This window comes from Engystomops pustulosus, chromosome 2 (genome assembly GCF_040894005.1).
Source record: "Engystomops pustulosus chromosome 2, aEngPut4.maternal, whole genome shotgun sequence".
NCBI classification, from domain to species: domain Eukaryota; kingdom Metazoa; phylum Chordata; class Amphibia; order Anura; family Leptodactylidae; genus Engystomops; species Engystomops pustulosus.
In genome coordinates, this window is record NC_092412.1 from 246,188,060 (window position 1) to 246,260,148 (window position 72,089).

General features: G+C 43.4%; 2 protein-coding genes across 2 annotated transcripts; both read right to left on the reverse strand.

Annotated features, from left to right (window-relative positions):
• Positions 1-11,931: 11,931 nt before the first annotated feature.
• On the reverse strand, positions 11,932-49,613 carry MRPS6 (mitochondrial ribosomal protein S6). The gene is made up of 3 exons (XM_072138712.1): positions 49,478-49,613; positions 18,728-18,867; positions 11,932-12,214 (listed from the first exon to the last, which is right to left on the reverse strand). The coding sequence occupies exons 1-3, from the start codon at positions 49,520-49,522 to the stop codon at positions 12,022-12,024; spliced, it is 378 nt and encodes a 125-aa protein (XP_071994813.1). The 5' UTR covers positions 49,523-49,613; the 3' UTR covers positions 11,932-12,021.
• SLC5A3 (solute carrier family 5 member 3) lies at positions 27,605-49,606 on the reverse strand. The gene is made up of 2 exons (XM_072138711.1): positions 49,478-49,606; positions 27,605-37,587 (listed from the first exon to the last, which is right to left on the reverse strand). Exon 2 carries the CDS (start codon positions 37,368-37,370, stop codon positions 35,223-35,225), a length of 2,148 nt encoding a protein of 715 aa, XP_071994812.1. The 5' UTR covers positions 37,371-37,587; positions 49,478-49,606; the 3' UTR covers positions 27,605-35,222.
• Positions 49,614-72,089: the final 22,476 nt, after the last annotated feature.

The following is a 72,089-nucleotide window of genomic DNA, read 5'->3' on the forward strand; positions in this document are numbered from 1 at the left end:
ACTCCAGTCAGTGCTGGTTAAACTGGTCTCTAGCTACTTGTAGTACTACTGTACTCTGACCTGTACTTTGACTATTCTTTGCCTCACAATTATGTACCTTGCCGCCATCCTGATTTTGACCTGACTACACTTCTGTCTTTCTTTCTGTCTCTCTTTGTCATCTGTTCTGTTCACATACCCAAAGTAGGGACTATCACCCAGTTGCTGCCTGTGAATTAGCTCAAGGTCTGGTAAGTAGGCAGGGAGGGCTTGAGCATCTACCTTGTCTGGACACAGTTGTTGTTATATCCTCACAGACCACCAATATTGATGTTTATCCCAAGCCTAGTCCTTCATATGAAAAACAGGTGCATTTCATAAAAATAGGGACATATTATCCCAAGATCATGTAGGAATTCTTCAGCTGTTGCACAAGTCTGTAAAATAGGTGGCGTCACCTTAGTTATTATGTGTTCTGCATAACTCCCGTCTTTGATAAATCCTCGTGGACTAACGCGTCGGAGCTCACACTAAATTTTTGTACAAGTATTAAGATACTTGCATAAGTTAGGACTGGAATAACTATCCTGAAGCCGATGAGTGAGATCAGCATCAACACAAGTCTACCAGCTGCCAAATAACAAATGATAAGATTACCAGTCATATTTCACCCGTTTTCTAGTAATCTATTATTTTAGAGAAGATTATGTTTTTATATTTTATGCAAATTATCTTCATGGTGCACAAGGGGCGGGGTCATGCCTGCAGTTGCACCAGTTTTCTTCATTCAAGGTCTCCCACTTCTTTACACTGAACCCAAAGCACAGACTTTATTTAGAAACTCCCCCCACCATTGTTTGAGTCCAGGTTCAGCCAAACCCACTGGACCCAAATCACTATTCAAGAATCCACACCATATCCAGAAGTCATGCAAAATTGAATTGATTTACTAACGTTTCTGCAAAAACATGACATGGTGTTTAGTCATATGCAGAGCAGGTTAATTCTTGGTGTCACATGCTCCACCAAATTTCTAATGGAACCGTAATTTTTCCATATTTTGGAATTTCCACTTCCAGAATGAGATTTTACATTGGAGAAAAGGAAACCGATTTCGATGACAGTGGCGTAACTAGGAGAGACCCCTTCCCACTTAAAAAATATACATATTTGTATACTCGCACATGTTAAAATAACACATGTATACACTAATACGCACATATTTAGAGAATATACACACATCAAGTGCCTTATAAAACATACAATATATATACTCACATACAGTATATACAGACACCATACACCGTAAACACATACAGCATATACACATCACATAAAGTATATGTTATAGTCAATGTGCAGCATAATATGTATATAATGGTGCACATCCTCCACTCTGTGAGGTCAGATGACGGGGCCCCCTGACACTGTGGGCCCCATAGCAGCTGCCATGGCTGCTACCACTGTAGTTATGCCCCTGACATGAAATCATTTCGATTTGAGCTGTTGAATATAACGATCCTCAATAATAGAACCCTCGTCTATTATCCAATTCCTGTACCAACACAAAAACAACTTGTGAATGGACACTTTGTGAAGCGATGCAGCTGGCCCACGGCAGACCGGCCTCGGATAGAAAACACATGGCTCTACATGTTCAGATGTTAATAACGGGAAGATAGGGACATGTTTATTCCATTATCGCCCGACCTCTTGTTATAAATATATAGTAGGCTCATTGTGGTAGGCGCCAGGGCAAACAAATGTATTTATCACCATCGTCCCCGAGGACCACGGTACAGACAAGGTTTGTTAATAACATATAAAGGTTTTGAATAAAACACTTTTGGAGTCTAATAATGAAGTGTAAGTAATAATCTTATTGAATTGTTTGGATAATGACATAGCAGGCCCTTTGCCACCGAAAACAGGTGGCCAAAAATCCCGCCCCACGTTAACCAACCAGTGGCTGCGGGACATGATGGAGTAAACAGAAGCAATACCCGAGACATTGTGCAGCCATTGACCTGATAGGGATGGGGTTGATAGGTGGATTAAGCTTTACCTCCAGATTCCAAGGAATATTAACGCCACAGGGTGATGCAATTGCTCGGGGCCCCAAATATTGGGGGGGTGGGGGTGGCACCTTGGCGCCCTCAAAATGCCAATACACTGTGGCAGAGCAGGGAGCAATACACTTCACAGTTGCCAGCAAAATAAGTAGTAATGTCACAGTACCGCCATATAGTGCTCAAAAATACTCGTACTATTATCAAGTCACATTTTCATACATACATTAATGAAAGCCGTATAGATGGACGACATACTATCACAACCCCAACTTCCTGCAGATGGGGGAAAGAGACAAAAGTGCTGACACATAAATTTAATGGATGCAAATTGACATAGATTAAGCCATTATTCTTAACTGTACCCCTAGCACCTACATTATATAACCCCCACCTTGTCACCCACTCTATACAATGGTTACAATGGTTCACTATTGTGCCCCCCACAATGCACAATGACCCTATTATTTTGGCCTCACACACTCTTGTGCCTCCAACACTTTTTAATGCCCCCCATATTGTGGCCCCCACACTGTATAACGCTCCCTTATCTGGGTTCTACATCGTATATGTCCCCATTTTATGGCCCTTACCATCAATAGTGAATAATATTACAGGTGGTTTAAAGGAAATCTAGCACCCGGATGAAGGATTGTAAACCAAGCACACTGACATACTGCTGTGTGCCCCCTCTGGCAGGATCTGCTCTTCTTGTCGCTTCATATGCCTTAGTTTTTAAGAAAAAGAGGTTTTAAAAATTATGGAGATGAGCCTTTGGGGCTCCAAGCTCTGTTGACATAGAGTCTGGAGCCCCTGAGGCTCATTTGCATAATTTGTGAAATTGTTTTATGTTAAAAAAAAAAAAAGGTCCTGAGAAGTTAAAAGAAAAGCAGAACCTGTCAGAGGGGGCACTCACCAGTATGTCAGTGCACTTGGTTTATAATTCTTTATCCTGGTGGTAGATTTCCTTTAAGGCTCTGGTCACACATGACTTGTAAGATATACCACGTGTGCTCTAATCGCAGTCGTACAACCCCTTAGATGTAGCGGTAGATAGCGCCATCTAACCACCACCGGAGTTCCTACACATGTCCTTGATTTCCTTATCAGTCGATTCCACATTTCTGTGTTTATGTCATATTACATAATAGATGTTTATAATCTTCATGTACTTACATAATCTTTTATTTTACATTACATTATTACATTCTTCTCCTGGCCTGGATTGTAGGTCTTTAAGCTAGAGCTGGACGCAGATCACTGACTGTAAGATGTAGGTGATAAATAAATCAATAACAGGAAGCTGAGGAAATATCTGAGAATACTGAGGCCCACCGCCACTGCCGCATCCATCCGGATGTCACATTTTATCTTGTGTAAAAACATATTAAAAAATCTACTTCAGACAGTGTTCGGGCCTTGGAGACTCAGAGCAACATCTTAGGAGATCACGGCTTCATTACAGGCCTCAAATATGGTGACAAATATAAAAAAGTGTGAGATCTGAGCCGTGGTATTATCTGCTTCCAGTTCCCTCCTTTTTGTAGTCTCCGGGTTCTGGAATATAATAGGAATGTGTCATCATATGTGGACCCCACCTCAAAATTATTGGGAACCGTAACAAAGCTCCATTTAGATGCACAGGCTTTTCTGTAAACATAGGCCTCAAAGGGAGGTTATGGTCCCCTATATGTTTGTCCAAACCATGAAGCTTTGGATGCCAGATTTTGGGGTACCCCTGACCACTTAGGGAAGGTGCCCCGGGACTGGAGGCTGGGGGGGTCTTTAGGGAATTTCATAATGAATGTTTACAGGCGAATGGCACTTTAATATAAGAAAGGGGGGGGGGGGGTGTTTGTATTACTTAGCCCTCCTCCTGTCTACCTCATGACGTTTCCCCTCCTCTTGTTGCGTGGGCCTTTATAAGGTTGGCCCCTTCCTTGCTCGGCCTCTTGCTTCAAGCGGCTCCTGAGCGGCCCACCCTCCCTCCCTATATTGAGATATTTGGTTAAATTGTTCATTTCTGTTTGTTTGTTTTTTTCCTACATGCACTAAGTCACAGCTGGCGGAAAGTTGAGATGGGAAAGGGAACGCTCGGCTGTCCGACTTGCCAGATGTGAGTCCAGCTGGCATACGGCGGCCGAGCAAGATGGTCCAGTTAAATGCTTAAGAGATTTGAGTTGTTAAATGGATAAAAAAAGCTATTAAAAAGTATATATAATGGCAAAAGGCTCCATACAGGTTGTTGCCAGGCAACTGTAGGAGGTATCTGCTATAGTTGATTGGTGACAGGTCTGGTTGTCAGACCCCCCACCACCACAGATCCGGTGGAAACCTCTTTAATTACTTTAACCCCTTCATTCTGAATAGATATTAGTGTTAGAGACAGAATGGGAGTCAGTAGAAATGTTCAGGTTACACATAATACAAAATGGTGGACAAATTTAGAGTAGGCCTCAGATGTCCGGAAACTATAAAACAACTTAGAGAAACTTAGGAAAAGGACAGGCTTTTGAGGGAAGTGTGAGAGAGCCACAGGGAAGCAACTCAGCAAATAGTCTTGGTAGAAATGAGATGACAACCTCTGCGTCTCCACGGTAACAGACTACAAAGGAACTCTAGGTAGTCTGATCCTAAAGCAATAATCTGTCCTTTACATTGTATTAGATGTAGAAGATGTATTAGAAGAAAATTTTTTGTGGCTCAAATTTAAGGATAAACCTGGATCATATCGAGCTATTTTAAGTAAATCAGTGAGGTTGCTCCTCTGATTTGAGTCCACACAATAAATAGAAGAGAAAATCCTAAGCAATAATTAACAAAAATCTAAAAATAAAGCAAGAAACATAAAGACAGTAATTGTTTCAGTCAGTAGAGATCGCCTCTCCGGACTGCGAGACCTTCAAGAGATTCTGGAAGTTATATAATATTTATCTGCCGAGGACAGACGCTGTAATAACGACTATAAGAGCACGTGATATACTGTAGGTGTGCGCTGCCTGATATTGGGGGGATGGGATGTCTGGATCCAAAAGATAATGATCCCTCATAAACAGTTACATTGTTGTTAATTTGAATAAGAGGTGAACAGATCTCACAAGTTCTCCTCATCATTGATTCTTCAAGTGGCGATTAATGTATCTTGGCAAATTTCTAGTGAATCGCTATGTACATACATCATACTGGTTACATCCTGTATTATACTCCAGAGCTGCACTCACTATTCTGCTACTGGTGCAGTCACTGTGTACATACATGACATTACTTATCCTGTACTGATCCTGAGTTACATCCTGTATTATACCCCAGAGCTGCACTCACTATTCTGCTACTGGTGCAGTCACTGTGTACATACATGACATTACTTATCCTGTACTGATCCTGAGTTACATCCTGTATTATACTCCAGAGCTGCACTCACTATTCTGCTGCTGGTGCAGTCTCTGTGTACATACATGACATTACTTATCCTGTACTGATCCTGAGTTACATCCTGTATTATACCCCAGAGCTGCACTCACTATTCTGCTGCTGGTGCAGTCACTGTGTACATACATGACATTACTTATCCTGTACTGATCCTGAGTTACATCCTGTATTATACTCCAGAGCTGCACTCACTATTCTGCTGCTGGTGCAGTCACTGTGTACATACATGACATTACTTATCCTGTACTGATCCTGAGTTACATCCTGTATTATATGCTGCAGGTGCAGTCACTGTTTACCTGCATGTATTACTTATCTTGTACTGAACCTCTCTATTTGTGAAGGTCCTTGTTGTTTCTCTGTTATCAGGATGTTTTCTGGCTGCTGTACCCTGCGTCAGTCTTCTTGTGCTGCCACCGCTGACCTTGGATTCGCACATCTACACTTCTGTGTATTGATTCTGGTACTTTGCTTCTGATTCATCATCTGCCCGTTGTCAACAAACTAATCTGGAAACACAACACGGAATTCCCTGTACAAAGTCCATACTCATCCTAGAGACATTTAAAGTCCTAATCCCGAATATAGCTCTGGCCCTTGTCCCTTGACCTGTCCGTGACACAGGAGATCATGTCCATTCGCTTTCATAATATCAGCACCTGTGGCAGCCGTCATTATGTAATTCTGTGCCAGTCACAGTCCGAGTCTCCATCAAATATAGATCCTAAGGACAAGTGACCGGCTCCAAATGGTCACAAAATGAGCAGAGATGAGTCATATTTTACCCAAGATGAGAAGTTTAAAGGCTGCAGGGGTAGTGTAATTTCCAGCACCCCTATCTCCTGTTCTATAGCACCTAGAAACATGATACTGGTGTCATATTAAAGATAAGAATGTCTTGTTTCTGATGGCATCGGACTTGTGGTTCTTTGGAGATACAGGCAGTTAAAGACATAGTTGGAAACGCAAGAAGCAGATAAAGATCCAATTCTTGCATATTTTAACTGCAGGTATCTCCGGTTCGGTAGCTCACAGACGCTTTATAAAAGGGCAGCAAATGTCAGGCTTTATGGCGCACTCAATATGACTCGTCTATGGATGCAGCATGATTAGTGTTGCTTTAGTGGTTTTCGATCAGATTATTGCTCATAAATTTGTCATTGCGTCCTGCAGCCGCCGTCTGTATGAACCAATGAGGCTTGTCTGCTATAAATGTACCCATTGTACCTCGCCACTGCCTCTCATCTCTGCTTCTGTGTTCTGACACTTACAAAGACAGTGGAAAATTCCGCTCTCCGATAAGAAGGGGAGGGGGAGGCGGGGGGAAAGCTGATTTGCTGAAAGCATCTTAAATTCAGCTCCTTCTAATGCCTGGCAATGCAGCACCAAAATATGATATAGAACTACTATTCACAGTTTGACAGTGGAGCCCCACCACCTGAGCATGCTTGTACTTGTAGTACTCGGGTTACAGTGCAGCATGTTAGTAGAGCCCCACCACCTGAGCATGCTTGTACTTGTAGTACTTGGGTTACAGTGCAGTATGCCAGTAGAGCCCCACCTCCTGAGCATGCTAGTACTTGTAGTACTCGGGTTACAGTACAGCATGGCAGTGGAGCCCCACCTCTTAGGCATTCTTGTACTTGTAGTACTTGGGTTACAGTACAGCATGCCAGTAGAGGCCCACCACCTGAGCATGCTTGTACTTGTAGTACTTGGGTTACAGTACAGCATGTCAGTGGAGCCCCACCTCTTAGGAATGCTTGTACTTGTAGTACTTGGGTTACAGTATAGCATGCCAGTAGAGGCCCACCACCTGAGCATGCTTGTACTTGTAGTACTTGGGTTACAGTACAGCATGTCAGTGGAGCCCCACCTCTTAGGCATGCTTGTATTTGTAGTACTTGGGTTACAGTGCCAGTAGAGCCCCACCTCCTGAGCATGCTTGTACTTGTAGTACTTGGGTTACAGTACAGTATGCCAGTGGAGCCCCACCACCTGAGCATGCTTGTACTTGTAGTACTCGGGTTACAGTACAGCATTCCAGTGGAGCCCCAGCCCCTGAGCATGCTTGTACTTGTAGTACTTGGGTTACAGTACAGCATGGCAGTAGAGCTCCACCACCTGAACATGCTTGTACTTGTAGTACTTGGGTTACAGTACAGCATGGCAGTAGAGCTCCACCACCTGAACATGCTTGTACTTGTAGTACTTGGGTTACAGTGCCAGTTGAGTCCCAGCTCCTGAGTATGCTTGTACTTGTAGTACTTGTTCACCCTTTCATTACCTTCTGTCTATAAACCTCTCCCTGGCAGGCTACTGTTCACTGTAAATCCTCTGTATCACTTTAATGAGCATATGGCTGACCCAGATGAAGATATCCAGTGTTACGTTGGATATTTACTCTGCGCTCCGGCCGCAGACAATCCTGTCACTGACATCAAATGCTGTAAAATTCCATCCGATTTCTTCCACATTGTACAAACAGTTCTGCTCTATCATAAAGAGGCTGAAAATATGTTATCTTATAGAGGCAGCCCCCAACCCCCCATACAAATAACCCAATACTATACACAATACATTACAGTTGTCATGTTACATGGATGTGGTTTTCACGTCCCCAGATAACCCATTTAAGGTCCAAACATATATGTTTTCTTAAAGGGATTTTGCCTTTGACAACATTGATGGGGGGGGGGGGGGTCTGAGTGCGTGGACCCCCACAAGTGGCAGAGCAGGGAACCGCATGTAATGCTGACTCCTCGCACCATCATGTGGCCGGAACCTGCCCTCTGCACCTTGCAAAGGTTTATTGTGCTGCTGCCCCTTTAAGAAATAAATAAAATATAATCTTGGACCTTAAGACTTCCCAACTAGACTAGAAATTAAAAAGGTCATCGCCTTACATGAAATAATTGATATTGTTTGAGCAATGAAAAGTTGTACAATATTACAATATACTTTCTGTATTAATTCCGCTTAGTTTTCTAGATCTTTTCTTGTTGTCATTGTATAGGAAGTTTCATTGGTATTTCCTTTGGCTTAACAAGATGTCACACAGGTGCACGGCTCGTTATCTCCTTGGTTATGTGATGTCACACAGGTGCAAGGCTCGTTATGTCTCTGGTCATGTGATATCATACAGGTGCATGGCTCATTATACCCCTGGTCATGTGATGTCACACAGGTGTAGGGCTCATTATACCCCTGGTCATGTGATGTCACACAGGTGCAGGGCTCATTATACCAATGGCATGTGATGTCACACAGCGGCACAGTTCGTTATCTCCCTGGTCATGTGATGTCACACAGGTGCACGGCTCGTTATCTCCCTGGTCATGTGATGTCACACAGGTGCACGGCTCGTTATCTCCCTGGTCATGTGATGTCACACAGGTGCAAGGCTCATTATACCCCGGCATTTTATGTCACACAGGTGCAAGGCTAATTATACCCCTGGCATGGGATGTCACACAGGTGCACAGCTTGTTATATCCCTGGTCATGGTATTTCACACAGGTGCACAGCTCGTTATATCCTTGGTGATGGTAGGTCACACAGGTGCACAGGTCGTTATATCACAGAGAGTAATCATAGTTGTGTAATATGATGAGCCGTGTGACATCACTTGACTAGAGATATAACAAACCATGCACCTGTGTGACATTAGGTGCACGGCTCGTAATATATGTGCAACTACACATGACCACTGATATACCGAGCTGTGCACCTATGTAACGTCACATGACCTGGGATTGGTGCTTATCTACAGGAAGTAAACAATGAAGCTTCCTGTTGAAGGACAGCAAGAAGATATCTAAATCTGCAACGAATTGATACAATATCAATTATTTGCTACAAGTGTACAACCCCTTTAAGAAGATATATCAACTGCTTTTCTAATTATGGTTGGGAATATTAGAATTCATTCCTAATTTCCACAGAGTCTGGAAGTTTTTATAACCTCATCTTATCAAGGGGATTATATTGTGTCCAGCCAGATGGAGAAAGGTTATAGGGGGTAAAACTTATTTGAGGGGGTTGATATAACACCCTTTGCTTTGGTCACATCCATGTTACTTTGCCACTAATGGTAGTAAAGGGATCGTCCGCAGTAGAGAACCCAATGTTCTTGTGAAGGCAAGGCACCCCATGATAGCTACTGCCATGAAGGTCTCACAGGCCACAACCTTCATGAATGTTACTATTGCCTTAAAGGGCACCTACCACCCCGATTCTACCTATAAAGGTAGAAGGGGTGGTAGGTGGATGGGACGTGAGGATAGACCTTTTTTGGGCTAATCCTCACGTCCTGGGTGTCTTTTAGAAAACTTTATTGTAGCTATATGCTAATTTTTTTATGCAGCTACTGGGCCGTGGAGTAGCCGGACATGAGGCTACTAGTCGCGGCTACTCCACGCCCCAGTAGCCACGTTACTCCGCCTACCAGATAATCTTCGGCACGCAGCTCCTGGTAGCTGCGCGCCGCACCCGAAACTACTGCGCATGTGCAGTAGACGGGGGACTCGGACAAGGGCGCGCAGCTACCAGGAGCTGCGCGCCGAAGATTATCTGGTAGGCGGAGTAACGTGGCTACTGGGGCGTGGAGTAGCCGCGACTAGTAGCCTCATGTCCGGCTACTCCACGCCCCAGTAGCCGCATAAAAAAATTAGTATATAGCTACAATAAAGTTTTCTAAAAGACACCCCGGACGTGAGGATTAGCCCAAAAAAGGTCTATCCTCACGTCCCATCCATCCACCTACCACCCCTTCTAACTTTATAGGTAGAATCGGGGTGGTAGGTGCCCTTTAAGTGTGAAACTGTCCATTCTAGTTGCCTTAGTAATTCCTCTAGCTTATAAATAATCCTAAGGGAATGTACAGTAGGAGCCTGAGCTACACGGACCTGGCTGCTGTCCAGCGGAGGTGTCACAATGTACTGACCAGCCGGAAAGCCACATTCTGCTCGGCCGTGGATTTCCTTACTATTACTCAGCTACAATACAAGTCATACTACCGGGAAATAATGAGGCTAAAGCTAAACGTATTCCCCATAAGGTTTATTGGACTTTCTGGCCATAATATCAGATTTACTAAACCCATGGATTGTGACCATCTTATATCTATGGGGTCTCACAATTCTCCCCTGGGAGAAAATGGGGATCAGGATTTCGACCAGTAGATCATTATGTTAGGCCCAAGTATAAAATATGACCATCCCCCAGTGACCATATTGTGCTGCTCATTACCATACAGTATTGCAGTGTCGCTGACTGTAGTTAATCACATTTATCTTGAGTCCAGACCACCATGACGACTTCTTCCAGCCACATCTCTGTACATTATTCAACAGCCATCATAGACTCCTATTACTTTCTCCCTCTACTTCTTCATCCATCCCAAGGTTGAGGATCAGACATGTAAAGTTTTATGTTCTCAGAGAGGAAACAGAAGCTTCTCCGTGTCCACCATTCAGTACCCGTGGCCTTCCCCGGGGTGTAGGATGGAATCAGTGGAGATAGATTTCCTATACTAAATTACCGGGGATGTACCAAGTGTAATTATTATCTACAGGATAACCAGCTGCCAAAATTTTTCAGGAACTTCCTGGAGGAATAACAGATAACACAATTCCGAGATCTAATAAAAGATGTTCCAGAATTCCCATAAGGCAGCGGACGAGTTCCCTTTAAGAAATAAGTGAGACACAGGAATAAGATAACGGAGGTGTTAGCGAGAAAACTCATGAATCATCTCTTTCCATTTTCCGGCCCTCGTGACGACTGTCATTGATCTGGTGATGTTGAGTAATCATTCTTATTTGCAGAACATTTATTAATCTTCCTATAAAGCCACATTTTATGTAAGAGGAAAGTGCACTTCCCGGGTTGTCATATGCACTCACATCTCTGACCATACTTCACTGTAGTTGTTCACATTCATCTTCTGTTCCATTGCACCCAGGCCACCATGACAGCTTCTTTTAGCAACATCTCTAAAAGTCTGCCGTCAGGCAACCCCGCCTCCTGCCGCCAGTCTTCTCTGCCCACTCCATGGCTGGAAAGAAGCATGGAGTAATGGTGGAAGCATGGTGGCCCGGCCGTCGGCCTGCAGGGGGCGGGGCGGCCCGGCCGTCGGCCTGCAGGGGGCGGGGCGGCCCGGCCGTCGGCCTGCAGGGGGCGGGGCGGCCCGGCCGTCGGCCTGCAGGGGGCGGGGCAGCCCGGCCGTCGGCCTGCGTCCTTCAAAAGATGATTTTTCATTCATGCTGCAACCTAGAAATATGCTAAATCACCTCCAGGGGGCGCACATATTACAGTAGGAGGTGCTGTTTGTAGGCTTGTGGTGATAGGTTTGCTTTTAAACACCTGACTCAAAGCCTTTATAAAATACGAGGAGCATGGAGAAGATAAGATACAAGAGGCGGCAGGTTTGTAGAAATCAGACAACTGAACCTTACAGAAAGTGGACATTTTATTTATTGTTACAGCGATAAGAAAAATGTACATGCGTTATACACAAGCCGCCACACGTTCCCTCCCGGACTCATCTCTTCTTCCTACGGCTGAACCTGGACTCTAGATCGGTGACGGGAAGAATCCCGGGACACGGCTTCTCTGCCGGCTTCTCCTCCTCGTGCTGCAGAATGGTTGGCCTGATCACATCGATGTCTCGTGATAAATGCTCCAGCATGTTGGGGATAACGCTGGGAGAAGAGTGGAAGTCAACCAGGAAGTATCTGAAAGTATAAAGAAAATAAAGATTATGCCTTTATGGAGGGGCGGATTCTAATTAGAGAAATTCTCCAAGACTGGTCCTCGGGATGGGCCACCAGCTGGAGATCTGCAGGGGTTGGACACCTAGGACCTGCAATGGTCGGCTGATACCAGACACCAGAAGACCACCACACCATAGATTTTAGTGAATTGGTGCGATAGAATAGCCAGGACACTGTACACCATGTGGAATCCCTGATTTATGGGGTCGGACCCTACGAGATCTCCACTGAAGAACCTTTCCGAGGAGCGTGCCAGCCTTGGAGAACCCCTGTGATCATACTAATCCAGAGCACAGAGTCCACTTTGAAATCCCCAAAATAACCCAGATGTTGTTTTGGACATGCTCGTACGGGAACTACTTTCCCATGGGAAGGTCTCGTAGGACGACAGAAGATGGGAACCTGCTCTCTGCTCCGCTCCCCTCCGATTAACTCAATATTTACTAGTAGGGAACAGAAGACGAGAGGTCTGAACACCTTTACTCAGCTGGACTGTGACGCTACTGCTATTTTTGAAGGGGGCAATTCTGTATAAATGAATTGCATCTTAAAGGGACTGTATAATCAGAGAACACATTTTGATTAAAGGGGTTTTCCAGGACTGAGCCATCGCTGATTTTGGGCCGGATTGAACCTCATCTGATCAGCTGCTTGACAAGACCACAGCGTTCAGACAAGCTCCTTGCTCACTAAGCACAGCGCCTTACATTGTATAGTGGCTTTGGTTAGTATTGCATCTCTACTGGATCATCACTAGACTGTTATAGCTACGATCTATGTGGCTGCTGTCCAAGTGCAGAATAAAGGGGGTTTCCAGGCTGGGGTATGTTTTTATCAATTGGAAAACCCCTTTAAAAAAAATATGAAAAAAAATCATGTTTTGTTGTTATCGGAGTTAAAAGAATTGTGTGATTCATCCCCTTTAACGTGACTTGTGGTGTAATAAATGGATGTAGTAGATGCCGTGTACAGTCTGGGAGCGCGTCGCTGCCTCTTGTGGGAGACGCTGTACTTTATCAGACCCGGCCGCAGCATCACAAAGAGAGTGGAAATTTCCACTATGCCGAGAGCGGAGACGGGGGTGGGTGGGAATAAGCTGGTCCCCGCTCTGGAGCTCTGCGCAGGCTATTCAGGCTGATCCAAGTCATGGATGGCCATGCTCTGTGCTTATATTAGGTCTTATGTGAATATATGAAGCCACGGGGGAGCCGCAACTCATGAAGTGTCTGCAAGGATCAGGGAGACACCACTATCCTGATACACAACACATCGCAGCCAAGCGCAGAGCATTGCACCCTGCTCACATATGCAAATAGCAAGCAAATATAATATAACGATGGAGTCATAATAGTCCCCCCACACACACCTCAGTCACACTATGTGCCCCCTCCGGTAGTGAGGACATGCCATGTGTAGAAGACTTTACCCCTGATCCCTGCCTGAAAACATACAGGGGTTAGGGCTGTGCACTTTCTGCTGGTTTCTACCTTTCCAAGTTGGACATTAAAAATTCTGGTTCCTGTTGACAGCAGTGGTGTGGGCCACAGATACCCCATGAGTTGGTAACCACAGATGTCCCGAAATATATTCCCCACTAATTATGTCCTCCAGGCCCTCCCTGCCCGCCGCCGCTGGCCCCTCCAGGCACTCCCTGACCGCCGCCGCTGGCCCCTCCAGGCACTCCCTGACCGCCGCCGCTGGCCCCTCCAGGCACTCCCTGACCGCCGCCGCTGGCCCCTCCAGGCACTCCCTGACCGCCGCCGCTGGCCCCTCCAGGCACTCCCTGACCGCCGCCGCTGGCCCCTCCAGGCACTCCCTGACCGCCGCCGCTGGCCCCTCCAGGCACTCCCTGACCGCCGCCGCTGGCCCCTCCAGGCACTCCCTGCCCGCCGCCGCTGGCCCCTCCAGGCACTCCCTGCCCGCCGCCGCTGGCCCCTCCAGGCACTCCCTGCCCGCCGCCGCTGGCCCCTCCAGGCACTCCCTGCCCGCCGCCGCTGGCCCCTCCAGGCACTCCCTGCCCGCCGCCGCTGGCCCCTCCAGGCACTCCCTGCCCGCCGCCGCTGGCCCCTCCAGGCACTCCGTGCCCGCCGCCGCTGGCCCCTCCAGGCACTCCGTGCCCGCCGCCGCTGGCCCCTCCAGGCACTCCCTGCCCGCCGCCGCTGGCCCCTCCAGGCACTCCCTGCCCGCCGCCGCTGGCCCCTCCAGGCACTCCCTGCCCGCCGCTGGTCTTCTTCCCCACTCTGTCAGTCACAAAAGCCCCCAACTCCCTTGTACTCTGTTTGCCGGCCACTGATGGACCCTAATATTTTGAATGACCCCCACATTCCCCGCCAACCATGGATACCCCCAATACTTCTTCCGCTCATACACTGCTAACACCAAAAAAATTTAACTAAAATGAAACATTAATTGGAGACCTCCAGGAAGGAGCCGAGTAGTTATTCAGAAGAGCGTCCTTCACACCTAATGATTCATCCCATCAAGTGCCGCGCGTGCGAGACTGCACCCAAACACGATTCACAGGTTACCTAGCAACATGTCGCCAGCATCCAATATCCTCAATCTCAGGACCTTCAGGGCGACTAAACGCGGTCACATCACCACTAGCTGAAGGGACGGGGCAGGTATTGGGTATAGTGACCACTGCTTCACGGAAAAGCCCACTGATAGATGGACGTGGCTCCTGGTGCCTGGTCCGGGTCCTGAGTTATTATTATTACTAAAGGCAGAGGATAGATCACAATACAGATAATGAATAATAATACAGACCTAATACAGACCCCAGACCAGACGAGTAATAATAATAGTGCAGACCCCAGGCCCTAAATAATGTGGAGAACTCTGGACCGGACCATAAATCATAAAGGTGCTCACCCCATTCCAGACTATTAATAATAATTCAGACCCAATTCCACACAAGGATTGACAATTTCCCACACTAGACAAGAAATGCTTAATGCAGACCCCAGACCATGAATAACGTGCAGGACTCTATAGTTAAAAGAAATCTACCATCAAAATCCATCGTGAGAAACCAGGGCAACTTACTCATAGATCCAGGCACCGGGACTGTGGTATCTTCTTATATTTATTATCCATTGCCTCCTTCCTTCTAAAATCAACATTTAATTATATGCTAATGAGCTAGAAGGACTCTATAGGGTGTTACCAGAGCCCCTTCCTGCTGTAGCTTCATAGGGAGTTACACTGTCTCCCCTCCCTCAGCACTTCCTCCCTCTGCCTAAAGGTCAAAGTGCTCCTGCACAGTGTAACAGCATGTCAAGCTACAGTACGGAGGGTCTCTGGTAACACTCCTCCTTCTGGGTCATTATAATTATAAAAGTTGATTTTTAGAAGATTACCACAGTCATGATGCCTGGATCTATCAGTAATGTCCCTGGTTTATCATGATGGATTTTAATAGTAGATTTTAACCACTTGGATTTCGATCTGTTTGGTGTCACTGTAATGTCCTTGTCCCCCTGTGATTAGTTTATGTAAATGAGAAGTTGTAGAAGAGAAAGGACGGCTACGTCTGAGCTGTCCACAATGTTTACCAGGCTGTGTAGCTCGATGTGGGCGGCGCGGATCAGGTGCTGTTACCACAAGATCCTGTGTCTGGTGACAACGGCCATAATTAAAATATCCTCCAAACATGTTTGTCAAAGTAATTTTCCACATAAAAAGTTGTGGGATGCAAATCTCTTCAAAAATATCTTTAGATTTAGGAGATAAAAGCAACCTACAGTACAACAGCACCGCCTGAGGTAACTCTGATTCCACGTGTAGGATTCGCCGCCTCACATTATCTATACTGTCCATCTTCTGTGAGAAAACCATCATTTTGGTTGATTCATGTTTCACTTTATAAGGTGTCCAATCAATCTATGGATGGACAAGATCTGACCATAATATGGAGTGCTCAAAAATTCCTGTCATAAATGGCTGTCCACTTTGGACTTTTAAGGTTTCCCTCAAAAAACTTCTAGCTAGGACCACAAACTGGCAGAGGAACACAATAGCAAGTGATTCATCTCCCTGCACTGCCCCCACAGGAGGGGAAGATGCATTACACAATAAAATTATTGTAAAGAACATATAGATGCACCAGAGCACATAGATTAGGCAATCTAGGCTCCTGCAAAGGGTCCACGTTCCCCTACTACCATATCCAGCATCCGTATTTATTGTATGGACTCTGGGTAATTAAAACTACTACGCATATAAAATGAATGTTATTTCGTACACAGCTGTAAAATTCCTTCCGCGGCTCAGGATGGTTGAGGCGGGTGTGAAACTCCTCAGAGTAAACGAACCCAATAGAGGGAGCGCTGTGTGTATATGGCACAGGAACGACTCCTTGGACGACGCACCCGCCAATATGAGAACAGCATCCAAACATCCAATTACATTCCTCCGCTAACATTAGCTAGAGGGTTTTTTTGGTTTTTAGTCAAATACTTAAAAAAAAAAAAGAAAAAAAAAGCATTTTTACAGAAATTGTTTTTGCTCATCTCTGGAGCATTTCATTTCTATTTACTTTATTTGGTTTTGATAATTTGGCTCCACTGTGTCGGGCTCATATAATGCTGTGAGCAGCTCAATCTGACAAGCTACGGTTGGGACAAGAAATACGGGTTTCTTTGACGAGAATATTGTTGTCTGAATGAGCCCCAAAAAAGTGGTTAAGAGGATTGTCAACTGGACAGAGTTCTAGGGTTATCTCATGTAGAGTCTTTATGGCTGCCACCATTTATGTCCCACCTCTGTACCTCCTGTACCATCTTGAAAATGAGGGTCCATTGACCACCTTCCTGCTGGAAAGCTGGTGTATAAGCCTGCACTCTTTAATAAAACCAATGGTAGCCCCCAAAATAGCCAAATTATAGTTCCATGCCCACGGGACAAGCCTCATGTGCTGCCATCTCTCCATCCAGCGAGTGTACCGTCGATTTCTTAATAGGTAGGATCGTTTATATCAAGTATCTATGTACGACATATCTGCAGAGGTTATAAATACTATACATTAAAGATACCCCTTTAAAGGGGTTGGCCACTTATCCTCAAGTTTTTTGTAATGTGTGTGTAAGTGTGTGTGTGTGGTTGGTAGGTTTCCTTTAAGGAGGCTTTATATATGCAATATAATGTATTATCTGATTATCTGAAGCTGAAGGGGGTATTTTAGGTAATTCCAGTGTATGAAGTAAAGAACTTTACAATGTTAAAGACAGACTAGGACAAGGCATCATGTCAAGAGGAAGAGTCATTGAAGCCCCCACCACATTACAAACACTCTAGTCATGGGAATTACGGCTCATAAGACTCAGATCACTAAGAAGAGCCGGCTCTTCTGGCTCCTGAACGGCTCCCTATTTAATATTTAATAGGGAGCCGCAAGCAAATCAGTCACCCCACACCACTCCACTTTAAACACAATTTTATCGGGTTAAAGGGGATGTGGCGATCCTGTTAGGGGCGGGGTTAAGTGATCCATCGGCTCATTAAGGTGAGCCGGCTCCCGTTGTTCACGAACAAGAGCTGGCTCGTTCGCGGACGACACATCACTAAAACACTCACACCTTCATTCAGTCAGACATAGTCGGTGACATAAATCACATTTACTCAAGAAAAACTAAAGGAAACTTGGTAACCATGGTGACGTTACATCACTGTTCATCCTCAGCAATATGTTGGCGGCCATTACCTGGTTACTTTCCTGTCAGAATTAGACCATGCGCTGAAGAAACGCTGAACTTCACAAACCTGTGGTCAATAATTGTCCAACCACTTCTGAGAAATAATTCAGTCAATTTCCATATACACATCACAGAGTGTAGGTAGATACCTACATACCTTACTTCAAGGTTCTCGCTCACCAGATTTCACCTCATAAAACTAGCAGCCCCTCAGGTAGGGGATAAAAAGTCCTTTCTAGAATTCCCTCTATTATCTGAAATGATTAATTTTATCAGCCATTTACCCACTACAAAATTTCACACAAAGTCATGTGAAAAGGAGTCAAGAACAGTCACATTTTGCCTCAGATGACTAAAGTTTAGAAGCCGCAGGGGAAGAGTCACTTTTGACACCTCTATCCTTTGGTTCTATAGCACCTCAGATGACATCAGGCTTATACACAATCTGAAATTCCCATCTTTAATATGACACAAGATGCTACACAACAGAAAACGACGACTGAAAAGACATTCCTCTCTAAACTTGACTCGCCTGAGGTAAAATATGATTCTTCTCAGCTCAATTTCACATACCTTTGTAGGAAATTTTTACGTATAGGTAAAACGTGTGAGATTTTGGATGAATGAGGTAAATCTAGAAAGGACATATTATCCACTACCTGAGGGGGCTGCTAGTTTAAAGGGGTAAAATCTGGTGACAAGTTCCCTTTAAAAGGAGAGCTGATCATAGTACGCCTCACATAAAGATTTAGTTACAAATTAGAAATTTACGACCTACCCTCCTCGTGAGTGGCGCTGGTTGTGCTTGGTGATTTTGTAAGGGAGATTCTTCTCTCCGAGGTTTTCCAGGTTCCTTACAATGGCGCCCTTTTCCATTAGAGCCTCGATGGTGCGTTTCAGAGTTGCTACCGTTTCAGGCTGCAAAAAATATTAAAAAACTGAAGTAAATTTTTTTTTTTTTACATTTGAAGTGTAAATTTATCCCTCACCATTCTGACTGACCAATCAAACCGTAGTTTCACCTTTGTTGGCTTTTTAAATTCCCGCCACCCAAGTTTAATTGGGAATCCATAAGTTTTCGAGAACTGTGAGAATGGAGGACTGCATCTGATGCGGAAAAAACTACGTTCCCGTTTATCCAAAAATCTAGAATTCTTTATTATGCGTATATTAATTACTATAAGACCAATGGGCCATACAATGAATTAAAAGTCGATCAGTTCTCCTTGTTTCACCCCATAACGGTCTACAAAAAAAGTTTCTGGTCAAGTCTGACAGAGGTAAGCCACACATACCCGGTCTCCACCCCAAACATGACAATCAGGTCTCCTGATCCAGGGGAAGGTCACTAGAACATAGGGGAGTGAGCACATGGAGCAATGTACGGTACAGTACACAGACAGAAGAGCAGAGCAAGGGTCTGCAAGATAAACCACCTACCCTAAAGTGTACTGTACAGACACATGAAAGAGAACGGCCGAACATAAGGTTATATAAACATCACGTCTGGTTTAAAAAAAAAAAAAAAAAAAAATCCTAAAATACTGTATTTCAGCATTAAGAGACATTTTTGAATAAGGATGCAATACATTATTTTACCTGTGGTGGTGCTGCAGGAAAATCAAAAAGGTACATGATGGTCTTTCGGTAAAAAAACCCCCATTATTATGAACACTCCCTTGTGCCATCCCCAGAGGAAGATATCTTTAAAGAGCCCAACTCTGTATCCTTGGTATCAAGAGGCCACAACATTGCATTAATATTTAAAGTTTTCCAAATCCCAAGAGCCTCAATAACAATCTACTTTATTACATGCACAAAATACTGATAAATGGAGGTATAAACACTATTTTATGGCTCTAGTGATTTGCTTTTCGACTGGGAAAATCTGCTGTCTGCTATTGGTCGAGCTTGTGGCTCACTGAACTATGCGGCTTCCTCTGATACCAAGGGTCCAAAAATTGCCTATAATATTTATAAATGAACCTTTTTTTTAGCTTTATAGAACTATTCATCAGTTTTGATCAATAACGAGGATGTTTTGGTTCCCACCCCACCCAAGCGCCCAAGGAGAATCAAAGTTTCCCAAGTTCTCTTGCGTTGACTCTAGCACATCCCATCCCTGCTCAAGTACAAGTCTTCAGGCCAGAATGTAGTCAGATGATTTTTGACCACAAAGGGACAAGTTAAAGCCCTATTCAGACTTCAAAGTACATCTCCATATAAAGCCCACAAGACATTGAGGATGTTCATGAATGGCCACAATCTAATCTTGCTCATTTCCAGAAGTCTTGGGGGTGATGGGGGCAAAGGCGGTCATCTTAGGATAGAAGTCATACAATAATACACTTTGAAAACTTGACAACTGGAGGGGATTCCAGAAGTTGTGCCAGGCCAGTCAGCTGCTTGAGGTTGGTCTGGGTACGAAGGACTTTTCTCATTTTTGGAGGTTTTATTACGAATTATGGAGGATGGGCAGGAAAGAAGCCTTGGAGATGATGCTATGATGCATGTGATTGTATTTTACAAGTCCCAAAACTATTCAATTTAGAGAAAGTTTCCAAGCTTCAGTGTATCTGGGCACAATGACTTGGATGGTCAACCACATTAATGAAGCCTAAAAGGGTTTTTTAGAGAGTGGGGGAGGCGAAATCCCCTTATACCCTATGATTGGCAGGTTTGTCTGACTCCCGTGGGTTTGGTCATCTTTCATCTAATAGGAGCCTAAAAGGCTAGGTTGTTCTTATCACTTAAGACAGTGGTGGCGAACCTATGGCACGGGTGCCAGAGGTGGCACTCAGAGCCCTTTCTGTGGGCACCCAGGCCTTCACCCCAGCACAGAATTTGCTAGATGTGACTCAAGGCTTCCTCCTGCGGTCCAAGACGGCCATAGACATGCCATGCTCAACGCTATTTTAAAGCAACACCTCCTTGGCTGTCAGGACTACACGAGAAGCGAGAAGGTGTGGACAGAGATGGATTATCCCTGGAGCTCCTGCACTGGGTCCCCTGACTCTTCCTTTTCAGGGGACCCTGGAAGGAAGCAATAATCCAAATGTCTCCATCATCTTTCTATTGTATTGGTGTCCTTAGGACGCCATCACGATTGATACAGCTGGGATCAATAGGTTACTGCGTAAATTGTCATGTTGGCACTTTGAGACATAAAAGTAGGTTTTGGTTGAAGATTGGGCACTCTGTCTCTCAAAAGGTTCGCCATCACTGACTTAAGACATGTCCACTAGATCTTCACCAATGGTAAAGCATAAAATACCTATCCATAACCACGAGATGTCCAACAATGGTTCGATAGAACACAACTGAACAAATCCACTGTATCTCCACCAAGGGATCAGTATAACATATCTGGCCACATCCACCGAATCGCTACCAATGGTTCAATAAAGCAAATCTAACCATATCTACTGGACTTCTGACCACATCACAGGTAATGGCATATAACTAGTTTTCATTTTTGAAAAATACTTGATGACCATGAAGGAGGGAACAATCAAATCAGGAAGTTTTAGAATCAGTACAGGCAGTCCCCGGGTTACATACAAAATAGGGTCTGTAGGTTTGTTCTTAAGTTGAGTTTGTATGCAAGTCAGAACTGTATATTTTATCATTGTAATCCCAGCCAGAACTTTTTTGGTCTCTGTGACAATTGGATTTTAAAAATGTTGGGTTGTCATAAGAACCAGGAGTAACACTAAAGCTTCATTACAGACACCTGTGATAACTGTTACAGCTGTTTATTGTAGCCTAAGGACAAAGTACAGTAATTACCAACATCCAGAGGTCCGTTTGTAACTATGGGTCGTATGTAAGTCGAGTGTTCTTAAGTAGGGGACCGCCTGTATTAGATGCCCGGTTCTCCATGGGCAGAACAATAATATAATAGTCAAAACAGTTATGGGAAGAGTCTTAAGTAAAAGGGACCTCCAGACATACTCGGTATAGCATACCAAAAAAAATGTCATCTCAATGAGTCAAGAGCTGTTTGAAGAATTACTCAGAAACTAGAAAAACCTGATTCACAAACCGACAGCCATCTAATTAAATGTGTAAATATCCGGAAAACTGTGACCAGAAAAAGGAATTCTTTAGAAGAAGGCATCTGTAGGATGTACTCTCAAAACGCTGGAATAGTGGCCAAAGTTTCCATATCAAAAAATTCCGGTCTTATTATATAACCTCTTGTCCATGGATATTCTTAAGAATAACGTAGAGATGAAAGTCCTACAGGACTTGATAATACAGGCAGTCCCCGGGTTACGTACAAGATAGGGTCCGGAGGTTTGTTCTTAAGTTGAATTTGTATGCAAGTTGAAACTGTATATTTTATACTTATAGATCCAGACAAAAAAAAAAATTTTGGCCCCAGTGACAATTGGAGTTTAAACATTTTTTGTTGTAATGGGACCAAAGATTATCAATAAAGCTTCATTACAGACACCTTACAGCTGATCATTGCAGTCTGGGACTATAGTAAAGCATTCAGAAAGCTTCACCAGAGGTCAGAGGGGTCTGTCTGTAACTATGGGTTGTCTGTAAGTCGCGTGTCCTTAAGTAGGGGACCGCCTGTACCTTCATTTTGGAATGTTCATATTCCTAAATACTGCTATAAAAACACTTCAATCAAGGTCTATCAACAGCATAAAATCAGCAACTACAAGACACACCCACACCTGGTACGAAGAAATATACAAAAGACGACCAAGCCAGACTAAAAACATCACCCAAACCAAGCTTCCCAAGAACCATTACGAGAGTTTCTCTGATGATTCTCCTAAATTTGATTGATTTTCCGTGTCCTTAAAAAGGGTTGTGAAAATGACAAGTATTAGATGGCACATATCTAAATCAGGCACAATATAGGATCAAAAAAGTGGGCAATCTGAGTCTTTAAAAAAAAAAAACAGTCCTTATGAACCTGGTGTGAAGGACACGTAATAACAATGGTCCAGAATCATCGAAAATTTTAATAACCAGGGATTTTATTCTTCTGTGATAAGGAAAAGATTCTAAGTTTACACAATGTAGACGATTTCATTTGGTTCCAAAAATGATGGCATGGTAAGAGTTATGTCTACGTGGTATGGAAACTGTCTGATGACTCTTGCTCTACAAGCCAACTGGTAAATAACCAATGAACGACTCATTTACTTCATGGGGTTTTCCTTTCAGTCATTACAAGAATGTTTTTTCCCCCCAGATATATTACCATATATACTCGAGTATAAGCCTAGTTTTTCAGCACAAAAAAAAAGTGCTGAAAACCCAAACTCTTCTAATACACGAGTTTAAAAATATATCAAAACTCACCTTTCCAGCCTCCCCCGCTGCTGGCTATATACTGGGGCAGGGGGCTGGCTATATACTGGGGGATATGGGCTGGCAGGCTATGTACTGGGGAACAGATGCTGGCTATATAGTATGGGGCAGGGTCCAGCAGGCGATATACTGGGGGGGCTGTGACCAATGCATTTCCCACCCTCGGCTTATACTTGAGTCAATAGGTATTCCCAGGTTTTTGTAGTAAAATTAGGGGCCTCGGCTTATACTGAGTTGGCTTATACTCGAGTATATACGGTAGATGGGATGAGGAAAAATTCTGGTTAAAAGAAACCATTGTATCACAGGACTTTGGATTCGGCTGTAAACGAGAATTAATCGAGAATTCATGCATTCTAGTACAAAGCATTAAAACCAGGAGAAAAAAAAAAAGTTTCAAGAAAGTTTTCTCATGTTAAAAGGAAGGACATTTGGTCCAAAATACCTCATAATCAAGAGTAGTGAGAAAAGTAGTAGTGGGCAAAAACCATGTAGTGACCCAAGACCTACAAGTGCACTGAGGGTGGGCCCGATGATCTAGATTTGCCCGACATGGGTAAGGTTGCCGATTCGACCAATTAACAAACAATCTCCTTGATATATTAGGGTTCACTCCTTCTTGGTCGATCTTAAAGAGGCGCCAGACTTCTTCAATGGATAGGTCGGATGCTCCACGTCTCTTGTACAACCGGCTACGTCGACCGATTGGGACGGTCCTCCTTGCACTTGCAAGCTTCCTGGACCCCTCAATTGGCGCTATTATTGGTCTCTAAGAAAATGTGGACCTCACAAAGTTCCCTTTCAAGAGGTTCTCCAAATTATAAACCACATGGAATAAACGATGATGATGATGATGATATCATGGAGAACTTCTTGTCATTTATGGAAAAACAAAACAAAAAAACCGCACCTGCTCATACAGCACCTGTTGTACGCCAAACATATCATTACCAGACACAGCGAGGAGGAACATTCACGTCCTCCAGATACATCTACCAGGCATGACATATCTAGGGCAGCGGTGGCTTTCGGTCATTTTAATGGAGCCGTTTCACGTGTAAAATTTCTCATAAACAGACTATAAACTTTACATATCTGAACAACAAGCTGCGTTACACCATAACCAAATAAATAAAACCGAAATATCTACGGATCCTAAAGCTCATAACATAAAACACATGGACCGTAAAGGGGTTTTACTGTCATTATACATCCGGCTTAGAGGGGTTGTCCACCAGCTGTTTCTCCAACTGTGAAGTTGATGGAAGACCTTGCACCACCTCTATCGACGGTTCCGGCTATTATTGGGTTTGCCACTTCCATTTTACCTCAGGTGACTGATGAACACCTCTAGAGATCACTCCTACATTAGCATTTTTATAAATTGGAATAAATCATTGCTGAAGGTCACATTATTTAAGGAGGAGGTCCAACTGGGGATGGTGGTGAGGGGAACCACAAAAAAAGGGGGGCGGGGGAGATTTCCAAGCAAAACGCACCAGATTTCAATTGGAGGGTGCACATCCTTTTATTTATTTAAGTCGGTGCCAAATTTTAGTAACGTATATAATATAGAATATAGACAAGGAATGAAAGGTTTACACAGGTGGCCACAACTTTGTGACTTGTATCATTGTGATAGATATTAGGTACATGGCTGTATGTGACCCTAAGCTTCATGGAGCCATAAGGAGAAACCCAAGCCATAACCCATAACTCCAAATATCAAATGGAAGGCAAAAAGTTTTTAGATTTTTTTTTTTCCATACGTAAATGTGAGATCTTGACTGGGGAAGAGTAAAGTGAAGAACGACTAGGCGCTGCATCATAGTAATGATCTCCATCTGCAAACGTCCGAGAATAGATGATCATTATCCGATCGGAGGGGAAGGGAGGTGAATTATCAGGGTGGTTGTTAGAAGTAGGGCAGTAGACTCGGCAAGCCAAAATTCTGACTCCCATTCCTCAATTTATTAGTTTTTATTTATTAGTTGATTATTAGTTTTATGCTCTGGGGGGGCTCCAGACAGAACAGACATTTAAAGGAAACTTCAAAATTTGTAGAATTTATTATGTGTTTTTGGAGAGTCGGAGTCAGTCCATTTTTCACAACTACAGCCATGGGTTCGAAGCTTTCACTTCCTGGTCCTTTACATCACATGGTCATCTCAGTCAAATGAATGGGTGGGGTGGGGGGGGGGAAGTACAATACCGAACACCACATACCCCCCCAATGTAAAAAAAAATAAACTCTGAATACCCCTTTAAGCAGTCACATTGTTTAAAAAAATAAAACCCTAAAAAAACTGAAGAAGCTAATTCATCACGTGGAAGTGGTGCCCAGAGATACTGATCCAGGGCTCAGGTGACTTACACTACTGCATATTTTAACATCTGACCCCTGGCACCTCATCCATAAAAATAGCTCAGGTGGATTCAGGAATAAAAGGCCGCATTGTCTTTGTGTAACGATCAACGGACGGACAGATCCGAGTGGGATCAATTACAAGTTTCTGCAGGATAATAAAATGTCAAAGTCATTACCACAAGACAACACGAAGCCATAAAGTCTGAAGAGGAACGTTACAGGAGAGGACTACTACTCCCAAGCCGATTCCCATGGAAAAATACCTGACAAACATGGAACAAAAAATGTGACCCGTGATCAGTTACTATGGGCAAACAGAATCACCTGAAAGATGAAGGTTTTAGGAGACCCAAAAATTGCCCCGTACTTGTTTTTAAATCAGGGAGATTAAGTGAAATTGCCATATTACAACCCCAAATCTTAAACAGGACTTCATACAACCCTATCTTTACACCCCAGACACCAGCAGAAAGAGTACTGAGGGGGGGGGGGAATAGATAAGGGGACATGGGGCAACAACATCGAGGCTTAGACGCAACAAAAAAAGGGGAGGGGAGGTGGGATAATCTGAGGCATTTCAGGTATAAGTTGGTAAACGGTAGGGCCTATAGAAAGTTAGAAGAAAAAGATGCCGCCTTTTACAACTCCTGAAGAGGTTGGCCGTGTAGCTGGCAGTCTGGACTTCCAGTACTTACCTCCTCCAGCGCTTGGTCTCCCTCGCCGCCATTCGTTGGAGCCATGCCGCTGTTCGTTGACAACTTCCTGTTTGACGTGCTGGGACGGGGAACGGGTGGTCGTGCCAGGTGGGCAGAAGTTGTTGGAGCAGAGTGTGCCTGCCTCTGTAAACCTGTACGTCACCCATATCCTCTCCCCCAATTGGAGAGGAATCTGGCATTTCTGCCCTCTTCTAATTTTTCTTGTTTGCCTTATCAGATACCCTCCACATCTCCTGATCCAGAAAGTGAGAGATCAGTTCTTTATAATAGTTATTTTATGGCACATAGCCACTTCTCATTGGAGAGCAATCTCAAGATCTTCTAGATCCCCCCCCCCCTTTGACCATGGTATTTAAAATGGAAGAACCTCGGCAGACAAATCTTAAACCTTCCATATTGACTCTAGGAGCAGATTGTGGGGTACTGGATGACTATCAAATGTGTAAGGGTACCACCCAACCCAAAGATGGGGTAAGACCAACCCTTTAGTTCTCCATTAAGAGAAGCCAAGTGATTAGAAGAACCTAACCCCATTTTCTATCGTAAAACAATATATGTTCATCCACAGAGTGCTTGCATGTAGCCGAGTTGTGAAAATATCTGCTATAAAATGAGAACAGGCACGTAAAGATCTAATGTAGTTTTACCTATTTATGTTCTACATTGACCTTTACAAAATTACCACCGATTCTGGCACAGTTGGAGATTTTTCCCAAGATCCCCCTGTTCCCCAGCAATCTTTGCAGTGAACTTTTGGCTAATTAGACTCCCTACTGTCAGCTGGGCAGTGCTGGGTTGTCTGAAATTAGCATATTAGGATCTGAAACTAAGAGTTTGGGGGCAGTGGGTGCAATGACAAGTGGGAATCAATGGGGGGAGGCCTTCAACGACCCCCTTCCAGCCAGATTTCCCTGACCCATATGCTACTTTTGTTGTGTTGGGGCAGGGAGCGTGGCGAGTGGAGAATATAGTATAAAACTTCTCGGGTCCAAACCTGGTCTTAAGTCCGAACTGGTGGAGTTTGCACCTAGTCTACTATGAGGTCAAAGCCTCTTTGTAGATATGGGCACCGGACCACCAACAGGGGGAAACTTTAAGAGTGGCGTTCAAAATGCCAGTCTTAATGAATTCCCCCAACCCCCAATTTAGTTGGGGGTTAAAAGTTGCACACAAAGCCTGAAGATTTGTCAAACGAACGATAAAAACGGAAAAGTAGCCAACAGAAGACACAAGATCAATAAAAAGTTTGCTTTAATTTGGCACTTAAGGAAACAAGGATTTTTCTTAACTGAGCAAATATATCATCAACAATACATATTCGTCATATGTTTTTGTCAACTGCTTCACAAAAATATTCGCACACACACAGAACTAACAGAAACACCGCTAACAATTCTGTAGTATTAAATAGACAACAGTAAAGTAGAAGCACACACAAAAACAACAACTGGATATCCAAAAAGGTAAAAAGTCCATATAGTTATAGGTATTAAGTACCTTTGTAAAACATTGTTCTAGTAAAATGCCTCAATCCAGAAAAGTCGTCTTCTCTGATTACCGTAGATGCTGAATATTCTCAGACCTACCACGAAGAACCAAAACCAAGGTAGAGCAGAAAACACGCTAGACATTATGAATGTAAAATCAGTTCTGGTCACATAAATGTAACAATCAACAAAATTCCAAATTCTAAGAGATTTTACACAAGATCTATAATGTTGGGGGTAGGGGTTGGAGTCGAGTTTGAGAGTCGAGCCCCTCCCCTAAAGAAGTCAATAAACCCCAAATAAACATCCAACCCAAGATATAATTCCCAAGCATCAAAAATACACACACATGTTTTTGTTCCCTAAAGACATGAAGTTTTCAGTGAAGACCCTTGAGTCATCTAAAATCTTGAAGGACATTTCCCTCAAGGAAACTATACATGGTCCAGAATTCTTGACAATTAGGTGGAGAACATCATACAACATCTATGGGAAATACCAAGTTTTGTGTTGATCAGAAGTGTTTAACACCATAAAATGATAACGTCTACAAAAAGTGTCCACCACAAACTAAAGTCCAGCTCAACTCGGAGAACCTCAGAAGATCTGGTAATGACTACGTGTGGAATTATTTTCCAACATACTCAAAGAATTGGGCCACAAATGTTCTTGGTGGTAGTAATATCTATGCGAGTGATGGACTTGTGTAAATAAGGCATTTTTATGGTACCCTAAAAATTGGCTCTATCCAAAATATGGAAAGCCAGGGGGACGTATCATTTACCTAAAAAAATAGGTCAGGTTTCAAAAGGCACGAAAGAAATTATGAGCTTTATGAGAAAGTGGATACCATTAAAGAAGGCCAGCAAAGCAAAATGATTACTTACATACCACCTCCTGACCAAAACTGATCCAGACACAGTAGATATCTATGATTTTAGACATCCTTGAGGGTAGAAACCCAAATGATTTATCAAGGCCATGGAATCCATTGGCCATGGGGGCTTGAAATATGACAACTACTACTAAGATCCAAAACAATAGTGGTGCTCAGAGCAGTTGTCCCAATATTTATTGCTAGACAAGAGGTGATACAGCTATATATCCAACTTTAAGGCCAAAGTCTAAGAAGGTACCAAGTTGAACAGAGTGGCTGATGATGATGATACATTATAGGTCTATTTTCTACCACCAGGTTGGTTACTTGTACCAGAATTCTACTAATTTTGGCGCTTTCAATGTATTGTAAGCCACGCCCGTTTTCCCCGCTTACTTACAACTCTTCTTGGATGAGGCAAAAAAAAAAAAAAAAAGTCATCTCAAACTAATCTAGTGCATAGCATCTAGGTCATATTTTTTGGTGCAAATCAAGCCATAATTCTGGCAATAAAGCTAAGATTATCTAATAAAGGCTTTCTTCTCCAATTACGTCACAATTTTTTGGCTGCTCTTCTATTACCACAGAACAAAGCATTGTGGTAAGACAGACATATAAGATGTAAGCTGGTGGATGACATCATCATCTGGTTAGAATTGTCCATCAAACCCAACAATTTCACTAGATCTGCCAACTATCGCGTAACGGGAGCTCCAAACTCTTCCTTCAAGGCAGAAGTTGAGCGGAAGAAGGGTTGGGCATGTCAGAAGAAGTCTCTATCGACTCTACACGATTGGCCAAATCAACTACACATGTTTATGGTGCAGTCGGGAGCCACTGCTGTTAGTCAAACGCTAATCGTGATCATCCTCAGAATTCTCAAACGTATCAGATGCAGCTTTGAAAGTAAATGGAGAAGAAATGTGATATAAACGATTTACTTAACGTGCTATACAGAATTTAAGTGCAATGTTCCAAAAAGTGCTCGATAAGCCTTGCCTAGCCACGTTGAATTGTGAAGATTTTTTTCAATCTAAAGCTATTTTAATGATTAATATATACATATCAGCCATCGATTGCAGAGTGTTCACAAGTAGTAGGGGCTACTATTTATACACCGATATCCGATACATCACCAAGTTGTGGAAGGGTTTTAATTTTTGGCCATTCCCCCCCACCACCTTCCCCATTAATTAGAAAGTAAGGTCATCAAAATTATTGGATTTAATCATTTTCTGGAACGATCCTCAGTTTGTTCTGTTCTAGATGTACCAGGAACGTTAGGTGTCCATACGTATTAAGGAGAAGCAGACTGACAATGGACCCACCACTGAAGAAATGAAGATCCATTGAGAGACCTTTTCAGACACAGCTATACGTATCTTAGTCTTTGGGCCATTACGGTTGTCCAAACTTGCATGTGTATATTCAATGACCCAATGGAAACACTTCAAGATAGTCTTAATTGCAAATCTTTTGCAAGAAAAAAAATAAGGTCAACTACGTTCCAGAAGTCATCGATCACTAAAGATTCAATGGTTAAAGGTCCTACTCCTCTATTGTATGTGCACGTTTAGTTTCCTTCCGGAACGTTCATACTTAGGCACTCGCAATTTTAAAACAGTAGCAAAGAAAATATATACATCATTAAAAGTCTCTACAGGGTTCCCGATCGTCAGATTAAAGCCATGGGACAGGATAGACAAATTCCACAAGATCGGCTACGACTTTGTACACAACACGTTACAAGGGGCAATGATTCAGTGACAAAGCAACAGTAAAAATCCACCATTATAAAAAACATCGCGTATAGAATTTTATTGAATGGGCACTTGTGATCAAAAAAAAGAAAAAAAGTGTATTTTGAGGGCAGCATATATAGGTGCGGGTCCAGCATCAAAAACATCAAATAGCTGATTGTTCAATACTTTGTGCTCATCACTAAGCTGGCCTAAGAGCCAGGGTCTCCAACATACGGGGGATACTAGACCATCACATTACATACACATTTGTGAATACCCGACTATCTGAATGTGCTTTTAACAAAACCTACTTCCAGCCTCGGAAAGGGGCTGTCCAAACAGAAGTTCATACAAATGACCATAGATGTTGTCCATGAATTGGCCAAGTTACTTGTGGCACATAGAAGCTATGATGACCATATGGGCTCATCTTCGTTGAGAAGAAAGGATGGGGCATTTCCAATTCCGAACATCTTCTGTCACAGGAGAACCAGGACAGCTCTGAAAGCGCATAGTATCCTCACCCTTCTAAGGAACTAAATATTTTGATACAAAAATAATTAATAAAAATACAGGTTATACTACGGGAGGCCGGTAAAATATATGGTAGATGATCTTGCACGTAGAAGGGATATCTCCAACTGGTCATGGTTGAATTTTCTTGTTTTTCGTCATATTATCAGTGGTGAAAAATGGACTCTTCATATGATAGGATGGGACTTGTCTTAATTTTTTAAAGACCCCTAGATGGTGGTAATAATTTCAATAGTTACCTTTCCGACTAGTTATTGGGCTAGCAGTTTCTCCTGGAAGACCCCTTTTTTGCAGGCCATGTGAGGTCCGCTTGCACTCAGATGGCCACATTAAATCCTGCCGCCCGAGAGAATATGGACTAGCTCCGAGTTCTGTGACGATTGAAACCACAGCTGGGGGTATGAACCCATAGAAATTGAATTGTCACAAAAGCAACTTCCGCGTGAATGTTATTAGAACAATTTTGCTACGGCGATTTTGTAAAGGCTTAGTTCGAAGCCTGATGGCCTACTGTAATGATTACTTTATACTGTATTTTAAGCTAAAAACTAGATGATCCAGTCCACTAATGGCCAACCACAACTAATAGGAGACATCACCTCTACATACAAGATCAGGACCCCTTAGGATTGATCCAACAGGAACAATATGTTGCCCTGGAACTCGAGTACCAACTACAAACAGTATGGAAAAAGCAACCCAGCTGACTCACTCAAATTCTCTCGTTTCGACTTCAGCAGACCATCAACTAGCTTTTGGCTTATCAACATTAGACAGATCTATGCTTCACGGTGGGCTCACAGGTATTATGTAGCAAGCAACCACCGGTAAAACCCACAATTAGTGCTGGAACTGACTAGGACTTAAATGCCGGTGGCCCATGTGCGCCCCCATTTTGCCTGGTATACTTTCTCCCGTGACCTCATCAGGGAGCGATGACCCATTCCCACTGTTACAGTATCCAGTTCACCATGGAATACGGCAGTATATTTAAGTAGAGAACAGACCACCGAAAGTTCGACCAAGCTCGATGTGATCCATCAGGAGTTAATTGGAAATATCTAGCAAATCTGGAGAGTCTCAAAACCCGCACATAGAACTACAATTCATCCAGAACTAAAAGACCTAGAGTGTCCAGGTTGACCTAGTGTTTCCGATACTGGTCAAAGTGGTTCACCTTTTTTTTTATTCTGTAAGAGTATTAAATTTGACTACCCCCCCTCCCCCCTTCAACTCCACTAGAGGCCTAGATGAATATGAAGGACCTTAACGTCATGCAATCATGTATTGGAAAAATAAATTACCGGAAGCATCTAATTTTTTAGGTTGAGGATTGAAACTGCTCAGAGCAATGCAAAATAGCACTTTGTGGGGTCACAATCAATAAAAATATCCCCTACGTTCTATTATTGACATTACCTTAAGGTGCGAGAAGGTCTCGTGAAGGATGGCGAGGAAGCCAAGGAAAATTTTGGCATGAAATATTATAAAATTTGAGAATAAACTAAATGCCTGAAAACTAAAAAAAAAAAAAGATCTGCTAATTTTTTTTTTATTTTTTTTCAAAAAATCTGATTAATACTGCAGATTCAGGCTGAGAGATTTATGGAAAGATTAGTTTCTAAGGAGTTATTCACCTAACTAGACAATTTCATAGGGCGTTGTTGTGGAAAGGGTGGTCTATTTTCAGGAAAAAAAATTTATATTGTTTGTGTAAGGCAAAGTTATAGAGTTTTCCAATAGAATTGTATATCAATTCCTTTATGTTTTTTTTTTAGATCTCTGCTTGCTGTCCTGCTATATAGGTTTCCTTCCATTGGATAGAAATATGTCCTTTGTCACGCGATGGACAAGCAGGAGCAAAAGCCGTTAATCGCTCTGTGATACCCGCGTGTCCATCACATGGCCATGGACAGATTTCCATCCACCTGAAGTAAACATAGAAGCTTTCTATAGAAGATAAGCAAGCAGAGATCTAGAAAACTGAAGAATTTAAACTGTATAACTTTTCTTTACACAAACCGTATAAAAATTTTTGCTGAAAGTAGACGACTCCTTTAAGTAGTGTCCCCCTAGCAACTAGTCTATCTTCGGTTAACTGGGGCTTTAGCTCAATGCCAGACTGGCACCAAAATGTAGGAAAAGACAGGATTTTTCAGATTTTTGTGAACCTTGATCTGTGAATACACATTTAAAAATGTGTTTTATTGTTTTTCTTTTACATGAAGAATAATTACTTCTCATTCTCAGCTCTACTGAAGTCCTAATGACCTAAATGTGAGCAAAGGTAATGGGTTTCATAACCCAATTCTCAGGCCAAGTGCTGCAATAACCGCATTTCCCAAATCTCCCGTTTAGCTCGTTGTGGACGCCAGTGATAATCCATGAACACCACCAAAATCGGCATCCAGCTTTATTCGTCACATCGACAGCATTAACAACGATACACAGAAGCGTTCCGACGCGTTTCCGACCTTTCTTCTGAGGTGTTGCTCATCCATTATCGGGGACATAAGAGGGGAACTGTCCCTTCCGTTTGTGCACCCGGTTGGGGAGATTATATTTTTCTTGTGTGTGTATTTGGTCCCCTTGAAAGGTCATCAGGATTTTTTTACAATATTGAATTTCAGATTTTTAGTGGGATTGGCCACATTTAGGACACACCATAGAATCTAAATACAAGTCATGCGATTGGTTACCTTCCATAGATTATCGATATACGCTAGTAGTCTATGATGGGGCTTTATTTATTAAAAATATATATATATATTTATATTTTGTTCTTATAGGGCAAAATCTACAATTTAAAGAGTACTTCACCTTCTAATAAACTTTGCCGGAATAAGTAGTCAAATTAGTATACACAAAGAGTGACACCGATCGGTGTTGGGGGGGACGGGTAGTCTAAATGATGGACACTCAGCAATCAGGAAAACATTGGGTCCCTAAAGTGCCCAATACCGAACGGAGTAAGATGTACACGTGCAGCATTCAGTTGCCCAAGAAATCCGTCCTTAAAATCCCATAGAAACGAACTCTAGAGTAAGAATTCAGTATGGGGCACTTTTGGAGGTTTTGGCAAGAGCCCCACCATGATCACATACTCAGCAAGGGGAGGGGGGTTTGCTGCCGGCAATTGTGTAAACTGTAGAAAATTACTAAACAAACAACTAAAACTATAACTAATACTAGTAAGTGTTAGTAAGAGTCTCGATTAATCTTGTATAACATTGATCGGTGCCGGTCACAGCCAGGTACCTCTCTGTGTAAAGGACCAATTTGGGCACCTGAATAAAAAAGTCTGGATATGTGGAAAACTTAAGTTTTAATAAAAGGTCTTATAGAAAAAAAACAAACACCCTGTTCACAAACATAACCCTGCCCTTAAAATTAAAAAAAAAGACAAAAAACTAATACAAAAATATCTAAAGAACCCTAAAGAAGCACAAATTTAAAGTCTATAAAAATGTAATTAAAATAAATATTAAGACAAAACACAAAATTAAGTATTAAGCACTCATTTACACTATGGGACAGAGGACCATCCGGAATACCGGACAACAAATAAAATAAAAAAAAACAAAAAAAAACACAGAAGGTGGAAAATAATCCGATGTAACGCTGTGATTAAAGGACTAAGGCAAAGTCAAGGTAGTCTGCATTAAAAATATATAAATATATACATATACAGAATTGTAATTCACAAATTTGTTGTGCCAAATCCATCCTTGGATTAAAAAAAACAGAAGTCTACTCTCCTCTCCGACAACCAGTAAACGTTCCTCAAAGTAATAAATTACATATATTTGGTTAAAAAAAAAAATTAGGCATAATACAGAATCCTTAAAGGGGTATCCCAGTTTGATCCATAAGGTCAGACCAATCAGAACTCAACCAATTGCCTTAAAAAGATGAGATCCAGCACTGAGGTCCAGTGGATAAGTGATAAAGGATTGGTGGAGGTCAACCGGTCATACTTAGAAGTGGACACTCATAAACCTTTAAACATACCCATTGGATAATTAATCATTTTTTTTAGATTCTGATACCCCTTTAGATTTCACCTAATTTTGGTCACCGATGATCGGGTTAAAGGTCATATTCAGAGTAAACAATACATTGGAACACGCAATGACCCATCATTTATTCCATCTTTCGAAAGGCAATAGTAAGGGATTGTTCGCGTCACACTGCAGAAGGTACATTTTACACTTACAATGAGAAGTAAATGAACATAAACAACCCTACGGAGCACACACAAACCAGTCCAGTGTTGAGAACTCGTTTGACAATCGGGCTCTCTTCTAACATTTTTAAGCACACGGCTTCATCGTCCACCTCCTCCTCCTTTATGGCTCTCTTATTGGGACTGGTGCTTTTATACCCACAGAACCAGTCAAGACACTTCGAGCATTTGCTTTGGTCCTCTTTATTCAGCTCTGGAGGAAGTTGTCCCATAAGCGATGCTTGCCCATTGGAGTAACAATCCACTGGAGTCTCCGCTTCAGAGACACTTAGGGAGCTTACGGGATTTGTGTCATCTTTATAAGTCATCAGAAGGTTTAAGTCCTCCGTTTGGATGTTCTTAATGTGGTCATCTGACTTCCCATTAGGAAGCACTTGTTTCAGGGCATCCGTGGAAGGCATGTTATTTTTCTCATGTTCTTTGTAGGAAGCTTCCTTGTCTGTTTTTTCTTTTAAAGTCTTGTTTTTCAATGCCCAGAAAGTAGTGGTCCTGATCTGTTCTTTCTTTGGAGGTGGTGTCAAAAGGCTGACTACAATAGCAATACTACCGGTAATCCAAAACAGAGCGGTTGCAATGTACATATAATGGATATTTTTGATGAAGCCCGGACGATTATCTGGTTGATTGCACTCTGGGGCTCGGTAGACAAAGGCCAATACGAGACGGGTGCCTCCAAGTACAAAGCCTACCATCCCACCATAAAATGCTCCTTGTTCATTACAGCGCTTCCAGAATACGCCCAGCAGGAACAACGCAGCTACTGGAGGAGTCAAATAGTCTGCCACCTCTTGGATGTATAGGTACATTTGTCCTCCTTGCATCTCCACGATGATTGGGACCCAGGCAATGCTGATTACTACCATGAAAGCTACAAACACCCTCCCGACCAACATAAGCTCTCGAGATGTTGCACTTTTCCGCATAAATTTGTAGATGTCAAGGGTAAATATGGTGCTTGCACTGTTAAATATAGAGTCCAGGTCACTCATAAGGGCTGCAATCATAACAGCCATCATAAGACCACGTAGACCAACAGGAAGAACTTTCATGACCAATCTTGGATAGGCAATATTGGAGCATCCGGCTCTGCTGCCACATACTTCCATGCAGTGCTCAGGGTTAATGCAAGCGATGTCATCTACAAACATGATTCTGGATACCATCCCAGGAATTACTATCAAGAACATTGGTAAAATTTTTAAAAACCCGGCCATGAGAGTTGATCCTTTGGCGTGGGAAATATTTTTGGCTGCTAAAACTCTCTGGACAATGACTTGGTCTGCACACCAATACCATACCGATGCAGGAGTCTGACCCAGGAGAAATCCAGGCCAAGGGATGTCTTCATCAGACGGTTCTCGGAGCATCCTAAGAGAATCAGGTTTTGGTGAGACATGGCAAGAGTTCGTATTGGTGAAGTTATGGGTCATCAATATAGCGGTAATATTGGGTGTTGCCAACATATATCTCCTTTTAACTTCTTCAAATCCTCCGATTTCCACAAAACTTATAATGGTTAAAGTCAATGCCCCGATGATCATGAGAAAAGCCTGAAGGGTGTCTGTATAAATCACAGCTACCAAACCACCGGTGACCGTGAGCAGTGCAGTCATTCCAATGAGTAAGATAACCGACAGATATAAGTTCCAACCGAGGGATTCTTGGATGAACAACGCCCCTGAATACAAGTCTACGGACAGTTTGGTGAAGATGTACAAAATCAAGGAAAGAACAGCAAAGTAGACTTGGATTCTATGTCCTCCAAAGCGTTTGGATAGATATTCAGGCATAGTGTATACTCCAGAACGAATGTAGACAGGAATAAAAACCCATCCAAGGAGCTGCAACAGCAACAAGGCGTTTAGTTCCCATGCGCCTACTGCGAATCCACTCGCTGCTCCAGATCCCGATAGTCCAATGAAATGTTCACTACCGATATTGCTTACAAACAGGGAGGCGCCAATAGCTGCCCAGGTCATAGAACGACCTGCCAGGAAATATCCGCTTACTGTACTCCTGTTCGATTTCCACATGGCAAAAAATCCAAAGCATAATACCAATACAAAGTACAATGCCACTATGGCAATATCAGCCGCTTCCAGTGAAGCCCTCATGATTAGATGATGGCGGTGAGTCCTTTATAAACCACACCGGTGCCTCAGGTCAAAAGAGTGTAAAAAATATATAAGTCTTTGTCCTTTGGTTTGCTCTCTTGATGCCGGTTCCGGCAATATTCGATGCTTAGCATGCACTTTTTTGTTTAAATCGTCAATTTCCAAAGCCATCGGCTATTTAACCATGGAAGGGAAGGAGGACCTAAAGTAAGGAACCCTGCAAGGCAGCAAAAACAAAGAGACAAAGACACAATTAGAAAAGGTAGTCATTGTGAGGACAATGACACGTTGAAGAAAAAAAAAAGTACAACGAAGCTGCCAAAAGCTACAAAGAACCTGAAGGGTTAACAGCACATTACATGTCAGCTCTTAAAGGTACACAGAAAGACGCGGCGCGGGAGAGAAAGACATGGGCGTGGGAACTATGCACATAACAAACATACAAACACCTTCACAGGCCACCATGACAATCTAAAAATATAGACCATCGTAAAGTTACAAAAAGGGAAGAACATACAGAATAAAAAAAAATATAGAATAAACATTACGTTACAGTTATTATATTCTCTAGGCGCTAAGTGATTGATATCACTCAGGCAGAAAATGTTTCATTAACGTAGGGCTCTTTCGCATTGGCTCTGGAGACCTCAATTACCCCTTGATGGACAGAGGTGTCCAAGGCAAGCGAAACAGAGCACAAACAATTATTTGATGGCATTTTACCCAACTAGGACTCCTGCACCAAACTTTTTGAGATGTTTTCCAATACGGTCTAAAGTGACTTCCCTAGAAGGCCCCGATTCTCTTAATCAAGCCACGTTCCCCACAAATGGGTTTGGTCTGGAAAAACTTGCTCCATGGCCAGGCCGGATTTAGCGGTCCGAATATGTTGAGTTCAGTTCTGTGATTCTACGTTTGGTCTGGCAAAACTCACAAGTGCACGGACAAAGTCCCTCATGGGCCACGTGGTCAATGATTCCATCAACACTAGATGGGTCGACTATAGTGAAGTTTTACTTAGAAGCTACATTTTTAGAATTTATGGAGATTATTTGAACGATTATCTGGTGCCAGATGCTATGCAACTACAAACATGCTATCCTTTCTAGACTTAAGTTTGTGAGAGTTCTCACCAGCTTCCAAGAAGTCATCACGGGCCTCTAAACTCTACGGTAACTTGTCTACACCTACTCTCAAGTAGGTTTCTGGACCATTATAAAAGGAGATATATATATATATATAGGCTCTGCTTTTTTATTAATTTCCCACCAGCATACTAAAGTACATAAAAACGGGCTATATAGTATAAATACGGAGTAAAACACCAACAAAGTAAAGATAAGAGGGCACTGCCCATAAGAGCGAACACTCAAAAGAAGGTCAAACATTCAAATTAAATACTCGGATTATTCTTGAAGAAGCCTGCCGAGAGGAGCCAGGGCTAAATGAGAGAAAATGTGATGATCAGCTCGGTAAGGACTTTTATACTTCTATGATCGTACACCCAACTAAGTCAGTCTACCCACAAAGGACCAAACCAAGTTGATTACAGGTAAGTGGAGACCCCCCTGACTCTTAGCTTCAGCAATTGGTGAGGGTTTCAGCGCAATATCGATCAAGATTTCTGATATGTCTTTAGTAGAGATGATTGGACTCAAACTTTAGGTTCGACGTCCTCCATTCGGCAGCCCTGCTTAATCCGGACATGTAGCTTAAAGGGCACCTACCACCACAAATCTACCTATAAAGGTAGATCGGGTGGTAGGTGAATCAATGGGACGTGAGGATAGCCCTTTTAAGGGCTAATCCTCACGTCCCCGCACTTTTTTGTAAACTTTTATTACCCTAATATGTTAATTTTGTTATGCGGCTACTTGGGCGTGGAGTAGCCGCATCTGAGATTACACGAGGCGGCTACTCCCCGCCCCGGTAGCCACTTTACCCCTCCTACTCACCATGTTCGGCGCGCAGCTGCTCGTAGCTGCGCGCCCTCGTCCGCCGATCCTGCCGTTTGCGCATGTTCAGAACAGCAGGCCCGCGCCTGTGCAGCCCCGGCTTCGGAGCAGTGACCGCGCAGGCGCGGGCCTGCTGTTCTGCGCAGACGGCAGGATCGGCGGACGAGGGCGCGCAGCTACGAGCAGCTGCGCGCCGAACATGGTGAGAAGGAGGGGAAAAGAGGCTACCGGGGCGTGGAGTAGCCGCCTCGTGTAATCTCAGATGCGGCTACTCCACGCCCAAGTAGCCGCATAACAAAATTAACATATTAGGGTAATAAAAGTTTACAAAAAAGTGCGGGGACGTGAGGATTAGCCCTTAAAAGGGCTATCCTCACGTCCCATTGATTCACCTACCACCCGATCTACCTTTATAGGTAGATTTGTGGTGGTAGGTTTCCTTTAACCCGGACATGGGCTACAGAGAAGCCAATTAGGGAGCTTAACACCCCTCGCAACTAGGCATGGCTGTGGCAGGAGGAAACCTGATGGACACACCTGGACAATCACAGCCCTGCCTATGCCTAGTTACTAGTGGCATAAAACCGGCTGACTTGCTGCTCTGCACCAAACCAAGCAACACGTCCGATTAGGTGGAACATGTCCAAACCTAAAGTTTGGGTCCGCTCATCTCTGGCCAACAAACCTTTTTTTAGACGTAGAAAAGAGGTCTCCCACCTAGAACACAGTTCCAATGAATCCTTCAATATCCCTAACCACATCCTACATCCTGGTAAACGCCCGTTGACATTGGATGATCGTCAGCCGTGATGGGCACAGTAGACAGTCCAGACAAGTTTTGTGATATGCATTTTAAACATAATTGTTTGCAGAAACCATTGAAATGATACAAAGTTATGTCCTGCAAATGTTGGGATAATCTCTCAGTCGCCCATTTATGGCTCACGGATTTGCCAACAAATTATAGGCACCAGGTATAAATGACTGGTCCTACCGTTCTCAATGCTAAATGGATTTCGATATCTTACACCGATCAGATATTTATGGTCACACTTAGACTCGAGACACTTCGAAGTGGTCCCTTGTTGGACAACCCCTACGTGTTAGAAATGTACCATCACTATCACAAAGTTTTCCCTACCAAGAGCCCTTGTTATACTTTGGAAAATATGGGAATAAGTCGGATTCCCAGGAGAACTTTGCCCATTCAAGTTGTTTATGCAATAAAGGACAAGATACGTCGTCCAGAGCACTCAACCCTGGACAAGAGGCGAGGAGAAGACCCGAGCAGAAACCCAATTCTCCAAATAGGAGATCCCTTGGGCAATATTCCTGACATAATACAGTAATATAATATAAACTACATTCAATAAAGTTGACCTAGACTGGATTTATATACTTTGCACGGCAACACTGGCTAAAAATTATGCTCCACCTAAAGCACCAGCCACGGTCTGTGCTCGTAATAAAACTAAAACCTGCAAAATAGACATTTATATAAAGCCATATAATCTGCGCTTACGATGTAAAACCTCTTTTCTGGGATTTATGAAGTATAAAAAAAAAGGCAAAAGGAACAAGAAATAAGGATTAAGAGCTACTCCTGCAGGGTTAATGACTGCGAGAACTCACGCCAAAAAACTTATTAAAATGGACTTGCCAATATTTAAACATTACAGGGTGAACCTGGAGACCTAGAGACTGGTCTTTCAGGGGAACCCAGGAGGTCTTCTGTGATCATGTCAACATTTTTCGGGAAATTGATTTCGGAGTTTGTAGAACTTATCAGATGACTTGTAAAGTTCTCTTCTGTCAAGTCATTAAAAATTCTACAAAATCTTTTCGTTTTGTGGTGACAACCAATATGCCCATCATCATAGCTCCCACAAGGGTCTCCACTTCTATAGGGTCCTCCTGCTTTATCATCCTTCTCTTCTGGGCTTTTTATTACCAAAGGTCAAACATTGAGGTCATATTGAATGTGAAAAAGAGCTACAAATGTCAGAATCAATTGGATGTAAAAACATGGAAGACGTGTCTAAAGAATCAAGTAATGTGCCCCGTTATGTATAGACAGTTATACTTGTTCTTTAATACTCGAGCCTATATTCTGTAAAGTTAAAGAGCTTCTCGGATGTGGACAATCCCTGATCTACAGAGAACAAAAATGGTCCTCCTGACCAGAGATGAGCTGTAATCTACAGAGCAGCCAAGCTGTAGGTGTTTCATTTCCCTGCAGCGCCCCTACAGGAGGGATGAAGCATTACAAAAGGTTATATTCTATTTTTACAATCCAATTCCATAACACACAGGAAGGAGCCAGAAGACAGCTCTGTCCAATGGGTTAACCTACGGAAGGGTTGTAAAGTTGGGAGCCTTGTCTTATAGGGAAAGTATTTGAACTTCTCTTAAGCCGTCTACTAGTCTTACTTACCTCTGTTGGCTACTGGAACCCGTGTTCTTGAGGCCTCCCTTAAAGTTAATACTCACCCTACTGCTTCCTAAACTATCTAGCAAGGGGAGGATTACATGTTGATCTGGGAACAATGAGCTGCAGTACCAGCAAGGGCCACACATCCATATATGGCACTGTGATATTGGGATCCCGGACAGAGGGTTTCTGCAAGGGTTTCCAGGTTCATACAGTTTTAAGATTTGGCCATTTTCTCTTAACTTTTACTATTTTACAAGATCTCTGCTTGCGGTCAGTGGCTGGGGACATTCCTGACCTAATAATACGATGCTTTCCCCGCTGCGGGGGGAGTGTTACACGGGGATCTTAGCTGTACACATTACGAAGGGGAAGTCTGATACCAAACCGGCCGCATTCGTGAGTGACATAACGAAGGCTGTGCCAAGGATCAGTCATATAAGAAGAATTATGTGTGAGCATGTAGGCCGCCTCACATAACAATTTAACCCATTGCATCCGGGGCAAGGGCATCAGTGGCAGTAGTACTGTGCACACCAGACCCCGGATGGGGCAGTAGTACTGTGCACAACACACCAGACCCCGGATGGGGCAGTAGTACTGTGCACAACACACCAGACCCCGGATGGGGCAGTAGTACTGTGCACAACACACCAGACCCCGGATGGGGCAGTAGCACTGTGCACAACACACCAGACCCCGGATGGGGCAGTAGCACTGTGCACAACACACCAGACCCCGGATGGGGCAGTAGCACTGTGCACAACACACCAGACCCCGGATGGGGCAGTAGCACTGTGCACAACACACCAGACCCCGGATGGGGCAGTAGCACTGTGCACAACACACCAGACCCCGGATGGGGCAGTAGCACTGTGCACAACACACCAGACCCCGGATGGGGCAGTAGCACTGTGCACAACACACCAGACCCCGGATGGGGCAGTAGCACTGTGCACAACACACCAGACCCCGGATGGGGCAGTAGCACTGTGCACAACACACCAGACCCCGGATGGGGCAGTAGCACTGTGCACAACACACCAGACCCCGGATGGGGCAGTAGCACTGTGCACAACACACCAGACCCCGGATGGGGCAGTAGTACTGTGCACACCAGACCCCGGATGGGGCAGTAGCACTGTGCACAACACACCAGACCCCGGATGGGGCAGTAGCACTGTGCACAACACACCAGACCCCGGATGGGGCAGTAGCACTGTGCACAACACACCAGACCCCGGATGGGGCAGTAGCACTGTGCACAACACACCAGACCCCGGATGGGGCAGTAGCACTGTGCACAACACACCAGACCCCGGATGGGGCAGTAGCACTGTGCACAACACACCAGACCCCGGATGGGGCAGTAGCACTGTGCACAACACACCAGACCCCGGATGGGGCAGTAGCACTGTGCACAACACACCAGACCCCGGATGGGGCAGTAGCACTGTGCACAACACACCAGACCCCGGATGGGGCAGTAGCACTGTGCACAACACACCAGACCCCGGATGGGGCAGTAGCACTGTGCACAACACACCAGACCCCGGATGGGGCAGTAGCACTGTGCACAACACACCAGACCCCGGATGGGGCAGTAGCACTGTGCACAACACACCAGACCCCGGATGGGGCAGTAGTACTGTGCACAACACACCAGACCCCGGATGGGGCAGTAGCACTGTGCACAACACACCAGACCCCGGATGGGGCAGTAGCACTGTGCACAACACACCAGACCCCGGATGGGGCAGTAGCACTGTGCACAACACACCAGACCCCGGATGGGGCAGTAGCACTGTGCACAACACACCAGACCCCGGATGGGGCAGTAGCACTGTGCACAACACACCAGACCCCGGATGGGGCAGTAGCACTGTGCACAACACACCAGACCCCGGATGGGGCAGTAGCACTGTGCACAACACACCAGACCCCGGATGGGGCAGTAGTACTGTGCACAACACACCAGACCCCGGATAGGGCAGTAGTACTGTGCACAACACACCAGACCCCGGATGGGGCAGTAGTACTGTGCACAACACACCAGACCCCGGATGGGGCAGTAGTACTGTGCACACCAGACCCTGGATGGGGCAGTAGTACTGTGCACAACACACCAGACCCCGGATGGGGCAGTAGTACTGTGCACAACACACCAGACCCCGGATGGGGCAGTAGTACTGTGCACAACACACCAGACCCCGGATGGGGCAGTAGCACTGTGCACAACACACCAGACCCCGGATGGGGCAGTAGTACTGTGCACAACACACCAGACCCCGGATGGGGCAGTAGTACTGTGCACACCAGACCCTGGATGGGGCAGCAGTACGGTGCACACCAGACCCTGGATGGGGCGGCAGTACGGCGCACACCAGACCCTGGATGGGGCGGCAGTACTGTGCACACCAGACCCGGATGGGGCAGTAGTACGGTGCACACCAGACACCAGAAGGTGAAGTAGTACTGTGCACATCACACCAAACACCTCACTGACAGATGAGAGGTGAAGTAGTAGTGTATACTCTACAGAAGTCCCTAGTAATAACATACTAAAAAAAAGATACCACAAGTAGTACTGTGTATGCTATACCAGATCAAACAAATAAATTAGAAGGTCATAAGAGAAGTGATATTGTACAGTCTTATGGAAACCCTATAATAAATGTCAGGGTAGCAGAGGTAGTACTGTGCACACTATACCAGATCCTACAATTACATAGTGGAGGACATGAGAGAAGTAGTACTGTGCACATGACTGCTGCCTCACAAAATACATCTCTAATCCTCTACAGTAATAAGCACAGTACAACTCCACATACACGGGGAGATTTATCATGAGTTTCTGAGGTAAAACTGTTCTGTCCATGGAAACCAATCAGAGCTCAGCTTGCATTTTATAAACAGCTGTTGGAAAATGAAAACTGCGCGTTGATTGGTTGCCATGAGCAACTAGAACAGTTCTGCTCTAAGAGACGTATTATTACATCTCTAATCCACTGTAGTGTATGTAAAACCTGGAGTCTACAGTAATAAGCGCAGTATAACTCCACATATACACTATGGGGGAGATTTATCATAAGTCTCTTAGAGCAGAATTGTTCTAGTTACAAATTGCAAACCAATCAGAGCTCGGCTTTCATTTCCCACAGCTGTTTATAATATTAAAGCTGAGCTCTGATTGGTTTCCATGGGCAACTAGAACAGTTTTACCACAGAAACTGAATGATACATTTCCCCCCCCCCACTTTCATCTCTAATAAAAAAAATGGCCAGCACGGTGGTTGAGTGAGTAGCACTTCTGCCTAGCAGCGTTGGGGACCTGGGTTCAAATCCCATCCAGGTGAAAATCTGCAAAGAGTTTGTATGTTCTCTCCTGGTTTGTGTGGGTTTCCTCCGGTTTCCTCCCACACTCCAAAACATACTGGAAGGTTGATTAGATTGTGAGCCCCATGGGGACAGGGACTGATTTGTCATGCTTTGTGCAGCGCTGTGGAATCTGTGTGCGCTATATAAAGAATTATTATTATTATCAAGGTAATCAATCTGCACAGTACAACTTCACATACACAGCACTTCTCTAATCCTCCCAGTGTATGGGAAGTAGTACTGTGCATTTCGCTGTAGACTTCAGATATGATATATACTACAGAGAGTAAGAGAAGTACTGAGTATGAGAAGTTGTACTGTGCATATGACTTCAGAGGATTGTAGACGTCGTGTGTAGTAGTATGAGAAGTTGTACTGTGCATGCTGCTCTATCACAATCTTCTGTTACTGATGCGATAAGAGAAGCAGCCGCAATGGTCAGGAGGTTGTACTGTTCCTGGCAGCACTTACTACTAGCACTGTACAAGAAGTAGTACTGGGTATATTATATTACAGCAGCGGCACGGGTTGTGACATCCTACTGTGCCTGGCACAACACCGTACAGTATCACAGCGGGCACTGTGTAGGAAGAAGTAGTAGAAGCGTGAAGTAGTACTGCACATGTTTCTATAGATATTGTATATATGTGTCACATAGGAGAAGCGGAAAAACTGGACGAGATGTAGTACTGTGCCCAGCACAACTTACTAAGTCAATACTGGCACAGAGTAAGCGTGGCACAGGTTACTATGTTATGTCAACACTGGCACAAGAGTTAGTACTAAGCATGGCACAACTTACGTTATGCAAACACTGGCAAAGCAGGTGAAATGGCACTGTGCCTGGCAAAACTTACTATACGATGCCTACACTGGCACAGTATAAGCATGGCACAGGTTACTATATAGACACTATGTAGTAGTACGAGGCTGGCATGGTATATATACACTATGTAGTATTATGAGGCTGGCATGGTATATAGACACTATGTAATAGTAGTATGAGGCTGGCATGGTATATAGACACTATGTAGTAGTATGAGGCTGGCATGGTATATAGACACTATGTAGTAGTATGAGGCTGGCATGGTATATAGACACTATGTAGTAGTATGAGGCTGGCATGGTAGGTATAGACACTATGTAGTAGTATGAGGCTGGCATGGTATATAGACACTATGTAGTAGTATGAGGCTGGCATGGTATATATACACTATGTAGTAGTATGAGGCTGGCATGGTATATAGACACTATGTAGTAGTATGAGGCTGGCATGGTATATAGACACTATGTAGTAGTATGAGGCTGGCATGGTAGGTATAGACACTATGTAGTAGTATGAGGCTGGCATGGTATATAGACACTATGTAGTAGTATGAGGCTGGCATGGTATATATACACTATGTAGTAGTATGAGGCTGGCATGGTATATAGACACTATGTAGTAGTATGAGGCTGGCATGGTATATAGACACTATGTAGTAGTATGAGGCTGGCATGGTATATAGACACTATGTAGTAGTACGAGGCTGGCATGGTATATAGACACTATGTAGTAGTATGAGGCTGGCATGGTATATAGACACTATGTAGTAGTATGAGGCTGGCATGGTATAGACACTATGTAGTAGTATGAGGCTGGCATGGTATATAGACACTATGTAGTAGTATGAGGCTGGCATGGTATATACACTATGTAGTAGTATGAGGCTGGCATGGTATATAGACACTATGTAGTAGTATGAGGCTGGCATGGCATAGACACTATGTAGTAGTATGAGGCTGGCATGGTATATACACTATGTAGTAGTATGAGGCTGGCATGGTATATAGACACTATGTAGTAGTATGAGGCTGGCATGGTATATACACTATGTAGTAGTATGAGGCTGGCATGGTATATAGACACTATGTAGTAGTATGAGGCTGGCATGGTATAGACACTATGTAGTAGTATGAGGCTGGCATGGTATAGACACTATGTAGTAGTATGAGGCTGGCATGGTAGGTATAGACACTATGTAGTAGTATGAGGCTGGCATGGTAGGTATAGACACTATGTAGTAGTATGAGGCTGGCATGGTATATATACACTATGGAGTAGTATGAGGCTGGCATGGTATATAGACACTATGTAGTAGTATGAGGCTGGCATGGTATATAGACACTATGTAGTAGTATGAGGCTGGCATGGTATATAGACACTATGTAGTAGTATGAGGCTGGCATGGTATATATACACTATGGAGTAGTATGAGGCTGGCATGGTATATAGACACTATGTAGTAGTATGAGGCTGGCATGGTATATAGACACTATGTAGTAGTATGAGGCTGGCATGGTATATACACTATGTAGTAGTATGAGGCTGGCATGGTATATACACTATGTAGTAGTATGAGGCTGGCATGGTATAGACACTATGTAGTAGTATGAGGCTGGCATGGTATATATACACTATGTAGTAGTATGAGGCTGGCATGGTATATACACTATGTAGTAGTATGAGGCTGGCATGGTATATAGACACTATGTAGTAGTATGAGGCTGGCATGGTATATAGACACTATGTAGTAGTACGAGGCTGGCATGGTATATAGACACTATGTAGTAGTATGAGGCTGGCATGGTATATACACTATGTAGTAGTATGAGGCCGGCATGGTATATAGACACTATGTAGTAGTATGAGGCTGGCATGGTATATAGACACTATGTAGTAGTACGAGGCTGGCATGGTATATAGACACTATGTAGTAGTATGAGGCTGGCATGGTATAGACACTATGTAATAGTGTGAGGCTGGCATGGTATAGACACTATGTAATAGTACGAGGCTGGCATGGTATAGACACTATGTAATAGTACGAGGCTGGCATGGTATAGACACTATGTAGTAGTACGAGGCTGGCATGGTATAGACACTATGTAGTAGTACGAGGCTGGCATGGTATAGACACTATGTAGTAGTACGAGGCTGGCATGGTATATAGACACTATGTAGTAGTATGAGGCTGGCATGGTATAGACACTATGTAGTAGTACGAGGCTGGCATGGTATATAGACACTATGTAGTAGTATGAGGCTGGCATGGTATATAGACACTATGTAGTAGTATGAGGCTGGCATGGTATATAGACACTATGTAGTAGTATGAGGCTGGCATGGTATATAGACACTATGTAGTAGTACGAGGCTGGCATGGTATATACACTATGTAATAGTATGAGGCTGGCATGGTATATACACTATGTAGTAGTATGAGGCTGGCATGGTATATACACTATGTAGTAGTATGAGGCTGGCATGGTAGGTATATACACTATGTAATAGTATGAGGCTGGCATGGTATATACACTATGTAGTAGTATGAGGCTGGCATGGTATAGACACTATGTAGTAGTATGAGGCTGGCATGGTAGGTATATACACTATGTAATAGTATGAGGCTGGCATGGTATAGACACTATGTAGTAGTATGAGGCTGGCATGGTATAGACACTATGTAGTAGTATGAGGCTGGCATGGTATAGACACTATGTAGTAGTATGAGGCTGGCATGGTAGGTATATAGACACTATGTAGTAGTATGAGGCTGGCATGGTAGGTATATAGACACTATGTAGTAGTATGAGGCTGGCATGGTAGGTATATACACTATGTAATAGTATGAGGCTGGCATGGTAGGTATATACACTATGTAATAGTATGAGGCTGGCATGGTAGGTATATACACTATGTAATAGTATGAGGCTGGCATGGTAGGTATATACACTATGTAGTAGTATGAGGCTGGCATGGTAGGTATATACACTATGTAATAGTATGAGGCTGGCATGGTATATAGACACTATGTAGTAGTATGAGGCTGGCATGGTATAGACACTATGTAGTAGTATGAGGCTGGCATGGTATATATACACTATGTAGTAGTATGAGGCTGGCATGGTATAGACACTATGTAGTAGTATGAGGCTGGCATGGTATAGACACTATGTAGTAGTATGAGGCTGGCATGGTATATAGACACTATGTAGTAGTATGAGGCTGGCATGGTATATAGACACTATGTAGTAGTATGAGCCTGGCATGGTAGGTATATACACTATGTAGTAGTATGAGGCTGGCATGGTAGATATATACACTATGTAGTAGTAGGAGCCCCTGTGAATGAATGAATGAATGGAGGGCAGGGTGAGCGGTGGGTGCCGGGCATGAGGCTGGGGCTGGCAGCCCGGGCTCCCCTCTCCTGCCCCCGGATACTTACACGCGGGGCACGGGCTGTGCCAATCAGGGCTGAGCACGTTACTCTGTAAGACATAAGGACAATGGCAGCACTCACCCGCTGCATGGCCTTCACGATCAGCGCCATCTCGTATCGGGGCATGGGTGCTGCTGGGTGCTGCTGGGTGCTGTTGGGTGCCGGCGACTCGTGTCTCCTGTCAGTGCAGCGGCGGCGGCTGAGCACAAGTGATCGGCTCCGGTGTTACACGAAGGACAAGAACTGACATCCGCTCCGCCCCTACACCGGCCCCGCCCCTTCCGTCACACACGGATCCGCCCCCAGCAGCCGCCATTCACCGCCCCGTGACACACACAGCACGATACACACAGCACAATACACACAATATATTATATACACTGTATACTACACTATATACACACAGCATACTACATTATATAAACAGTATACTACACCATATACACACAGCATAATACACCACATACACACAGTATACTACATACTAACTACTCACTATATACATACACACAGTATACTACATTATATACACACAGTATACTACATACTATACTACTCACTATATACACATACACACAGTACACTACACACTAAACTTCTCACTATATACCCAAACACACAGTATACTACATACTATATTACTCACTATATACCCATACACACAGTATACTACATACTATACTACTCACTATATACCCATACACACAGTATACTACATACTATACTTCTCACTATATACCCATACACACAGTATACTACATACTATACTACTCACTATATACCCATACACACAGTATACTACATACTATACTACTCACTATATACACATACACACAGTATACTACATACTATACTACTGACGATATACACATACACACCGTATACTACATACTTTACTACTCACTATATACCCATACACACAGCACACTACATACTAACTACTCACTATATACATACACACAGTATACTACATTATATACACACAGTATACTACACCACAGACACACAGTACACTACATACTAACTACTCACTATATACATACACACAGTATACTACATTATATACACACAGTATACTACATACTATGCTTCTCACTATATACACATACACACAGTATACTACATGCTATACTACTCACTATATACACATACAGTATACTACATACTATACTACTCACGATATACACATACACACCGTATACTACATACTATGCTTCTCATTAAATACCCATACCCACAGTATACTACATACTATACTACTCACTATATACACATACACACAGTATACTACATACTATACTACTCACTATAGACACATACACACAGTATACTACATACTATGCTTCTCATTAAATACCCATACACACAGTATACTACATACTATACTACTCACTATATACCCATACACACAGTATACTACACACTATACTTCTCACTATATGCATATACACACAGTATACTACATACTATACTACTCATTATACACACACACACAGTATACTACACACTATACTTCTTACTATATGCATATACACAGTATACTACATACTATACTACTCATTATACACACACAGTATACTACATACTATACTTCTCATTATATACCCATACACACAGTATACTACATACTATACTACTCACTATATACACATACACACAGTATACTACATACTATACTACTGACGATATACACATACACACCGTATACTACATACTATACTACTCACTATATACCCATACACACAGTATACTACATACTATACTACTCATTATACACACACACACAGTATACTACATACTATACTACTCACTATATACCCATACACACAGTATACTACATACTATACTACTCATTATACACACACACACAGTATACTACATACTATGCTTCTCATTAAATACCCATACACACAGTATACTACATACTATACTACTCACTATATACCCATACACACAGTATACTACATACTATACTACTCACTATATACCCATACACACAGTATACTACATACTATACTACTCACCATGTACACATACACACAGTATACTACATACTATACTACTCACTATATACCCATACACACAGTATACTACATACTATACTACTCACTATATACACATACACACAGTATACTACATACTATACTACTCACTATATACCCATACACACCGTATACTACATACTATGCTTCTCATTAAATACCCATACACACAGTATACTACATACTATACTACTCACTATATACACATACACACAGTATACTACATACTATGCTTCTCATTAAATACCCATACACACAGTATACTACATACTATACTACTCACTATATACACATACACACAGTATACTACATACTATGCTTCTCATTAAATACCCATACACACAGTATACTACATACTATACTACTCACTATATACCCATACACACAGTATACTACATACTATACTACTCACCATGTACACATACACACAGTATACTACATACTATACTACTCACTATACACCCATACACACAGTATACTACATACTATACTACTCACTATATACCCATACACACAGTATACTACATACTATACTACTCACTATATACCCATACACACAGTATACTACATACTATACTACTCACTATATACCCATACACACAGTATACTACATACTAACTACTCACTATATACATACACACAGTATACTACATACTATACTACTCACTATATACATACACACAGTATACTACATTATATACACACAGTATACTACACCACAGACACACAGTACACTACATACTAACTACTCACTATATACATACACACAGTATACTACATTATATACACACAGTATACTACATACTATACTACTCACTATATACACATACACACAGTACACTACACACTAAACTTCTCACTATATACCCATACACACAGTATACTACATACTATACTACTCACTATATACACATACACACAGTATACTACATACTATACTACTCACTATATACCCATACACACAGTATACTACATACTATACTACTCACTATATACCCATACACACAGTATACTACATACTATGCTTCTCACTATATACACATACACACAGTATACTACATGCTATACTACTCACTATATACACATACACACAGTATACTACATACTATACTACTCACGATATACACATACACACCGTATACTACATACTATGCTTCTCATTAAATACCCATACCCACAGTATACTACATACTATACTACTCACTATATACACATACACACAGTATACTACATACTATACTACTCACTATATACACATACACACAGTATACTACATACTATGCTTCTCATTAAATACCCATACACACAGTATACTACATACTATACTACTCACTATATACACATACACACAGTATACTACATACTATACTACTCACTATATACCCATACACACAGTATACTACACACTATACTTCTCACTATATGCATATACACACAGTATACTACATACTATACTACTCATTATACACACACACACAGTATACTACACACTATACTTCTTACTATATGCATATACACACAGTATACTACATACTATACTACTCATTATACACACACACACACACATTATACTACATACTATACTTCTTACTATATGCATATACACAGTATACTACATACTATACTACTCATTATACACACACAGTATACTACATACTATACTTCTCATTATATACCCATACACACAGTATACTACATACTATACTACTCACTATATACCCATACACACAGTATACTACATACTATACTACTCACTATATACACATACACACAGTATACTACATACTATACTACTGACGATATACACATACACACCGTATACTACATACTATGCTTTTCATTAAATACCCATACACACAGTATACTACATACTATACTACTCACTATATACCCATACACACAGTATACTACATACAATACTACTCACTATATACACATACACACAGTATACTACATACTATGCTTCTCATTAAATACCCATACACACAGTATACTACATACTATACTACTCACTATATACACATACACACAGTATACTACATACTATGCTTCTCATTAAATACCCATACACACAGTATACTACATACTATACTACTCACTATATACCCATACACACAGTATACTACATACTATACTACTCACTATATACCCATACACACAGTATACTACATACTATACTACTCACCATGTACACATACACACAGTATACTACATACTATACTACTCACTATACACCCATACACACAGTATACTACATACTATACTACTCACTATATACCCATACACACAGTATACTACATACTATACTACTGACGATATACACATACACACAGTATACTACATACTATACTACTCACTATATACCCATACACACAGTATACTACATACTATACTACTCACTATATACCCATACACACAGTATACTACATACTATACTACTCACTATATACCCATACACACAGTATACTACATACTATACTACTCACCATGTACACATACACACAGTATACTACATACTATACTACTCACTATACACCCATACACACAGTATACTACATACTATACTACTCACTATATACCCATACACACAGTATACTACATACTATACTACTCACTATATACCCATACACACAGTATACTACACACTATACTTCTCACTATATGCATATACACACAGTATACTACATACTATACTACTCATTATACACACACACACAGTATACTACACAGTATACTACATACTATACTACTCATTATACACACACACACACACACACATTTTACTACATACTATACTTCTTACTATATGCATATATACAGTATACTACATACTATACTACTCATTATACACACACAGTATACTACATACTATACTTCTCATTATATACCCATACACACAGTATACTACATACTATACTACTCACTATATACCCATACACACAGTATACTACACACTATACTTCTTACTATATGCTTATACACACAGTATACTACATACTATACTACTCATTATACACACACACACATTACACTACATACTATACTTCTTACTATATGCACATACACACCGCCCCATGTCACTGCCCCGCGTCACAGCGCATACATACATGCAGTACCACACAGCTACATACAGTATACTACACTAAATACACACACTGTCATGTCACTGCCCCGCGCTACACGCACAGCACTATACAGCTACATACACACAGTATACTACACTGTATATATACACATCACACATCTCTGCTCTGCACTACACACACACAGAATACAAGATACACCACACAGCAACATATACCGTGTACTACACTACAGACACATGTGCTATACCACACAGCTACATATACAGCTCAATACACTGTATACATACATACACACACAGTATAGTACACATCGAGCCATGTCACTGCCCTGGCGGTACACACACAGATCAGTACAGCTACAAACACACAATATACACTATATACACACCGTGCCATGTCTCTGGTCCGCACTACACACACACAGTATACAACACACAGCTCTACACATTACATAGTATTGTACACACACAGTATACAACACAGCAACATATGCAATTTACTACACTATAGACACACACACACCTACCCTATACCACACAGCTACATACAGCATATTACACTATATACATACAAAGTATACTGCACTATACATAGACACTGCGCTACACACACTATGCCATACAGCTACATACGCAGTATACCACATTATATACACACACACACACACTATAATACACTACACTCACCGGCCACTTTATTAGGTACACCTGTCCAACTGCTCGTTAACACTTAATTTCTTATCAGCCAATCACATGGCGGCAACTCAGTGCATTTAGGCATGTAGACATGGGCAAGACAATCTCCTGCAGTTCTCCCGAGCATCAGTATGGGGAAGAAAGGCGATTTGAGGCCTTTGAACGTGGCATGGTTGTTGGTGCCAGAAGGGCTGGTCTGAGTATTTCAGAAACTGCTGATCTACTGGGATTTTCACGCACAACCATCTCTAGGGTTTACAGAGAATGGCCCGAAAAAGAAAAAACATCCAGTGAGCGGCAGTTCTGTGGGCGGAAATGCCTTGTTGATGCCAGAAGTCAGAGGAGAATGGGCAGACTGGTTTGAGCTGATAGAAAGGCAACAGTGACTCAAATCGCCACCCGTTACAACCAAGGGAGGCAGAAGAGCATCTCTGAACGCACAGTACGTCGAACTTTGAGGCAGATGGGCTACAGCAGCAGAAGACCACACCGGGTGCCACTCCTTTCAGCTAAGAACAGGAAACTGAGGCTACAATTTGCACAAGCTCATCGAAATTGGACAGTAGAAGATTGGAAAAACGTTTCCTGGTCTGATGAGTCTCGATTTCTGCTGCGACATTCGGATGGTAGGGTCAGAATTTGGCGTCAACAACATGAAAGCATGGATCCATCCTGCCTTGTATCAGCGGCTCAGGCTGGTGGTGGTGGTGTCATGGTGTCTTTGGGCCCCTTGGTACAACGCCACAGCCTACCTGAGTATTGTTGCTGACCATGTCCATCCCTTTATGAGCACAATGTACCCTGTAACATCTGATGGCTACTTTCAGCAGGATAATGCGCCATGTCATAAAGCTGGAATCATCTCAGACTGGTTTCTTGAACATGACAATGAGGTCACTGGACACAAATGGCCTCCACAGTCACCAGATCTCAATCCAATAGAGCATCTTTGGGATGTGGTGGAACGGGAGATTCGCATCATGGATGTGCAGCCGACAAATCTGCGGCAACTGTGTGATGCCATCATGTCAATATGGACCAAAATCTCTGAGGAGCTTCCAGCACCTTGTTGTATCTATGCCACGAAGAATTGAGGCAGTTCTGAAGGCAAAAGGGGGTCCAACCCGTTACCCGCTACATACGCAGTATACCACATTATATATACACACACACACTATACTACACTACTGTACACTGCGCTACACACACTATGCCATACAGCTACGTACGCAGTATACCACACTGCTGATCAGTGGGGGTCTCAGTACTGAGATCGTAACAAAGATGGCGGTGCCCACAACCACATATTAGAAATTAACATTTTATTTACAATTATATAATTTGTCCAATTACTTTGAGCCCCTGACATGAAGGGATTGTGTTTAAAAATGCTTCAGTTCCTTTTATTTTTTTTTAATGATTTTGTTTGAATAATGAAATCAAAGTCTGAACTTCAACTGCATTTGAATAGTTTTTTTGCAAATTCATTTGTTCCATGCCCATTCGTTTCCATATCTCAGCGTATCACACAGTGCTGAGACCACCTCAGCCAGCCTAGGTCAGCGCTACTGATGGGAATTCAGGCTCTTCTACGTGATCTGGATCATTAGGCTCTGCTCACTAAGAAGAGCCGGCTCTTCTGGCTCCTGAATGGCTCCCTATTAAATATATAATAGGGAGTCGCAGGCCAATCAGTCACCCCACACCACTCCACTTTTAACCTGATTGTAATGGGTTAAAGGGGGCGTGGTGAGCCGGTTAGTTGGGGGTTAAGTGAGCTAAATCCCATCGTTCATGAACAAGAGCCGGCTCTTAGAGCATCACTACATAGGGCAGCTTCCGTGTCCCTGAAAACAATCAGGGGCATGGTGAGATGGCGACACAGGACAGAGGAAGCAACGAACGAGGTAAGTGCAGGTTTGTGTTTTTAAAAATCCCAACTGCCCACCTGCAAAATTTGAAAAACAGTCAGACAACCCCTTTAAGACAAGGAAATGATGTCCAGTAGTGAATGTGGCCTTCACATATCTCACAAGGATCTCATCCTAGTACGTGGATTTAAACCTGACATTAAATCTTTGCATGTTATATCCTGCTTGCAAGTCTGACATCTTACTCCACAGAAGCAACGTGGGTCCCTAAAAGCCAAGTCCAACCTATAATGTGATGGACTAGAGTTAAGCTTTTGACCCACCAGACTTCTGTGTGATTAAAAGAGGTTGAGATAGTGGGGCCTGTAGGCATAGAATTAGGAATTTAGGATTTCCAGGAATTCTGTAAAAACTGATGGGACGAGGCAGGCGTTACTGACTGCCAACGCTTTCAGCTCATCTGAGGTTGATGGTGAAGAGGCAGCAGGAGCGATACTTCACCCGGTGCCCTGAGCAGGGGGAGTGCACTTTAAGTACTTGAGATAACGACATGTTTCATAGCGAGTGGGTGAAAAGAAGACTTGTTTCCCTAAATCCTTCTGACAATTCTTATTATTAATTATTTAATAATTCATTTATTAAGCATTAATTCCATGGTGCTGTACATTCATGAAGGGATTCACAGACAAGAACAAATGCAAGTACAAAATACAAAAACTACAGAAGCCTGGAATACGTGGAAGGAGGAACCTGCCCATGAGGGAGCATAATCCATATGGGAGGGAAGATGGAGACACGAGGTGAGGGAGCATAATCCATATGGGAGGGAAGATGGAGACACGAGGTGAGGGAGCATAATCCATATGGGAGGGAAGATGGAGACACGAGGTGAGGGAGCACAATCTATATGGGAGGGTAGAAGGAGACATGAGGAGAGGGAGCACAATCTATATGGGAGGGTAGATGGAGACACAAGGTGAGGGAGCACAATCTATATAGGAGGGAAGATGGAGACATGAGATGAGGGAGCACAATCTATATGGGAGGGAAGATGGAGACACGAGGTGAGGGAGCACAATCTATATGGGAGGGTAGAAGGAGACATGAGGAGAGGGAGCACAATCTATATGGGAGGGTAGAAGGAGACATGAGATGAGGGAGCACAATCTATATGGGAGGGAAGATGGAGACACGAGGTGAGGGAGCACAATCTATATGGGAGGGTAGAAGGAGACATGAGATGAGGGAGCACAATCTATATGGGAGGGAAGATGGAGACACGAGGTGAGGGAGCACAATCTATATGGGAGGGAGGATGGAGACACGAGGTGAGGGAGCACAATCTATATAGGAGGGAAGATGGAGACATGAGGTGAGGGAGCACAATCTATATAGGAGGTTAGATGGAGACACGAGGTGAGGGAGCATAATCTATATGGGAGGGTAGAAGGAGACATGAGGTGAGGGAGCACAATCTATATAGGAGGGAAGATGGAGACATGAGGTGAGGGAGCACAATCTATATAGGAGGTTAGATGGAGACACGAGGTGAGGGAGCATAATCTATATGGGAGGGTAGAAGGAGACATGAGATGAGGGAGCACAATCTATATGGGAGGGAAGATGGAGACACGAGGTGAGGGAGCACAATCTATATGGGAGGGTAGAAGGAGACATGAGGAGAGGGAGCACAATCTATATGGGAGGGTAGAAGGAGACATGAGATGAGGGAGCACAATCTATATGGGAGGGAAGATGGAGACACGAGGTGAGGGAGCACAATCTATATGGGAGGGTAGAAGGAGACATGAGATGAGGGAGCACAATCTATATGGGAGGGAAGATGGAGACACGAGGTGAGGGAGCACAATCTATATGGGAGGGAGGATGGAGACACGAGGTGAGGGAGCACAATCTATATAGGAGGGAAGATGGAGACATGAGGTGAGGGAGCACAATCTATATAGGAGGTTAGATGGAGACACGAGGTGAGGGAGCATAATCTATATGGGAGGGTAGAAGGAGACATGAGGTGAGGGAGCACAATCTATATAGGAGGGAAGATGGAGACATGAGGTGAGGGAGCACAATCTATATAGGAGGTTAGATGGAGACACGAGGTGAGGGAGCATAATCTATATGGGAGGTTAGAAGGAGACATGAGGTGAGGGAGCACAATCTATATGGGAGGTTAGATGGAGACACGAGGTGAGGGAGCATAATCTATATGGGAGGGTAGATGGAGACACGAGGTGAGGGAGCACAATCTATATGGGAGGGTAGATGGAGACACGAGGTGAGGGCACACAATCTATATGGGAGGTTAGATGGAGACACGAGGTGAGGGAGCATAATCTATATGGGAGGGTAGATGGAGACACGAGGTGAGGGAGCACAATCCATATGGGAGGGAAGATGGAGACATGAGGTGAGGGAGCATAATCTATATGGGAGGGTAGATGGAGACACGAGGTGAGGGAGCACAATCCATATGGGAGGGAAGATGGAGACATGAGGTGAGGGAGCACAATCTATATAGGAGGGAAGATGGAGACACGAGGTGAGGGAGCACAATCTATATAGGAGGGAGGATGGAGACGTGAAGTGAGGGAGCACAATCTATATGAGAGGGTAGATGGAGACACGAGGTGAGGGAGCACAATCTATATGGGAGGTTAGATGGAGACACGAGGTGAGGGAGCATAATCTATATGGGAGGGAAGATGGAGACACGAGGTGAGGGAGCACAATCTATATGGGAGGGAAGATGGAGACACGAGGTGAGGGAGCACAATCTATATGGCAGGTTAGATGGAGACACAAGGTGAGGGCACACAATCTATATGGGAGGGAAGATGGAGACACGAGGTGAGGGAGCACAATCTATATGGGAGGGTAGAAGGAGACATGAGGAGAGGGAGCACAATCTATATGGGAGGTTAGATGGAGACACAAGGTGAGGGAGCATAATCTATATGGGAGGGAAGATGGAGACACGAGGTGAGGGAGCATAATCTATATGGGACGGAAGATGGAGACATGAGGTGAGGGAGCACAATCTATATGGGAGGTTAGATGGAGACACAAGGTGAGGGCACACAATCTATATGGGAGGGTAGATGGAGACACGAGGTGAGGGAGCACAATCTATATGGGAGGGTAGATGGAGACACGAGGTGAGGGAGCACAATCTATATGGGAGGTTAGATGGAGACACGAGGTGAGGGAGCACAATCCATATGGGAGGGAAGATGGAGACACGAGGCGAGGGAACACAATCTATATGGGAGGGAAGATGGAGACACGAGGTGAGGGAGCACAATCTATATAGGAGGGAAGATGGAGACACGAGGTGAGGGAGCACAATCTATATAGGAGGGAGGATGGAGACGTGAAGTGAGGGAGCACAATCTATATGAGAGGGTAGATGGAGACACGAGGTGAGGGAGCACAATCTATATGGGAGGGTAGAAGGAGACATGAGGAGAGGGAGCACAATCTATATGGGAGGTTAGATGGAGACACGAGGTGAGGGAGCACAATCTATATGGGAGGGAAGATGGAGACATGAGGTGAGGGAGCACAATCTATATGGGAGGGAAGATGGAGACACGAGGTGAGGGAGCACAATCCATATGGGAGGGAAGATGGAGACACGAGGTGAGGGAGCACAATCTATATGGGAGGGAAGATGGAGACACGAGGTGAGGGAACACAATCTATATAGGAGGGAAGATGGAGACACGAGGTGAGGGAGCACAATCTATATAGGAGGGAGGATGGAGACGTGAAGTGAGGGAGCACAATCTATATGAGAGGGTAGATGGAGACACGAGGTGAGGGAGCACAATCTATATGGGAGGGTAGAAGGAGACACGAGGTGAGGGAGCACAATCTATATGGGAGGTTAGATGGAGACACGAGGTGAGGGAGCATAATCTATATGGGAGGGAAGATGGAGACACGAGGTGAGGGAGCACAATCTATATGGGAGGTTAGATGGAGACACAAGGTGAGGGCACACAATCTATATGGGAGGGAAGATGGAGACACGAGGTGAGGGAGCACAATCTATATGGGAGGGTAGAAGGAGACATGAGGAGAGGGAGCACAATCTATATGGGAGGTTAGATGGAGACACAAGGTGAGGGAGCACAATCCATATGGGAGGGAAGATGGAGACACGAGGTGAGGGAGCATAATCTATATGGGAGGGAAGATGGAGACATGAGGTGAGGGAGCACAATCTATATAGGAGGGAAGATGGAGACATGAGGTGAGGGAGCACAATCTATATGGGAGGTTAGATGGAGACACAAGGTGAGGGCACACAATCTATATGGGAGGGAAGATGGAGACACGAATTGAGGGAGCCCAATCTATATGAGAGGGTAGATGGAGACACGAGGTGAGGGAGCACAATCTATATGGGAGGGACGATGGAGACACGAGGTGAGGGAGCCAAAGCTATATGGGAGGGAAGATGGAAACACGAGATGAGGGAGCACAATCTAAATGGGAGGTTAGATGGAGACACGAGGTGATGGAGCACAATCTATATGGGAGGGAAGATGGAGACACGAGGTGATGGAGCGCAGTCAACTCCCACATTCGCGAATTGTTATGTTACTGTCTGCCTTTGTTCTCAATTTCATGTATATCATGTGATAAGCTTACACCGAAGATTTGTAAAACTTCCTTGCTGCTGCAACAATTCTTACATTATGATCCTGCTAAAATTTGTAAGCATAACCAACTTACATCTCTTAGCTCCTATTACTCAGTGATTGTCAGTGTAAGATTCCAGAGTGGGCGGGGACTCTCTGACCAGGCACTTCATGATCCATTTAGTTCTATGAGATGCTGTGTGCTGACAATGTGCTTAGATTATCAGGGTACAGGGTTTATCTACACTTTCATTTAGCTTCTGAACATTCACTAATACCTGAGACATAGAACGAGAGATGATGACATCCATGAGATTTATATAACACACAATGACATTCTCAGCTCTGCTATACAGTAACAGCCAAACATACACTTTCAGTTCTACTGTGCCACCTGGATAAAGATCTTATCTGCCTGTAGCTTTTAGATTTACTTATCTCATGATGCTTGCTGGCAGGAAGTCTCTGTGTGTGTGAGCTGGTCTTGGAAAGCAAAGGTGAGGGCCGATGCAAAGAGGAGCTCACTGCAGTGTCAGACAGGAGAACAAAATGTCCTGCTCGACCCTAACCTTCTTATTCAGGGTCAGATCCCAGGGCAACCGACAGGTTGGAATTATATCTGTGAAATGCTGTGTTTTTGTTAATAACAGTGAATTAGAGAAAGTTACCCTGAGTATATTTAAGAATCTTGTGTCGTGGGAATACGCCTTTAACTTCATCAAGGTAGGGGAAGTAAGAGATGAGGTGAATGTTTCCTGGGGAGTTGGCGGCAGGAAAATGTTGTAAAGTTGAAGGAGGGGAGGATATAGACTAGCATAGATGATGAGGTTCTAGATGTGTTCTGGATAAATATAATAGTATTTATATAGGGCTGCAGTTTCATGCAGAGAGCTAAGAGCATAGCAGTGTGAGGACATATCTCCATTCCACTAATGGGTATTTTCCTCATACTGCTCTGCTTTTAGGTAATTGAGCAGATTTCTTCCACAACTCCTACCCTCTGCTCTGAGTAAATACTATATGAGGCTAGAGCAGTCAAACAGTGCAGAGGGAAGGTGCACTTCCCAGAGTACTAAGTGCACAACAGTGTGAGGACATGCCTTAAGTGCGTTAGAAGAAGCTACTATCCTGGAATATACTCTAAATCCAATATTCACAGTCCTGCTCCTACTAACAACACAAACTAAGCATGAAAATATATAGAGGACCTAGCACAACCTAAACTGTACACGATGTCTATCGGCACATATGTAACAATATGTAAACTAGAAAGAAAAAAAGGAATGTGCCGTATGACAATACAAGAGTAAACCTTTATTCAGATACAAAACAAAGCAAATCTCCCGGCATAGGGATGATAGAAAACATAAAAACATTTAAAAATGTACCAACTACATATCAAACCATATTGTTGGTACTGCCAGGCAAGGCAGTCCAACAAGCCATTTCCTCCACCGAAAAAAGGAGGTATAAGAACCACCCTTGATGGTATATGGGTCAAACAAATAATATCTAAGTAGGCACACAATATACAAGCTCTAATATGGGTAATACAGTAGTAGAGGTATCACAATGGTCTATAAAGCAACGTGCTATCCCTATTTTATCTGGAGGTAAGTCAAAAAAAGAGCGTATATGTGAAGTGTCCATACATTACAAATCAGTAAGGCTACATTCACACACATGTATGGGGGACGTATATACGGCTGATATACGTCCCCCATACACTTCTATGGACTCACGGCTCTGTACGGGAGCGGTACAGTGCAGCACACATGCGGCACCGTACCGCTCCGTAGCCCGGGAAAAGATAGGACATGTGCGCTGTATCTTCCTATGGAGAGGGGCGGGGGTGAGCAGCGCTCATCCCCCGCTCCTCTCCGCAGCGCCGATGTATATCCACCGTACTACGGTACGGCGGGCATACATCATGTGAATGTAGCCTAAGACAGGTCAGAAGGCTGTGTGGGCCAAAGTCCCATGCTGTCCACAATCAGGGTGGTTCGGTCGGTGGATTGGAAAGGGAGAGCTCCCCACGCGTTCCGTCCCCAAATGGAGACTTCCTCAGGGGTTCCTTCAGGGGATGAGTGGACCCGATGGTCCGTTTCGGCTGCCTGACTCATATTGCCGGATTGTTAGACAAATAACCAGTCCAGCAAATTGATGCCACGGGCCGAACCCAAACATTGGTTCTGCTCATTTCTAATGGTTACACATCTCTCCAGGGACAATACCAAACACTGGCTGCAGCTTTGTCTGGTCCCCACCTACTGGCAGGATCCCTTTAAGAGAAACCTTTACTTGCACAACTATTACATTGTCTTTCTTTATGAATGGGAGATTACTGACGTCTGTTTCCAACAAAAAAAAACTGTATTCCAGCTGGAACCTTTTGTTCTGTTATTCATCATTATCACCATAATCTGATAGCCTGATCCATTGTTGAGTTTTGGTCTCTGTAGACGCAAATGTTTATATCCACTGGCAATATACGAAAATTGTCAGGAATGTAAGAAAGTTGCACAACATTGTCCGGATACTTACTTGTTTTTCCTAAAAGGTTCAGAATTGTGTAAAATAATAAAATCAACCGTATTTTTGTACAAATCTTCCACTGCCCCTGCTCCACTCTTGGACTGTGTAGTGGTCAGGCTTAACCCCCATCTCTTCAATATTAAACTCACATGTACATCCCAAAATGACAAAAAGAAAAAAAAATGTGAATAAATGTTTAGGTGCTAATAATGGGGGGATAAATATATAAAAACCTATGGTACCCCTCAAGAAAAGGGGAAAAGATATGAGGCAAAAGAAATTACTAACATTAAAAAGACAAAGTTTTATTGGATATATGGTAAAAACATATAGCAAAAATTCGACATTATGTAAAAAAGTTACAAGATTACAGGGTTACAGAGTGACAATACAGCAGAGAAAAAAGGCAGTCATACCCGGACACAGCACTTAACCAAAAAGTAAACCAAATTAGTTGGGCTGATGTATGGAGGTTTTGAGGTAAGTTAATGACAAAGGTGCATATGCATTAGACGAAGGCTCAGCAGGAGCCGAAACGCGCGTCGGGGCAGCAGTCATCCCCGGACACCTTGCACAACCATCTACCCACACGGTAAGGCCTGGTAATTTCGTCCCATTGGGTGAGCCACACACAAGGCATGAGCCTGCTATGCCATTACTAATGCATATGCACCTTTGTCATTAACTTACCTCAAAACCTCCATACATCAGCCCAACTAAATACGCAAGGGGGGCGTATATACGGCCGACGTATATACGGCCGATATACGTCCCCCATAGATGGCAATTGGCACGTGGCGCCCTACGGGAGCGGTACGGTGCAGCGCACGTGCGGCACCGTACCTCTCCGTACCCCGTGAAAAAATACGACATGTCCTATTTTTTCACGGCATACGGCGCCGTGCGCCATATATCCCTATGGAGAGGGGCGGGGGTGAGCAGCACTGTCCTCCTCTCCCCGCGCGCTACGGTACGGCAGGAAACGGTCGTGTGAATCGAGCCTAAGGCAGGAGGAATCATTAATTGTGGGCATACATTTCCATTGACCAGCACAAAGTTACGATCTCACTGCTTGCTGATATTTGTAGTCCTACACTTGCAGTAAACACGTCTCGAAAAGCTGCACATGCTTTATACGGACTTTATAAGGTCCTTTATAAGGACTTTTTCCGTCTTAAATTATTATAGATTTTTTTGACAATGTTGGGCCCAAAAATAATAAAAGCATGTTATTTACTTGTGGGCTAGCAGAGCTTTTATAGCCACACGCTGCCCCCAACTCCGGGATTAAACAACATCTTTCTCCATAAACTTAATTTATTGCTATAAAACATTGGATATAGGAAATGTGCAGAAACTGCAGATTGAAAGGCTTTAATGTACACACTGCACACTCTCCTAGAGAATTATGGAGGGTGCCATTATACCTTTGTCACCCCAGTATCCGGAGTACACTAATATTTTTCAATATTAATACACATAAGATGGTAGGTCCCAGACAGGGGTGTCTGGTATAGGATCTGTAAAAATATTATGTTTTCCAGAAAGTCACGTTTCAACTATTATTATTTCAACTACCTGCCACATTAGCATATAGATTACATTGGGAACCATCCTAGATTTACCAGAACAGTCCAGGATTTGAGCTATTTTTTTTACTTCTGGCATGTTTTAGCTCTGCTGCTGCTGTGTGCGGCTATGAGACCAGAGGGAACCACGTGATGATGTCATTGCGCCCACCCTCACAGAGCAGCAGCAAAGGAACAGGGAAACCAGGGAAACATAATTACTACATTTTTCTTAAAAAGGAAGTGGGGCAGGAGTGGCCAGTTGGGCCATTATGAAGGGGGGGAGGTTCTAAGCCTAGACTGCTCAAATAATAAACATGTACTAACCCGGAGCCGGATTGGCCCCTTTAATACCGCATACCCCAAATATAAATAACCACACAGAAACCATTGCTTAACCATTCTCAATAGTGGGGTGACTCGGGGTCGGCCACAGCTTTATTGAAACCTTTGATAATTTAACCATTTCTTTGTTTGAATATATACACACTTTTAACCATTCCACTTTACATAACACCAGATAACACCCTGTATGCCTGCCATATGTAAGGGCATGTAGGGCAGTGTTACCCCTAAAAAACTGCCCGCTGTGACAAAAAATACACGAAAACGATATAAAAAGGGAGGGAGGGAGGGAAAACCGATGAAAAAGAGGCTGAGTCTCTGCTACTCAGAGTATTTGAGCATGTGCCCACCTCTTGTACCGCCCACATTACTAGCCACGCCCCCAGCACATCCCTCTGATGAATAAAGATGAGAGAGGGTAGAGCAACCTCCAATTAAAGGGGCCACACACCTTTTATTGTATCCAGACTGTTAGCCACCTTTGAGCAGTCATTAGCCCAACGGCTATGCGCCTAGGGGCTATCAAATATGGCAAGGATTTGTTATGTTTTATAAGGTACCACTGATCTGTAACATAACAAAAATAATATGGATAATAGATCATCTTTCCATCACTTTCACTAGTTTCCAAAGCAGAATGATTTAATAAAAAAGTCTAAGCCCATTCCCCATGTATCAGATGTTCTGGTGAGATACAAGAGTTAATCCTGTATGTTTAGTAAATCCGTATGCGGAAAGTATTTATCGGGAACTCGTTACTATAGGCACAATGGATTTCAGTATTGCAGCACATTGTATTATTTGGTTTGTATTATTAGAGATGTTTTTAGCAATATCCAACTTGTGATTGATAGATTTCATCACAGAGACACAGTCCGTTGCTTAGGTCATAAATATCCTGCGGACTCTACATGAATATTTCATTATTTCATTTTTTTTATATACAAAACACAGGGGAAGTCATTACCATATGATAAACTGTGAGATAAATTTTCCATTAATATACAGTAGCCCCTGCACACTCATAGAGTAACCCAGTGATCCAGCTTCCCCCACCCACTGGTATAGAAAGCCTGTGGGGCTCATTTACTAAGGGTCCGAACACAGCACTTTCGTCGGGTTTCCCGAATATTTCCGATTTGCGCCGAATCGACCAGGGTTTTTGACGCACACGATCAGATTGTGGCGCATCGGCATGCATGCGACAGAAATGGGGGGGGCTGGCCGTAGGACAACCCGATGGATTTGGAAAAACTGCGGAACTTAAAAAACAAATTGGGGGTCATTTACTAAGGGCCCGATTCGCGGTTTCCCGACGTGTTACCCGAATATTTCCGATTTGCACCGATTTTCCCTGAATTGCCCTGGGATTTTTGTGCACGCGAACGGATTGTGGCGCATCGGCGCCGGCATACACGCAATGGAAATTGGGCGGCGTGGCCGAACGAAAACCCGACGGATGCGGAAAGACCGGCGCATTTAAAAAAATGTGTTGCGAAAATTGCACTTACCTTCACTCAGTCTGGCTCGGTGTATTCCAGTGCGTTCCGATGCTTTTCAGCGCAGCAGCGCCACCTGGTGGACGGCGGAGGAACTACCTTAATAAATCCTGGCCGGACCCGAGTCCAGTGCAGAGAACGCGCCGCTGGATCGTGAATGGACCGGGTAAGTAAATCTGCCCCATTGTGTCTCAAGATCAAGCACTCACATGAACCAGTGTGCGCATTAGTGTATAAAAGTGTGTACATAAGTGTATATACAAATATTTTCTAAGGGGGTAGTGGGACCCCATTCAGAAGTCAGCAATGGGGCCCTGCCTCTCCCAGTGAGTCCTGCTACCCCCACCCTCTCATAGTTGAACCCAGTTAGTCCTGCTTCTGCCACGCACTCATACAGAAAGCCTGTGAGTCCTGCTTCTTCTGACAACTCATACAAAGAGCCTTTGAGTCCTGCTTCCACCGTCAATGCATAGAGAAAGCCTGTGAGTCCTGACAAGCCATGGGCTAAGAGAAAGTATTGAGGGTACAGAGCATGTGAGACATATTTGAACTGCAGGATTTGAAATGAACCATGGTATTTCCAAGGGGATCCCATTACCCTTTACCCAAGTAGTTGTTGCATCTCCAGGGGGACACCTTATTTAACAAACCTTCCTGACCCGTAGGGTGGGGTTGGGAGTCCTACAGGAAAATTCACCCAGACTCTTCAAATTTCTTGAGTTGTTATTTAGGTCAGTATATTGTGAACAGACACCTACTATTTGGACTTTCCTTCTGCTCCTACTACTCTGAAGTCCTTCCTGGAGTAAATGGTTCACTACCGGTATTTCTCCAGTGTTATGGTACCTGAAAGACGTTATGTTGCTCCAGTTTACTGTTTACCTCTTTTTTTCCTGAGGACTTTTGGATTGTGATGAATATAGCTTGTTCTTTCTTTATCAGCTGAGGAGATAAAGTCCGATGACCAGGCTTCCTATCTTAGCGATTGCCAGTCATCCAGTAGAAATAGTATTACGGCTGCCAGAGGATTCGCTCCCACATTGTGACGGGTCTCCTGGCTGTGAAGAAGGTGACGCTTCACCACCTACAGGTGTTACAGGGATTGGTTTTGCTGATAGGATTGATCCGATGGGATGTTCAAGGTGAATGTCTCTGGCACCATTTTGGATTTATAGTGTGGTCTGTCAATGGTCGGGCAGTATGCCAATATGAGGTCTCTAATAGCTTTACTTTGGCTGGAAAGATATTATGAAATGGTGAAGTTCACCAGGTGGGTGGTCATGCCCTGAAAATCAGATTTTCCTGCCCTCTCACAGAGATAGCCTGACCCACACATATTGATAGGTCTAAGTATACCATCCCGTGTAGTGTGATTTCTCAATCATGCTTTGGCGGAGTTGGAGGTATATACACAGTATATGTATACATATGTTCTGCACAAATATGAAGGTTTGGAACGTTGTAGATGTAGGGTCGACATTTTATCACATATACAGGCTTGGTATGGTTACACAAAAAGTCCTTACTCTTCTCCATAGTCCAAATTTTTGGTGTGCAGCTAAGGATGCCATCTCTAGTGATAGCCAATGTCCTTGCCAGTGAGCTATGTGCTCTTGCTTAGGGGTGCATCAGCCATGAGGCGAGTTGATCCTCTTGCCTCAGGCAGCACCACCTGCAAGCAAGATGGAGGGCAACATCAGGGGCTCAGTCCTCTGCTACAAGACAGGACTTGACACTTAAAATAGTATCTCTTAACACACAATGGGGCACATTTACTAAGGGTCCACGGACCGCATTTTCGCCGGGTTTCCTGACTTTTTCCGTTTTGCACCACATTTAACTAGGGTTTTTGGCGCATGCAATCAGATTTTGCCGTAATCGCGCCGACTTTCATGCGACACAAATGGGTTGACTGATGGGACTGATTCAGACTAAACGCGGGATTTAAAATTGAAAATTGTTTCGCAGGACAATGCACTTACATGCACCAGGAAGAAGAAGGTGAACTCCGGCGGACCTGAGCGGGGAAGTGACACATGCAGGAAATTGGACGCACAATCTTAGTGAATCGCGGCAGCTCCAAATCCTCCTCGGACAACGCACCTCAGGGATCGCGACGGGTAAGTAAATGTGCCCCAATGTCAGCATGGGTGTTAGCCATGGCATGGAGTACCCACCTAACCAGGTATATTACTATTGGATTAACCTTACACAATACTAGTAGATGGGGCCGTAATGGAGCTGTTCTATATTATCTCAGGCAGCAGAGAGTTTAGGTTCACCCCTGCCCTTGCCAGTTCCATGATCTCAGTTACTTGTAATCATCACAAGAAGCAGAAGTCAGTATCAATGAGTCGCTCCACTACGACATCCAAGCACAATATTACCATGTGCTTGTTAATAAATGACCCTGATTATCACCTCCCCAGCACGATGTCACACACATTACTCCTGGCAGCCCGCCGCGCTCTCCACAACTGCTTCATCTGTTTCTTCTCAGGCTTTCGCTCGCTCCTTTCCCCTTCACCCACTAACTCATGCATAATGGATACAGAAGTATAGGAAATTTCCACTCCTCTTTTAGATCCGCTTCCCTATTCTCATACTATATTGCATCTTACTTTACAGGGTCAGAAATTGTGACACACTTGCATAAAGAATATTATGAAGACTGAAAGGTGAAGTTATCTTATAGACACAATGGATACTTTGGTGCACGCCGATAATATTACTAAGACACAACACAAGGAATGACATGTATCTCATGTTTATGGGATATCACTAGTTCCGAGTGTGAAACACAGTCTAGAGACCTTGTCACTGATGATCAGGTCCTTCTTTCAACTATATTAAACTTTGTACAGGTAGCATACAGTATGTCCCATACATTGATTTCTAAAACGAGTGATTGAGGAGCAATCCTGGTGCCCACGATGTCCACTTCGACCAAAGGCATCGGTTCTGACAATATAAATGCACCAAGACAAAACTGCTGGGTCTAGGGCAGTGACGACGAACCTTTTAGATACAAAGTGATCAAACTACAGTACAAAATCACTTATTTATCACAGTAATAAGCAATAACCTACTGTTCCAATATTTGTCTCGTGGACATCAATACATTAGAAATAAGGAGGAGAATTCTGGTTATCATTGTAGCTTCCCTCCAGGGTCCCCTGAACAGGAAGAATTGCAGGATCCAAAGCCAGAGCTCCAATGATAATCCACCTCTGTCCACACCTTCTCGCTCCAGCCCAAGATGTGTCACTTTAAGATAGCATTGATCACGTCCTGGGTGGCCTGGGACTGCAGTAGGAGGCCTTGAGTCCTGCCTGGTGAACGGAGTAATGGCCCGGGTGCCCAGGGCAGCCATCAGGAAATTCGGGGCCCCATACAGCAAAAGTGTCTGGGCCCCAACACACCCCAAAACCGAACAAGCCTCCTGCCCCCCGCAGTGACCTTTCACAAACAGGGTTTGAGGCCTGTTGCTACGACAAGGCACACTCTTCTGGTAGATTGCCAATAGGAGTCATACTATTGAACGTCACGTGCAATTTTTCACATTTTCATAAAAAAAGCTAAATCCTGCTATTGAGGGACCTGCTCAGGTTTCAAGTCACTTTGAGAGGCCTAAATAAAGTAAAACCCCATAAATTACTCCATTATAGAAACTACACCCCTCAACGTACGTAAAACAACTTTTATGAAGTTTGTTAACCCTTTAATTGGTTTACAGGGGTTAAAACAAAATCGGATGCAATTTCGAAATTACATTTTATTTGGCTAAATTAATGTGTTTTTCATAAAATGTACAAATTCTCAGTGGATAAAATTCCAAAACGCTCCTCAAAATTTGATCCCCCATCTCTCCCGCGTATAACAATACCCCATATGTGGTGGTAACCTGCTGTATGGGCACACGCCAGGGCATTGAGGGGGAGCTGCGCCATTCAGAGCAGATTATGCATTGTCACTTTTTATTGGCTATACAATCTTTATTTTTTTGGCAATTTGGACATTTAAGGGCTTATTTTTTGCGACATGAGATGCACTTTACAAATACTTCATTTAAGTGGGTCTATAGCTTTTCGATGAGATTTTATTAACTCTTTAATGTATGGAGGAAAAGAAAATTGTCAATTTGGGGTTTCTTTTTTTTGTATATTTTGGGGGTCGTACACCATACACTAAAAATACTATAATATTTTCATTCTATAGATCACTACGATTACGGTGATACCTCATTTATATAGTTTTTCATTTATTTTTACAATTTTACTGGAGAAAAACTAATACAGAGGAAATCTTATTTGTTTCTGCATCGCCATCTTTTCGGGAACTTAACCTTAATATTTTTTGGTTGACAGAGCTAGTTTAGGGCTTAT

Coding starts and splice junctions, on each gene's coding strand:
- SLC5A3 (XM_072138711.1), bottom strand. CDS start 37,370: ATGAGGGCTTCACTGGAAGCGGCTGATATTGCCATAGTGGCATTGTAC.
- MRPS6 (XM_072138712.1), bottom strand. CDS start 49,522: ATGCCCCGATACGAGATGGCGCTGATCGTGAAGGCCATGCAGCGG. Junction 18,868..49,477: donor TCGTGAAGGCCATGCAGCGG/GTGAGTGCTGCC, acceptor TATTTTTTGCAG/CCTGAAACGGTAGCAACTCT. Junction 12,215..18,727: donor CAGCGCCACTCACGAGGAGG/GTAGGTCGTAAA, acceptor TTATACTTTCAG/ATACTTCCTGGTTGACTTCC.